The sequence below is a fragment of the Bidens hawaiensis genome, unplaced genomic scaffold, assembly GCF_021521415.1.
Source record: "Bidens hawaiensis isolate Kalapana, Puna unplaced genomic scaffold, B.hawaiensis_p1.1 tig00028866_1, whole genome shotgun sequence".
Lineage (NCBI taxonomy): Eukaryota > Viridiplantae > Streptophyta > Magnoliopsida > Asterales > Asteraceae > Bidens > Bidens hawaiensis.
The window spans coordinates 124,512-183,489 of record NW_027494747.1 but is presented as its reverse complement, the minus strand read 5'-3'; the positions used below and the strand labels follow the sequence as shown (position 1 = coordinate 183,489).

Genomic DNA, 58,978 nt, shown 5'->3' with positions numbered 1-58,978 from the left:
GTTTGCAATTATTACATGACATTAAAATACATTGAACTTTTAAGACACCAAAAATAATATTATATAGTTCGCAATTATCGCATGACATCGATTGCATATTAAACTATTTCAAGTTTAACCCGTTTAGTTAAATAGGTTGATACGTTAGACAAAATTCTGGTTGAACTTGGTACCAATTAAATGTTAATTGTTTCATATGGAGATTAATACTTGATAGTTTATCTACAAAAAGGCATTATTAATTAGAGGTATCAACGTGGGAGATGACCTTTTTCTTTGTGGGTTATTCTCCGAATCATCGTAACATTTAATGTTACGTTGTCGTGTGGCCAAACGAATATGGTCAATTATCCATAGCTGGGTTAAGTTATCCGGCTTGCCTGACTTTGATTCGGTAAAGGAGCTACAATATTACCCGATGAAACTCAAATGGAAAAAAAGGATGAATGCATGTTAATACAAGCTGTCAATATGGTGACGTGTTAGTTGATTTGGAGAACGAGGAATGACAAAACATTCAAAAATATACCAATATTAGTGGACAAGTTGGCGACGGATATCAAAGCAACCTCTTTCTTATGGGTCGTGAATCGGAGTCGAAGATCAAGTGTCAATTGAGAAGACTGGTGCATGTTCAATTTTGTTAACTTTTCTTTGTAATTGTTGGTTGTTTTTCTCGTTTCTTCTTATTCTTGTTGTCTCTTTGTTTGTATTGGCTCTTGTAACTTACAAGTCGCCCTTTTTCGATTTTTATTATATTGGCCTTTAAAAAAAAGTTAAACATGATCCATTAACTTGTTTATGACTCGTTTAACCCATTTTTTTAACAACCAACTAATCAGTTCTAAGTAACATGTTTACAACTTAATAATCACTCTCAGTCCGTTTAACACGTTTTAATAAACATGTTATGTTCGGATTAAACAGCTCAACCACACACAATTATCACCTGTAAGATATAGATGCAAAGCTCATTTAGAAATTTAAAAAAAAAGGTCCAATCAAAATCGTGTTGCTTGTATAGCCAGGTCCCAAGGGGATTTTAGTTTTTTACCTTTTAGCTTACAATACTATCTATAATATATATAAACGAAAAACATAAAAATCATACGTGTCGCGATGTGTTCGCTCCCCTTTTTTTTAGAGTCATCAGATTTGCTTAATTTTTAAATGGAGACTTCTCATGCATTTAACCCGAATTCACGGGTATGGGTCTTATCAAATCCAGATATTTCTTAAACGGGTTATAACATCTCATTAAATTAAAAACTAATTTATCAAATATTTGATATAAAAATCCTATAAAGTAGGAATATACTATAAATTAATATATGATTTGTTTAAAAAATGATATATATAATTTATAATTAAAAAACCGATTTTATAGTAAAAAAAAAACGGGTCTTCGGTCTCATCAAACTCATATAGCTTTTAAACCGGGTTATAACATCTCATTTATTTATGAAACAATTTATTATCAAACCATAAGTATATTATTAACTTTCATACAATAAAAAGATAAAATTTTAAAAATTAAATAAATATTAAAAACAAATAAAAAACTAGTTTTTCTCATAAAGGTGGATAGGGTCAAAACACTATAATATATAAATTTAAATAATATTATACATATCATTAGGATATGATACTTTTAACGTGGCATTGACACACTTTCTTGTAGGCTATATTTTAACTTTGTACTGTTTTGACTAACTTATATTTTATCTTTTGTATGCATAAATTTATTTTTAAGTATTCTGTTAGTATATATTAACTTATATACACCCATCTATAAAATCAGTTAATTATTGTAATTCATTATTTTCTTTCAGTTATCTTGATGAACTATTTGGTGTTAATATACTTTTTTTGTATCGTATACTCAGTTCTTCTGATTAAATGACATCACACAACCAAATTACGCTAGGGATGAGCTTTGGTACCGGATACGGGTACTAACACCCGTGGCGTGCCGATAAATTTGGTACAATATTCAGTACCTACATTTTAGAAATTTGGTATTCTTACTTTTGATATCAGAACCAGTATGATACCAATAACCAATGTCATATAAAGATGAAAGTTATGTAAGGAATACCAGTACTATACTGAATTAGTATCGTACATATTCAATACCCACCTTTTCATTATTTCGAGACCGGACACATCATTATACACCTAGTTGCTTTAATTAATGGATACAAAATTTATAGTTTTTTCCACTTATAATATTATTGAGTTAATTAAATGAATAGTTACTCCAATAAGGCTATGCGTAGCGGAGGGGCTATAAATTGGGGCGTTTTGTGCCGTGTGACGCCCAGTCAGCAAAGGTGAGAATTTATTTTTATGATATAATGATGTAGGGGCTACAAATAGTAATATAATACACACACATATATATATATATTTATCACACACACATGTATATAATAATAATAATATACACACAAATCACACGGACATGCTGGGCGACAATAAGCCTCCCCCCCTCCCGCACCTTTTCTCCCACATATCGCCCAGGGGTGGTGTGCTCCCCCTTTGTCGCCCCATTCTCGCCTCTGTTGTTGATTTGCTCCGAACTTTTGAATTAACCTTCCACTTTTAAGTTTTCAGTATTTTTCACTAGGTCATAGGACTTTTGGTTCTCTTTATACCAATATTAAATGTTCTATTAACTTTTCATAAAACTATCATCTACCCTTTTCCTCCAAAAGAATAAGATCATATGTCCAAGCAACACAAAATTATGTCCCTGTGTAAGAGAACCTCTTATAATTGTTTAATGGAGAAAGCCTTAATGAGAAAAGCCTAGTAGAGAACATAAAAAACCTTTTAAAAGTTTAATAGTCCTGTCAAATTACTTTACCTCTAACAAACAACTTTATTATTGTTTGCCGTCGTCTTCTTCAAACTATTTACATAATGTAAATAAGTAAAAAATAAATGAAAATATTTAACATTTTATTAAACTTACTACTCCCTCCGTCCCTTTGAAAGTGTCTACATTTCCATTTTAGTTTGTCCAAATTTATTAACTAATTTCCAAGTTTACCCTTACACAAATACAATCATTGAAACCTTTCAAATTTTGTCTTTTTATATATGTAAGGGGCATTATAGTCATTTATTAAGCAAAAAGTGCAATAATTCAAAGTTTCTTAAAATTTGTGTTTTTCAAACCATGACACTTGTTATGAGACAGAGGGAGTAACTTATTATCATTTTTTTACAGAAAATTTATTTCCATCTAAAATCCTCATAACCTTACACTTATAAAGATTTGAACACCCTACCATCATTTTAGAAAAATGGACACTATTTTGAAAGACGTTTGGAATACATGGCGTCCACATTTTGTTTGGTGCCTCAAATTCATGGGTAACTTACATAATATGAAACCTAAAGTTATCTTTTAACTACAACAAGTGATGATAAATATATAATTTATGTTATCAATTTGATTAGAATAGTTGAGTTTTTTAAATTTTTTTCATACAAGGGTATTCTTTTTCCCCACTATTTACAATTCTTATTCTCTAAAGGAGAAACCCCGGTGAGAAAAGCCTAGTATAGAACATAAAAAAAACATTTTAAAAGTTTAGTAGTCCATTCAAATCACTTTAACAAACGACTTAATATTGTTTGCCGTCTTCTTCTTCAAGCTATATGTGACCACGCGTATTGGCTCATCGTGAAGTCCAAAACAAGCTTCAAAACGCGATGAACACCGTCTTTTTTTCCCTGGCTCATTGTACACGCAACAGTGGTGAGAGGAATGGTTGACCACTCAAATTTTTTGATTTTCAATTTATATATTTTTCTATATTATATAACTAGTTTTAAAGCCCGTGTAACACACATGATAATCTAAATAACTAAGTTACAATAAAGAAATACATAATGTATATAAAAAATGTATTACATATAATCATATATGCATAAATTGTTTTTATTCATATCACAAAATAATTTTTTCAAAAAATATAAATGAACTTAGTAAAAAATAACATGCATGCAAAAACATACTCAAGATTACTCAATCAATTGAAAACTTATTATCAGTATCAAATATGTATAACTAGCTTTTATCCCCCGTATTACGAGGGTGATTTACATTATTTGTATATAATATTTATATATTTATTGAATTTTAATTTTATTTATTATACAGAAGTTAATAATATACTTAGTATTTGATGATGAAAGAGTTTTACAAATAAATGAGATGTGATAACCCGATTTAAAAGCTATTTGGGTTTGATGAGAACCATGATCCGTTTTTTTAATATATCCCTATTTTAAGGATTTTCATATCAAATATTTGATGAGATTATTTTTAAATTTAATGATATGTTATAACTCGTTTAAGAAATGTATGGGTTTGGTGAGACCCGTACTTGTGAATTATGGTCAAAATCATGAAAAACCTCTATTTACACATAATGCAATTTGATGGCTTACGGGGGTTGTTTTACATTATTTGTTTATAATATTTATATATATTTTGGATTTTAATTTTATTTATTGTACAAAAATTAATAATATACTTAGTATTTGATAATAAAGGGTTTCATAAATAAATAAGATGTTATAACCCGGTTTAAAAGCTATTTGGGTTTGATGAGACCCATGACCCGCTTTTTTTTTTACTATAAAATTGTATTTTAATTATAAATAATATATATAATTTTTTAAGGAAATTAGATATTAATTTTGAGTATATCCCTATTTTATAGGATTTTCATATCAAATATTTGGTGAGATTAATTATTAATTTACTGAGATGTTATAACTCGTTTAAGAAATATATGGGTTTGGTGAGACCCATACCCGTGAATTCGGGTCAAATGCATGAGAAGCCTTCATTTACAAATAATGCAATCTTGTGGCTTGAGAGAATTTTGGGAGCTTTTGTTTATATATATTTATGTAACATCGTGAAAATTTTGAGTTCAAAAAGTAAACTTTTCAAAGTATAGGGACTAAATTTGCCAAGTTCCAAAGTTAAGGGTTTAAAATAAAAATTCTGGTTTATTGTCCCATCGCGCTACGCGACGGGCAAAAGACAAGCTCATCGCGTACCGCGATGGGATTTGGTCAAAGCTTCTAGATGAAGTCAACAGCGATACACGATCGCTGTTGAGCCTACGTCATCGCGTACCGCGATGATGTGGCCTGACATGTCTGACACCTTTTCACCACGTGTCCACACGTGGCACACCGGTCGCCACGTGTCCTGACACGTGGCAACACGTGGCACATCGTCCGCCACGTGTCAACATGTGGCACACCGTCTGCCACGTGGCGACACGTGGCAGACCTACTGTGTGATTAACCTGGGCAACCTCGCGGTACGCGACGGGTACCCAGGAGGCGGTCGCGTACCGCGATGGGACCCAAGATTTTGCCTATAAATAGCAGCCTCGGATCTTCATATTTTCACACACAAATTCAGTCTCTCTTTCTCTATCTAACATCTCTCTACACCTCGATATTCGTACCATCTATCCACCTTGATAAACGTGCCCCGATTTCCTCGTTTTGTGTACCGACGTTTCCTCGAAGTGCGTGCCACCCTCCACCCACATACCAAGAATGGTGTTTGTTCTCGAAGTATGTGCCAACGTGTGTTGAAGTTTGGCGTTCATCGATTTGCGTGTCGAGAAAAGAGTTGATCAAGAAGTAAAGCGGCGTCGGAGTGCTGCTCGATTTCATAGGGTTTCCAATACGCCAATAAGGTTAGGCGTAATGTCAATTGAATATAATATAATATTATATTAAATGCTTAAGCCTTAAGTCGATGTTATACTCGATACCTAGATAAAAGAGAAATAAACATAACAAAGAAATGAATGAAAGATAAGATATTGGATATGATTACGTATATATGTGTGTAAGTATATATGTATTCTCTTTGTTATGAAAATATTATTTAATGAATAATGAGTATTCTTAAATAATAAAAGAAAAAGAATATGTTTCTTGGAGAAGAAGAAACGTCGGGTTTTTAATATAAACTAAAGGTTTATAATTTACTTTTAAACTAAAGGTTTTCAAGTAAAAGAAAATGAACTAAAGGTTCATCGAGGTTGAGATATAAAATAAGACTAAAGGTCTTAAGCCGGATCGTGTATCCGACTAACAAATATTTATACTCGTACTATAGGGCGAGATAAAGAAGGGAAAGACCCTTGGACGGTGAGTGAAGCCGATCCTAAAGAGAAAAGATGAATACGCCCCCAAACTTTTATAAACTTGTTTCCAAATAAGTCAAACGTGTTATATGAAATTGTTTACAAGGAACTATGTGTTCCTAAAACCGTTATAAATAAGGGTATAAACCTAGCCCTCAGGCTGTGGTATACGTATGTATGGATCCTTACATAGGTGGTACTACGCGATGAATGGGCACATCGCACCACCCTTGGTCGTAGGACGCTCTCCTGCAGGGAGTACGACCGTTGTGTATATTTACGGGTACTTAACTAAGTCGAACGCTGCGGTGTTTGCTGAGGTGACCTAGAGTAGAGGCTCGAGTTTATAATGTGTTATTTGACTTAGTTATTCCTAAGCCACGTTGGGTCGAGGCAGGCGTAGTCTCGAGGGGTAACAAAGTAAAAGAAAAATATTTTTGCGTCAGCGTGTTCACCAGCATTCGTTGCTGACATATTTTCTTACATTTTGCAGGTGAACAAAAGTAGCGCTTGGAAGCATCGAAGTGCTATGTTTAAATCCGATGGCTCGGATCTTTTGTTCAAACTTTAATATATAATGATGGTGGTTTTGTAATGTAAAAACAAGTAATCTTTGTACTTAAGTTTGGGAACCTTTTAAAAATCCCAACTTTTGTCTATATAAATATTTACAACTTAAATCCACAAGTTTTCTAAGACTTCCGCTAAATTAACGTAACTCTGATTTATTTACACTTGTGGTATCAACTATTGGGTCGCACTCCTAGGCCTAAGATGGGGGTGTGACAGGTTGGTATCAGAGCCATCGATCTTAGCGAATTGTGTATCATAAAACAATACCCAAGCTTCGATCCAAGTATAGGAAATAATTGATTATTTGTTTTAGGGATAAGATAGGTTGGTAACCTTTTCTTTCCCTCCACATTCTAAACCACTCATAATGTAGATGTCATTCAAAAATTGGATGGAAAACTATGTACGTAAAGCCAAGGAAGCAGGAATCGCTGAACCCTACCCCGTATTTTGACCAAGATGTGGAACACGATTTGACCAAACCTGTGTACTACCTCGGAAGTAGACACTACCCAATAGACTTTCCCGATAGTCCACCAAGAAACGAACCACCATGACACTCAAGCTATCACCCACCAACCATACCGATGTATCAACCCTCTGAAATACCGACGTATCATCACTCGGTGATTCCCACTTATCAACCATCACAAGAGCCGCAGCACTACCCCACTGGATATTTCCCAAATGCACACTCATCCTATGCCTTCCTTTCAAACCGACCCATAAAGGAAGAACCACGAACCCCATCCTCCGACTGGATACAGTGCCACTCTGACCCACGGAGATGGCTTACTGGAAGCTCTACCATGAATGAAGTTAACTTGCAACCCAACAATGACGAAGGGCCGTCCCGCAAGCCTAAAATGAGGGTAATGATTCCCTACGAAAGTTTTGTCACACCCTCAAAATCCACTAACGGAGTTTTACCGTCAGAGGGTGTGAACTAACAGGATCGGAATCATTAGTTATAATCAAACCATAAAAACATTAAGTGAAAATAAGTGCGGAAGCGTAAAAACATACACCAAGTGTTGCGCCACACAGGACGACTTAAAAACCCACGTAGTAACAGTTTAAAACAAGTTTGCATAATCAATAGTGTTCAAAACAATGCATGCTCCTATACCGCGCGCCAGCCTCGGCTACCTGAGAATAACATACTAAAAGGGTCAACACGAGGTTGGTGAGTTCACAAGTTTATGTAAAATAAAGCGTTTAGCGTTTTGCGTTTAGCGTTTTGCGTTTACCAGATAGTATTAAATCAATTATATATCGATAGGTAGCTAGCCTATACAACAAGTATTACTAAGTGTTCGACACCGAAGCTGACTGTTTATCATGTGCCTTGCCACCAGGTCTATCCCGACCATGGTAATGTGTTAGCCAAAATTACACCCACTCGACCTCCAGTCGAGCTTAGCGTTGGGTGGGGTTTGTCAAACCCAGTAGTACTACTCAACAGTGACTCGCTATTTTCCAATACTAAACTGTTCGATGTGTAGGACTTCAATTGTTTCGTTTGCCACTTAGCCTTTACAAGTGATATATAATCTACTAACAAAATCTAAAAGCGTTTTCGGAGTATGTTATCTCCCCCAAGTGAAAAGCGTTTAAAGAGTTTAAAAGGGGAAAGTGAAACTCACTGTTTGCGAAGAATTCCCAAAAACAAGTCACCCAAGTGATGCGCGTCGCAGAAAACTCTCACTAGCGTTCTATAACAACAAGGAGATTTTCTAAGAGTCGGAACTATTATCGAGTCTCTAGACTCGGCACATAATACCTATGCACAAAATACGTTTCGTGTTTCGTTTGCGACTCGTGTGTGACTTAACAAGCACATTTGTGATACGTTACGTGTGTGAACAACTATTTACGTGTCAAGTGTTAATGGTGTACACATTTAGCAAATATTCCCCGCAAGGGCAATTTGGGTCAAAACATAACAATTATCTAGTAACAGCACGTTTCTTGAAAATATTATTTAATGAATAATGAGTATTCTTAAATAATAAAAGAAAAAGAATATGTTTCTTGGAGAAGAAGAAACGTCGGGTTTTTAATATAAACTAAAGGTTTATAATTTACTTTTAAACTAAAGGTTTTCAAGTAAAAGAAAATGAACTAAAGGTTCATCGAGGTTGAGATATAAAATAAGACTAAAGGTCTTAAGCCGGATCGTGTATCCGACTAACAAATATTTATACTCGTACTATAGGGCGAGATAAAGAAGGGAAAGACCCTTGGACGGTGAGTGAAGCCGATCCTAAAGAGAAAAGATGAATACGCCCCCAAACTTTTATAAACTTGTTTCCAAATAAGTCAAACGTGTTATATGAAATTGTTTACAAGGAACTATGTGTTCCTAAAACCGTTATAAATAAGGGTATAAACCTAGCCCTCAGGCTGTGGTATACGTATGTATGGATCCTTACATAGGTGGTACTACGCGATGAATGGGCACATCGCACCACCCTTGGTCGTAGGACGCTCTCCTGCAGGGAGTACGACCGTTGTGTATATTTACGGGTACTTAACTAAGTCGAACGCTGCGGTGTTTGCTGAGGTGACCTAGAGTAGAGGCTCGAGTTTATAATGTGTTATTTGACTTAGTTATTCCTAAGCCACGTTGGGCCGAGGCAGGCGTAGTCTCGAGGGGTAATAAAGTAAAAGAAAATATTTTTGCGTCAGCGTGTTCACCAGCATTCGTTGCTGACGTATTTTCTTACATTTTGTAGGTGAACAAGAGTAGCGCTTGGAAGCATCGAAGTGCTATGTTTAAATCTGATGGCTCGGATCTTTTGTTCAAACTTTAATATATAATGATGGTGGTTTTGTAATGTAAAAACAAGTAATCTTTGTACTTAAGTTTGGGAACCTTTTAAAAATCCCAACTTTTGTCTATGTAAATATTTACAACTTAAATCCACAAGTTTTCTAAGACTTCCGCTAAATTAACGTAAATCTGATTTATTTACACTTGTGGTACCAACTATTGGGTCGCACTCCTAGGCCTAAGATGAGGGTGTGACAAATTAAGATAAGATTGAAAGAAATTTGGTTTTAAACCAATTTCGGAGAATACTTCTCATATAATAATAATTTTGAGCTACACCATGAAAAAGATTTTGAAAAGTTTGAGGAGATTCCCCACTTTGCCAATTGACAAAATGATAAGTTAACCAGTTCAATTTTGTAAATGTTTTGCTTCACTTGAGCATAATTTTGTACGACGTGTTTCACGTACAACATTCTGATCACTTTTCAAGGAAATAAGTCAATGTTGACACAAATGTTTCTAATTTGATTAAAGTTTGAAGCATTAACAAGCTTGGAGGTGGCATGTCAGAAGTGTTTGTCATTTCTTCTTAAAGTTTAATAGTCATGGGAAAAGTACTTAATATGCAAATCCTGAATCATTTGACTATTTCCAAAAATGTCATTAAAAATAAATTTGAAACATCAATCATATTTAAAATTCTAACTTTAATTTATGTCAAAAGTTTGAACCCATAACAAGTTTGACGAAAAATCTATTTTTATTCTCAAATTTTAAAAATATTCAAATTACCCATTTTTACCAGTAACAAATTTGAGCCAAATATCAAACGATTTATTTACCAACTATTAACCCGTAACAATCAGATATAAGTTCCACAAAAACTCGAAGCAATCCTTAATAAAAAAAACCCAAAGGGATCCCTATTTGAAAGTGATTGGTATATACCATTCTTATAATTTAACACCTGTATTTATAAATGTAACATCCTAAAATTTTAATGATGAATAAAGGAAGTTATGTTTAGTGATTTCGCGTAATTGATTAATGTCGGGGAAGGAGCGGGTCTTGGACTTGGATTAATTGAGATGGGTTAAATGAGAATGGGATTTCAGGGATATAAATACCCCCAAAATCCCAAAATATCTTCATTTTCCCCCACTCTCCTAAACACACACATACACACACACCAAGCACACCCAAAACCGCCACCGGCCGGGCCGAGAAAGAAGGAAGGATCGAGCGAGGTCCGGGTAAGAGAGAAAGATTAGTGGTGATACCAAGATAAACGAGATCCAAACAAGCTCAAAAGGTATGATTCTTGATCTTGGAAGTTTAAAGATCCGAGCTTTTAGTGTATAAACGACCGAAAATGGTCGGGAAGTGTAGTGGGTGGTATTGAACCTTAACAAGGGTGTTAAAATCGCCCGAAATGTTGATCAGAAACCGAAACAGCGGACATCTGGGCAACTTCGCCTTCATCTGGGCAACTTCGCCTTCAAGCGATGAACTTCGCCTGCAAGCTAAGTTCGCCTGATGAACTTCGCCTGCAAGCTAAGTTCGCCTGATGACAAGTTCGCCTGAGGTTTAAGTTCGCCTGATGATAAGTTCGCCTGAGGTTTAACTTCGCCTAAAGCTAAGTTCGCCTGAGGTTTAACTTCGCCTAAAGCTAAGTTCGCCTGAGGTTTAACTTCGCCTAAAGCCAAGTTCGCCTGAGGTTTAACTTCGCCTAAAGCCAAGTTCGCCTGAGGTTTAACTTCGCCTAAAGCCAAGTTCGTTTAGAAAATAAATTTAAAATCTAATGAAAAATGTGTTAAGACAGTTAATGGAAATAAAATTTTTCCAAGCTGACCTGGCAGCTCGACCCCAGCCAGGGGCTCTGCCCCTTGGACCCTGCTAGGGGCTGCCGCCCCTAGACCCCGCTGCCAGGGGCGCTGCCCCCGGACCCCCGTTCGTTGTGGGTAGTAATTAAGACTAGAAAGATGTTATAAGTAGTGATAGTTAAATTGATATGTATACTTGTTATACAGTCAGCCGTGCACAACTGAAGAAAGGGATTACGATCAACGGAGAACGTAACCGTGTTCAGGTGAGTTTCTAGCCCCATTTATGTGTTATGTTTTCGGGGCTGTGTGCATACTCAACATGTTTGTTAATACACTTATCCTAAGAGATAAGTGTATGCCTTATGTGGATAATGTGAAATGTATGAATGATTGCTTGATGGTACGTGAACGATCTTCGGATATTGCACGTACTGTCAGGTTGTAACGCTATGTATAAGTTAAGTATGTTATGTATGTTTATGTGTATGAACATGATAGAGATAATAGAAGAAGGAAATGATAATGTATGGTTGTATGGTTACGAAAAGGGTACCGAGCCCTAATAATACTCGAGGTATGATGTATGGTTGTATGGTAACGAAGAGGGAATCGAACCCTACTAATATTCGAGAACTAGGGAACCGAACCCTACTAATATTCGAGGAAGAAGGGTACCGAGCCCTAATAATACTTGAGGAAAGAGGGTACCGAGCCCTAATAATACTCGAGGAAAGAGGGTACCGAGCCCTAATAATACTCGAGGAAAGAGGGTACCGAGCCCTAATAATACTCGAGGAATGTAGGGCGTAATGCTCTTTATAACATAAGATATGAAAGTAAGTTAATACAAAAGAAAGTAAGAAAGTATGAAAGTAAGAAAGTATGAATGTAAGAAAGTATGAAAGTATGAAAGTATGAATGAAAGAATATAATGTTATGTGAATGGTATGATTATGTGATTATCTAGAACTCACTCAGCGTAGCTGACTTTTAATATGCACGCAGGTGAGTAAGATGAGGCAGCTCGCTTGAGGAGACACATGGCACTGAACAAGAATCTGGCATCTGAAGACCTATGATGTGTTAATTTTAATGCTTTAATGTGAAAGACAATAAATGTTTTGAGACAAGTTATGAATTATGTAAAGTTTTATGAAAGTTTTATATTCCGCGTAAATGTTTTAATTAACTCTGATATTTAGAACTGTGTTTATGAGTAAATCCAACACGAAAGTAGGGTTACCGGTAACGGGGCCTTACAAGTTGGTATCAGAGCAAAGTTCGAGAGATTTAAGCATCCTACATGCTTAGACTCGAACAGAGTATGGGATATAAGTAAGAAATGAAAGAAGATGCCAGTCCAAGAATGCCATGTGTCGCTCAAGCAAGATTAGTGAAGGTAAATTGTATGATTAAATGATATATGTTAATGAGAAAGAAAATATATGTGAACAAAAGGGATAGGAATAATTGATTGTTGATTTGACTAATTGCTTAAGTAGAACCAGCACAAATAGACGCATAAAGGGAAGTGTATAGGACACGGAAAGCAATGTGATCAGCTAGTCACAGCTGGCCACTGTTATTACCTGTTAGCCTTGCTATCCTTGTACTAAATAGTTCCTTGAATGATGATGTTTGTGTTTTCCCTTTTAGAATACGATGGCTGGAGTCGGAGACATTGTTGGAGCTGGAGGTCGCACTGGACGACGCGGCAGGCCTCGTCGTGTCCAGCAACATTCGGTTGAGACCGCTTCCAACACCGAAGTTGAAGGAAGCGCAGCTGAAGGAGACCAGAACAACAACGAAGAAGTTCAACTTAGCCCCGCAGTTCAAGCAGCCATCGTTCAGGCTGTAGTTGCTGCTGTGAAGAACCTGAATCCCGAAGGATCTGCTGGAAGCCGTGAGCGAACTGCTGAAGGGGCGGGTGGTGATGGTAGAAAGAATGGGGAAGGTGAAAGAGAGGCCTCGAGTGGGGATAGGTCTGTGAAAGATGATGATAGGAAGAGGGGCCGAGGCGGTTGCAACTATAAGTCCTTCAAAGGTTGTGACCCGCCAAAGCTGACCGGGTTGGGAGACGCAATCGCTACTCTCCAATGGATAACCGCTATGGACAAGGTTATCCGCATTAGCGAATGCCGTCCCGACCAAGCTGTGGGTTATGCTCCTCAGTCATTTGTAGATGAGGCTATGTATTGGTGGGAGAGTGTGGAGCAGAGGAAGACCCGTGAAGAGATCAAAGAAATGAAGTGGGACGACCTGAAGGAGTTAGTAATGAAGAAGTTTTGTGCTGACGCCGAGGTTGAAAGGGCGGAGATGAAGTTCCTAAATTTGAGAGCTGGGACAATGACGCATCGTGAGTACACCACCGAGTTCAATCGAATGTCTAGGTTGGTGCCCGATATGATCAACACTGAGGCTAAAAGGATCAAGTGTTATGTGAGGGGATTACCACAGAGAGTTTGCATGTTAGTCAGAACAAGTAAACCTACTACCTTCGATTCTGCTGTCGAACTCGCAGAAATGGTCAACGCAGACTTGGTTGCGGATGATGTGGTGGTGGGAGATGAGAAGAAAGAGAGGAAAGGGGTCGCTCCTGCTAAACGACCCGGTACCCAGATGTGGAACCCTAAGAGCAAGCAGCCGAGAGTTTGGGAGAACAGGTCGTGCAAGACTTGTGGCAAGGCGCACAGTGGTGAGTGTAGGTGGGGAAGGGGTTCGGATACATGTCATAAGTGTGGAAAGATACATGCCGGAGAATGTAAATTTGGGTCGAATGTTTGCTACAAGTGTGGGAAGGCAGGTCATTATGCTCATGAGTGCAGTTCTAAGCCTGCATGCTACAAGTGTGGTAAGACGGGTCATTTTGCTAGGGAGTGTACCGAGAGTGAAGCTGGAGGTAGTAGAAGGAAGGATGCCGATCAAGCTAGGCCAAGAACTAGAGCCTACATGTTGACCCAAGAACAAGCCAAGCAGATTCCGGATGTTGTCACAGGTACGTTTCTAGTGAACGGTGTTTCCGCTTCTGTATTATTTGATTCGGGCGCAAACAAAAGTTTCGTAGCCACACCATTTAGTAAACTAGCTAAAATGAAATGTTGCCGAGTGTCTGAGACCCTTATAGTAGAAACCGCTAGTGACACTTCGGTTAAAATAATGAAAATGGTTAAGGACTGTAGGATAGAATTGGAGGGACATGAGTTCCCTGTTACCTTGTACGTTATGACCTTGGGAGGGTTCGATGTGGTTTTGGGTATGGATTGGTTGTCTGAGTTTGAGGCTCAGATAGTATGTAAGAGTAGGATTATAAGGTTAAAGTCATTGGATGGTAGCGCGGTAACGGTCTATGGTGATAAGGAAAGTTCTGGGCTTAATGTAATTTCGATGATGAAAGCCGAGGGTTTGCTAAGGCGAGGGTGTTGTGCCTACCTGGCGTACGTTGTCAACGCTACGGCCGAGACGAAAGAAATGAAAGATGTTCCTATTGTGCGTGGTTCTCGACTAACCAATCCATACCTACCACAATGTCAAAACTTCCCAAGTCTATTGGCAACAAGTTAATATTGAACCCGTGACCTCCCATGACTATTACACATTGTTCAGTTCTTTCGTTCGCGCATAACTGCCTACCATTGGCTAGTTCTATAGTATAAGGTGTGTCTAGCCTACTGGTTGCTAGGCCTAGGGAGTCTTTAAACTCGGCGGATATAAAACTTAGGTCAGCGCCAGTATCAAATAAGACAGATGCAAAATGGCCGTTAAGCAAAAACGTACCGGTTACCACATTCGGCTCTTCTTTAGCTTCGCCTGCGCCGATCACAAAAGCTCTCCCGCGAGCTTGGTTTCCCTTTTGCGGGCAATCCCGACTGAAATGCCCTGGCTTCCCGCATGCGTAGCAGTTGTCGCTCGCTCCAGCTTCTCTGATACGGCAATTCATCGCCTTGTGCCCTGGTCTGCCACATTTGGCGCATTCGATTCTTGCGCATTCACCCTCGTGGTGATACTTGCATTTGCTGCACCATGGGCGAGGCCCGCTGTATCCTTTCCTTGATGGCTCCGCGGCTTGGATCGCGTAAACCCTTGCGCTCTCCTGCTTCTTGAACGGTGGCTGCTTGGAGTCGGACCCTCGGTGGTGAGAGTTCCATTTCCTCTTGGAGTCAGAGGTTCGCTGCTCGTTTCCGCGCGTAGTCAACATACCCGCACGGACCGTATCCCTTGTAAGGGTGATGGCCCGCGCTACCGCCTCATCAAAGGTTGGAGGCGCTGCGGCGTTGAGCGGAACCCTAACAACAGGAGGTAACCCAAAGATATACCTCTCGATCTTCTTTTCCTCCGTGTTTGCCATGTCTGGCACCAATTGGCAAAGCTCGTTGAACCGGTTGTTGTAGGCGTCGATATCCGTTCCTACCATGGTGTGGTTCCAGAATTCCTGTTGCAGACTCTGAATTTCTGCGCGAGAGCAGAACTTTCTTATCAACATTTCCTTCAGCTCCTCCCAGGTCTTGTGAAGAGCAACTTCTCGCCCCAAAGTCTTCACTTGAAGCTTCCACCAAGACGAAGCTGCTTCTTGGAACATGCAGGTCGCGTAAAGGACCTTCTGGTTCTCACTACATCCGCTAATGGAGAGAACTGTCTCCATCTTGTCAATCCAGTTGTAGAGCCCAATGGCTCCTTCGGTACCCTTGAATGGCCAAGGCCTACAGGCCATAAATGTCTTATAGGAGCACCCTTTGTCCAAGGCTCCTGATTCGGGTTCTGGGGTCTCGTTCTGACGAACCTGACTAGATTCGGCCTTGCTGGCCTCATGTGTTGCGATCGCTTGCGCGATTATTTCCGCGAGTTCCTCAGGTGTCATGGTAATTCCCTTGGCTCTAGTTGGAGGCATTCTCGCTTTAAAAGAGTGAAAATATATTAAACTTAGCGCATGTACTCTGAGCACATAATGTTCTTATCTTTACTCACTAGACACTGTGTGACCCGTGTTCCTAAGTGTGTGTATAGTTTCTTTTGAAAATATTTTATTTGAAAAATACTTCATGCGATTCCCCAACGGTTATAGTCTAGGTTAAAACTTCTTTTCCTAGTTCGCTATAACCAGTGCTCTGATACCAATCTGTCACACCCGGCCCTGAACGGCGGAAACAGCCGGGCGCGCGCGAGTGGGGATTGATACTTAAGCACGGGCCATTGCAAACATTCAAAGTAAGATTTTCATTGCGCGTGAAATGTTTAATACAAATACATTACATTGTTTAAAAATTACATAAAAACATCCAAGTATAAAAATTGTTGAAGATTTCCACGCCATATCCCCTTGCGCGGCGGGAACAACCACGCGCATCGAAGGGATAGAACTAAAATCTTCCAAAAAGCTAGTTTTAGATGTTCAGCGTGAGGTGCTCTAAGTGTGACTCCATGCGCTACCTAGTTATCTCCTGAAAGACACGTAAAACATTTGAATCAGTATAAACTGAGTGAGTTCACAAGTTTTAGTAACTTGATAAATCGTATCGCGTCATAGTCTTGGCGAAAATCATATTGAAACACATTTCTGATTTCATGTCTAAACATATGCTTGATAAACCGTATGAAAACATAGATCTGACAACATATTACTGATAGAACCGTTCCGCGGGTTACGCGCGAACGTTTCTGGAAAACGTACTCGTCCATGCAAAGTGGCGCTGCTACTACGAGCTAAAATAATGTAATACCGTCCCGCAGGTTGCGCGTGGACATTTCTGAAAAACCGTGCTCGTCTATGCAAAGAGGCGTTGCCCCTACGAGCTAATCAATAATACCGTCCCGCGGGTTACGCGCGGACGTTGTGCCGGAAAACAAGGCGCTCGTCCATGCAAAGAGGTGCGACCCCTACGAGCGGGCTCAAACCCATAGTACTGCCCCATGACCATACTAGGCACTCGTCCATGCAAAGAGGTGCGACCCCTACAAGTGGGTGGATCAAACCAGCAGTCCCTACCCTTCGAGTTCCAATGGTAAAGTGATCACTTACTCGAATTCTGGCGCACATACATCGTAAACCATAGATAACCGTTTGCATTGCTCATCATGGAACATAATTTAAACACAATCGTTTGCATAACTTGTAAGTATACCATGATAAATCGTAATTTAAGTACGTGTCCCTCGCCCCGAAAACAGTTTAAAAACAGTGAAAACAGTGAAAATAGGGGCTGTGAGACTCACCTGTGGTTCTTGTTAAGGGATTAATCGAGATTCGGGTTTTCTTGGTGTTGGCCTCGGAATTGAAGGTCGAGTAACAGGATCAGAAATGAAAACAACGGATGCTTGGGAGATGATTAGTGCAAGTTTGCAGTTCTTAAGAGAGTAGTTTGAAGTGTGTTTTGGGTGATAATTTAGGTTACATATTTATAGGCAAACTCAAGGGAACACAATCCCTTGCTTTAGGGGATTGTAATCTTTTCATATCTAGGTGTAATGATGATAAAGTATGGAAATTATTATTATTTATTTAAAAGTGGAGGAGTGGATAAAAGATTTTGATTTGATTTGGACAGGACATGCAGGTCTGTGGTTGGTGGGAGTAGGGTGGCTGACAGTTAACTTTTCATGTTACAGTATGCTTTTTCAGGTGCTTTTGTCAGTGTACAGTTAAAAAGTAGAAATCTCTGAAACACGCAACTGTTTCCTTTTTGGGCTGGAATAATCCCCTCATATCTGGAGATTAGGCTAAGTGTTCTGCGCGTATAACTTTGTGCGCATAGCTTTCTGCGTGAAGGACATTTCTTTGCTGCGGGTAGGTACGTAACCTTCTCGCAGTCAGGGACATTGAGTTTCATTTGTAGATTCTCCAGGTGGCCTTGGTATTTCAACATAGTGATCAGTTATGTTGAAGTCAATTCCATCTTGGAGCTTCAGACAAACTAACTCTCAATGTTCCCGCCATGCGGGGAGGTTAGTTCCCCTTCCGCACGCGCATAAACGATTTGGGATGCACCCGCCTTAGCATCATGCGGGACGGGCAACCCATTAGACAACATAAAGTTAAGTTACATGAAAACATAAAGTCCAAAACATTCGCGCATGGCGCATATAACATATGCCCACGCTGGTTCTTACATCGCGCGCTCGCGCAGGGCGCACATAACGTGCCCGCGCTGACTCTAACATAGCGCGCTCGCGCAGGGCGCACATAACAAATGCACGCGCTGATTCTAATATGGCGCGCTCGCGCAGGGCGCATATAACATAATTACCTATTAATTAGGTTGATTACTTGGTTTAAGGGATTGGGAATTTACCGGGTGTCACATTCTCCCCCTGTTAAGAGAATTTCGTCCCGAAATTTAGGAGACGTTGCTGGCAGAAGCCATGCTCTGAAAGAGGTGTGGGTATTTCTGGCGCATTTGATCTTCTCTTTCCCAAGTGAATTCAGGCCCACGCCTTGAGTTCCATTGAACCTTTACTAACTTGATTCTGCTTCTGCGTAACTTTTGTTCTTTCCAATCGGTTACTGCTATAGGTTCTTCTACGAAATGCAGTTGTTTGTCGATGTGAATCTCTTCCAACGGTAAAATCAACGTTTCGTCAGATAAACACTTTTTGAGGTTGGACACATGAAACGTATCATGAACTCCACTGAGTTCGGCGGGTAAACGGAGTTTATAAGCAACCGGACCGATCCTTTCCAGGATCTCAAATGGTCCAATATAGCGCGGATTCAACTTTCCTCGCTTGCCGAAACGGGGGACTCCTTTCCATGGAGAGACTTTCAAAAGTACTCTATCCCCTACTTGAAACTCCAACGGTTTCCTTCGCACATCTGCGTAGCTCTTCTGTCTGTCGCGCGCTGTCTTAAGGCGATCCTGTATCTGAAAAATCTTGTCTGTTGTTTCTTGGATCAATTCTGGACCAGTCATTTGTTTGTCACCCACTTCAGCCCAGCACAGTGGGGATCTACACTTGCGCCCATACAAAGCTTCAAACGGCGCAGCCTTGATGCTTGTGTGATAACTGTTGTTGTAAGAAAATTCAACCAATGGGAGATGAGTATCCCAGCTACCACCGAAATCGATTGCGCACGCGCGCAGCATATCTTCCAATGTCTGGATTGTTCGCTCGCTTTGCCCATCCGTTTGGGGATGGTAAGCCGTACTCATGTCAAGACGAGTACCTAAAGCCCCTTGTAACGATCTCCAAAACCTTGATGTGAACCGACTATCTCTATCAGAAATGATGGACACTGGGACTCCATGTTTTGAAACTACTTCTCGAATATACAATCGGGCTAACTTTTCCATCTTATCGGTTTCCTTGATCGGCAGGAAGTGCGCTGACTTAGTTAGCCGATCTACAATAACCCAGATTGTGTCGTAACCCCCAGGTGTCCTCGGCAGTTTGGTAATGAAGTCCATAGAGATTTGTTCCCACTTCCACATGGGAATTTCTGGCTGTTGAAGCAACCCTGACGGCTTCTGGTATTCAGCCTTCACCTTCGAACACGTCAGGCACTTACTGACATACGTCGCGACGGCGCCCTTCAGATTGGGCCACCAATACAGCGCTTTAACATCTTGGTACATCTTGTCTGCGCCAGGATGTACGGAATACCTCGTCTTGTGTGCTTCGTTTAATACTTGCTCGCGCAATCCTCCCTTGAGAGGGACCCATATGCGGTTAGCGAAATATAGATTGCCGTTCTCTTTAAGTTCCAAATTCTTAATCATACCCCCAAGGGATTCGTTTTTAACAAACTCTGGTTTCAAGGCTTCTTGCTGAGCGTCTCGGATGCGGGTAGAGAGATCTGCGCGAATGGTCAACCTTAGAGCTTTGACTCGTAGCGTTTTTATTCGCTCCTTCCTACTTAGCGCGTCTGCTACCACATTCGCCTTTCCAGGGTGGTACTTTATTTCACAATCATAATCATTCAACAACTCCACCCATCTTCGTTGCCTCATGTTTAAATCCTTTTGATCAAATATATGTTGAAGGCTCTTGCGATCCGTAAAGATTATACACTTTGTACCATAGAGGTAATGGCGCCAAATCTTTAGCGCGAAGACAACCGCTCCAAGTTCCAGATCATGCGTTGTGTAGTTCTTTTCGTTGGTCTTGAGTTGGCGCGAGGCATACGCTATTACTTTGTCTCGCTGCATAAGGACACATCCGAGTCCCTGATGTGAAGCGTCGCAGTAAACGACGATGTCATCCGTCCCCTCGGGCAGAGACAAAATTGGCGCACTACATAACTTCTGTTTCAACGTTTGAAAAGCTGCTTCCTGATTTTCGCCCCAAACAAACTTCTTGTCTTTCTGAGTTAGCGCGGTCAGAGGTAGAGCTATCTTGGAGAAGTTCTCAATGAAGCGTCGATAGTAGCCAGCTAGTCCTAGGAATTGCCTCACCTCAGTTGGGGTTTTTGGCGCTTCCCAGTTTTCGATGGCCTTGACTTTGGAAGGATCAACGTGTATTCCTTTCTCGTTTACAACGTGACCGAGAAAGTGAACTTCTCTAAGCCAAAACTCACACTTGGAAAACTTCGCATACAACTTTTCTTTCCTCAACAATTCCAAAATCGATCTCAGGTGTTGCTCATGCTCGGCCTTGGTCCGAGAGTAAATCAGAATATCATCTATAAACACAATCACAAACTTGTCCAAGTATGGTTTGCACACGCGGTTCATCAGATCCATGAATACAGCCGGCGCATTAGTTAGCCCGAAAGGCATCACTAAGAACTCATAATGGCCGTATCTATTTCGGAAGGCTGTTTTCGGCACATCTTCCTCATGGACCCTAAGTTGGTGGTATCCTGACCGTAGATCTATCTTCGAATAATAACTGGATCCCTGTAACTGGTCAAATAAGTCGTCAATCCTCGGTAAGGGGTACCGATTCTTGACTGTCAGCTTATTCAGCTCCCTGTAGTCAATACACATTCTGAACGAACCATCCTTCTTCTTAACAAACAGTACCGGAGCTCCCCAAGGTGAAAAGCTTGGGCGTATGAAACCCTTATCCAATAGTTCCTGTAACTGATTGGATAGCTCTTGCATCTCAGATGGAGCTAGTCGATAAGGCGCTCGAGCTACTGGCGCAGCTCCTGGGACTAAATCAATACGAAACTCGACTTGTCGCGGCTGTAGTGCATGCTCTTAAGATATGGAGGCATTATCTGTACGGTACTAAGTGTACTATCTATACCGATCATAAGAGTTTAAAGTACTTCTTCGAACAGAAAGAACTGAACATGAGGCAGAGAAGATGGTTAGAATTGATAAAGGATTACGACTGTGAGATTAGGTATTAAAGCTAACGTGGTCGCTGATGCGTTAAATCGTAAGAATGAGGAAGTCCTTGCAACAGTGAAGTCATATAAGTTGATCATGAACTCAAGTCTTTTTGAAGAAATCATCAAAGTGCAGTCAGAAGTGTTAGTAGACGAAGGGTTAGTAAAGAAAGAAAGGATTTATGGCCAGCAAGATGAGTTGATGGAAAACACTCATGGAGTTAAAACTAGATTTGACCGTATGTGGATTCCACGCCATGGTGATCTTAGAAGTCGAATCTTAGATGAAGCTCATAAGTCAAGGTACTCAATCCATCCTGGAGCTACAAAGATGTACCAAGACTTGAAAAGAGATTACTGGTGGCCAGGAATGAAGAATGATGTAGTGGATTATGTTAGTAAGTGCTTAACTTGCTTACAAGTCAAGGCCGAGCACCAAAAGCCTTATGGGAAGATGCAACCGCTAGAGATACCTGAGTGGAAATGGGAACACATCACCATGGATTTCATAACTAAGCTACCTCGTACAGCTAAGCAACATGATACCATCTGGGTGATTGTGGACCGTTTGACCAAGAGTGCTCACTTTCTGCCCATACGAGAGGCCATCTCGTCAGAAATGTTAGCAAGCTTGTTCATCAAGGAAGTTGTAACCAAGCATGGAGTACCGTTATCGATCATGTCCAATAGAGATACACAGTTTACTTCGAGGTTCTGGAAGAAATTCCATGAAGCTATGGGGACGAGGTTGAACATCGGTACGGCGTATCATCCTCATACTGATGGACAGTCCGAAAGGACGATCCAAACCCTTGAGGATATGCTACGTGCTTGTGTTTTAGATTTTGGTGGAAGTTGGGATGATCATCTGCATCTGGCAGAGTTCTCCTATAACAACAGTTACCATTCAAGTATTGGTATGCCACCGTTTGAGATGCTTTACGGTAGACGATGTAGAACCCCGGTGTGTTGGGGCGAGATTGGTCAGAAAGAAATGGGAAGCCTAGAAGTAGTTCAAGAAACGTCTTCAAAGCTCGATCAGATCAAAGCAAGATTGAAAGCCGCGCAAGACAGACAAAAGTCTTATGCAGATAAGCGGCGACGACCAATTGAGTTTAACGTGGGTGACTATGTGATGCTCAAGGTCTCGCCTTGGAAAGGAATTATCCGTTTTAGGAAAAGAGGAAAGTTGAGTCCGAGGTACATTGGACCGTTCAAGATTGTAGGTCGTGTGGGTGAAGTAGCTTATAAACTGGATTTACCCGATGAGTTAGAAGGAATTCATTCAACCTTCCATGTTTCTCATCTGAGGAAGTGTCTAGCTGATGACACGTCTCACGTGCCATTAATGGACATTGAGGTTGATGAACAATTGAACTACATCGAGCAACCGATAGAGATCGTTGATCGCAAGGAGAAGCAGCTTCGTCACAAGATTATACCTTTGGTAAAAGTAATATGGAAACACCGCAAGGGATCAGATGCTACTTGGGAAGCCGAGGATGAGATGCGCAAGTTTTACCCTAGTTTGTTTATGTAATAGTTAGGTTTCGGGGACGAAACCTCTTTAAGGGGGGAAGACTTGTAACATCCTAAAATTTTAATGATGAATAAAGGAAGTTATGTTTAGTGATTTCGCGTAATTGATTAATGTCGGGGAAGGAGCGGGTCTTGGACTTGGATTAATTGAGATGGGTTAAATGAGAATGGGATTTCAGGGATATAAATACCCCCAAAATCCCAAAATATCTTCATTTTCCCCCACTCTCCTAAACACACACATACACACACACCAAGCACACCCAAAACCGCCGCCGGCCGGGCCGAGAAAGAAGGAAGGATCGAGCGAGGTCCGGGTAAGAGAGAAAGATTAGTGGTGATACCAAGATAAACGAGATCCAAACAAGCTCAAAAGGTATGATTCTTGATCTTGGAAGTTTAAAGATCCGAGCTTTTAGTGTATAAACGACCGAAAATGGTCGGGAAGTGTAGTGGGTGGTATTGAACCTTAACAAGGGTGTTAAAATCGCCCGAAATGTTGATCAGAAACCGAAACAGCGGACATCTGGGCAACTTCGCCTTCATCTGGGCAACTTCGCCTTCAAGCGATGAACTTCGCCTGCAAGCTAAGTTCGCCTGATGAACTTCGCCTGCAAGCTAAGTTCGCCTGATGACAAGTTCGCCTGAGGTTTAAGTTCGCCTGATGATAAGTTCGCCTGAGGTTTAACTTCGCCTAAAGCTAAGTTCGCCTGAGGTTTAACTTCGCCTAAAGCTAAGTTCGCCTGAGGTTTAACTTCGCCTAAAGCCAAGTTCGCCTGAGGTTTAACTTCGCCTAAAGCCAAGTTCGCCTGAGGTTTAACTTCGCCTAAAGCCAAGTTCGTTTAGAAAATAAATTTAAAATCTAATGAAAAATGTGTTAAGACAGTTAATGGAAATAAAATTTTTCCAAGCTGACCTGGCAGCTCGACCCCAGCCAGGGGCTCTGCCCCTTGGACCCTGCTAGGGGCTGCCGCCCCTAGACCCCGCTGCCAGGGGCGCTGCCCCCGGACCCCCGTTCGTTGTGGGTAGTAATTAAGACTAGAAAGATGTTATAAGTAGTGATAGTTAAATTGATATGTATACTTGTTATACAGTCAGCCGTGCACAACTGAAGAAAGGGATTACGATCAACGGAGAACGTAACCGTGTTCAGGTGAGTTTCTAGCCCCATTTATGTGTTATGTTTTCGGGGCTGTGTGCATACTCAACATGTTTGTTAATACACTTATCCTAAGAGATAAGTGTATGCCTTATGTGGATAATGTGAAATGTATGAATGATTGCTTGATGGTACGTGAACGATCTTCGGATATTGCACGTACTGTCAGGTTGTAACGCTATGTATAAGGTAAGTATGTTATGTATGTTTATGTGTATGAACATGATAGAGATAATAGAAGAAGGAAATGATAATGTATGGTTGTATGGTTACGAAAAGGGTACCGAGCCCTAATAATACTCGAGGTATGATGTATGGTTGTATGGTAACGAAGAGGGAATCGAACCCTACTAATATTCGAGAACTAGGGAACCGAACCCTACTAATATTCGAGGAAGAAGGGTACCGAGCCCTAATAATACTCGAGGAAAGAGGGTACCGAGCCCTAATAATACTCGAGGAATGTAGGGCGTAATGCTCTTTATAACATAAGATATGAAAGTAAGTTAATACAAAAGAAAGTAAGAAAGTATGAAAGTAAGAAAGTATGAATGTAAGAAAGTATGAAAGTATGAAAGTATAAAAGTATGAATGAAAGAATATAATGTTATGTGAATGGTATGATTATGTGATTATCTAGAACTCACTCAGCGTAGCTGACTTTTAGTACGCACGCAGGTGAGTAGGATGAGGCAGCTCGCTTGAGGAGACACATGGCACTGAACAAGAATCTGGCATCTGAAGACCTATGATGTGTTAATTTTAATGCTTTAATGTGAAAGACAATAAATGTTTTGTGACAAGTTACGAATTATGTAAAGTTTTATGAAAGTTTTATATTCCGCGTAAATGTTTTAATTAACTCTGATATTTAGAACTGTGTTTATGAGTAAATCCAACACGAAAGTAGGGTTACCGGTAACGGGGCCTTACAATAAATTTATATGACAATGTATACAAAAAACCAATAGATAAATGGATTATTTTAAAAAAATGAATCTACTTTAAACATATATTTATAATATAATGATTAAAAAAATTACTGCGTAAACTGAAAACATATTAGAGTTTTTTTTTGTTTTTTTATTTGCAATCTTCAACAATATACATAATATAATATGTTAATATTATATTTTTTTTTCAATATATAACAAACACGTTTTGTTGTTGAGTTTTGGATTTCACCAAGTAAGTTGTAAAATATATTCTAACAATATATAATAGTATAATATGTAAATATTTATTTTTATAAAAGTGTGTAGATATTATATAAATATAATTTAAAGAAAAATGAATAATTTAATCATATTATAAATATAATATAAATGGAGTGTAAAAGGAAAGTGAATAATTATTGATCTATGACATGTATTGGTATATATTAGTTTTGGAGGGAAAAAATTTATGAGAATTAACCACAAACCGATACGTGACTACAATTATTTTACTTAAAATAAATAAATTTAAAAATTAATAATTGTGTAATGACTGAAAGAAGATTACGTGACATTTTACCACCACATTAGGTTTTGCAAAAATAGCTACAACTGACTGGAATACCACATCTTAAAAAACATCCCTATATGCTTAGTTACCACTACATGAATAGGTAACAAGTGAAAGATAAATGACAACATTTATAACATTTTATTAAACTTATTAATTATTAATTTATTATCTTAACATAACATTATACGGTTTATACCATAAACACGTTTATCTAAAGTTTAGCGGATGCCACGTTGGCATTAGCCACATCCTCAACAGTCTCATCAAAGTCCAACGCCGGCAACAACTCACCATACAGCACCTTCCTATTACACCCGTACACGTGTCCATCCCACTTCCTCTTAACCAACGCCTCCGCCAGCTTCACCGCCGCCGTAACCGTCTCCTCAGCGCTATCATGCGCCGAGTATATTATCCCCTTCGCCACCGCCACCGCCGCCGTAACCTTCTCAGCTCTCATCACCACATCACGCAACACCGCTGGAGATCCAATCTTACACTTCAAAAGCTTCACGAACCAGTTAGGCACCACGAGGTTAATATCCATCTCACTCATGTACAAAAAACCTCTATCGTTACGCATCATGACGTAATCGTGAGCCTGCGCGAGGATAAATCCACCAGCGGAGGCGTGGCCGGTGACCGCAGCGATTGTAGGCATCGGGAGGGAGATTAGGTCGCGGATGAGTGAGCGGAGTTTGGAGGACATGAGGATGCTGCGATGTGGATCGGATTTGGACCACGCGAGGTCGTAGCCGTTGGAGAAGAATTTGCCGTGTGCGGTGGTAATGAGCGCCGAGGCGGATTTGGAGTTGGATTCGCATTCGGATCGGATGCGGTGGAGGGCGGACGAGAGGGAGTCCAGGAGAGTGGGGTTTAGCCGGTGCTCGTCGTTACCGGTTAAGGTAAGTATGTAAATGTTACCGCGTTTTTCTAATGTGCACATTTTTTTTTACTGATGGGTTGTTTGAGAGTGGAAGTGTGAGAGTGCAACGGTTTAAATACAAAAATAAATAGGAATAAAAGAAAATAAAAAGAAAGGGAAAAAATATTGCATCGACAACTCGACAAGTCAATGGTTATTGGCTCATAATTTAATAACCTATCATGGGGTGTATTGACTATAAAGGAAATTTAGTTAGTTATGATAAAAAACCTTTAGTAATGTATTGAGTTTTTATCAAAGCGATAAGTTGAGTGTTTAAAGAAGAGTTTGCAAGTTAGTTAAAAGTGTTAGTGTCGTTGTTATGTAAACAATGGGGTTTTTTTTAACAAAATTGTTAATTCTAATGGCGGCCCAACCCTTTTGTGGGCCTAAAGCAATAAAAAAGTTTAAGGCCCTTAATGTGAGTCAAAGAAATGAAATCATAGAGCTTACAATTTTTATTTTTAATATTGTACAACAGTTGTCTTGTTTCATATATATATATGAAAATATAATATTTCTAATTTTGTTTTTTAATAAGAGAGTTTGATTTATGTATCTACTACAAATCAAATGAATATATATACACTTCATTTTATTTTAAATTTACCAAATTATAAAAGTTAGAACTTTTGTTCCAAAAAAATGCATTTTGATTTATACATAACACAAATTCAAGCTATACAGAAGAATTAGAAATAAAATTAATTTAAAAACGACTATGAAACAACAAAAACTGAAAAGAAAAAAAAAACCTTGCTGAGAATCGATCTTGCGTGGAATAAAAATCCATATGCATGGACATAAACCACTACGCCGGCATCCCTTTTTTCTTTATCAGTATATATTTAGTATCGAATTCTGTAAGTATATAAATACCTAAAATTATGAAATAGAGGCCTTATTTTTTGGCGGGCCTCAAGCCCTAGCTTAACCCAATACAACTGTTGGGCCGGCCCTGGTTAATTCGTGCGTCGCGGTTTAATTAGAAATTAAATAAAAGAAAAACAAAGACAAAAAATGTGATTGGTGTTTGGGGGTGGATACACCATTTCCTTGTTAAGAGACTCGTTACTATGTTAATCTAGCCTCCACAATGCCCTTGCCTTCACAAGTTGACGCAGTGTAACCGGTGTGATTTTGTAGAGAAGAGTCGTTAGTGATACATTGAATAAAGTAGTATACTTTCTCAATTTTCCCAATGTGTAGCCAAATGATTCAACTATTTTTTTTAGAAATACCATAACTTATTGTTGACTTTATTAGTGAATAAATAATATATTTATTCTATTTGTTTCTAGGTGGTTATAACGCGTCCGTACAAACTATTATTGAAAGTCAAAATGATAATGTACCAAACACATCATGCAGGTAAAAAATCAAAAGTAATAACTTGCGGAAAGAATATCTTCTGTGAGACGCCACATGCTATCACGGAAGACACATAATGTGCTTGAAATAGTCAAATAATTATTAACTAAAAATAAGCTAATCTAGACACTAAGTAATAATTCTAGACTCTTAAACTTAACTTAAACTACTAACCGGCAAGTGTACCAGTCGACTTAGTACAGCTAAGTAAGTCCGGATATCGAACCCAAGAGACTCTATAAATTACGTATACTAGCTAATTAGACTCAACTACAAGACGTGACTATTTAATAATAATGTTTGAAGGGGGGTTTTAAACTAATTATTAATTAACTAAACCTAACCCTAATTAAATAAAATATAATAAACTATTAAAACACCTAGATTAACTCAGATGATGAAAATAACTACTTAGGCCGGAATCCCCAAAGTTACGGTTATTAATTTAAATGGAAAAACGCAAGTTATGGAACCGGGATCATAAAATAGACCCTTGACAGAAAACCCGAACAGGACCCTTGAACTTCAAGAAGACGCCTATGGATTTCTAACAAGTTTTAAGACTCGCCAGTTTTATATTAAACTTCCTTACGGTTATTTAATCGCTTTTGTCTAAGTACCTTTATTAAGAAAACCTACCTTATAGCGTGGAATTCAAAAGATAGCAAAACAAACTCAATTAATTTAATAGACTAAGCTGACAATCAAACCTAGATGGACTCCTTACGAAGAACTAAATCTAGCAATTCCGACAAGCAAAGATCTATCAATAGCTTATCACTTTACAGCTTTTTAGACTAGCAGCTCACTTTTATTTGTTTAATTGATTTTATTGTTTCTATAATTTTAATCGATATTAATCACAAACTAGTCAAGAACACAAATTAAATGACCTAACAAAACCCTATCCTATGAAACAATCAACAAGGGCAATGTGAAACAATAAATTCAAGTAAACAAAACCAAACAATCATACGCATCAACTAAATCAAACTCAACCGTTTACTTAGAACATAATATCCATAACGAAACGAAAATCCAAACAAATATCAAACCGAACAATGATTCATCACGACCTAGGCAGTCTATGGAATTTAGCCTAGCATATTAAAATCTAAATCAAACAAAACAAATAATAACGAAAACATGGTGAGAATATAAGAAACGGGGAATCGAAGATGATAAAACCCGTAAACTCGAACGTGAACGTGTATCTCTTCACCGGATGTTCTCTCGCCTTCAACATCACCAACAAACGCGAAAGATGGCTCCAAAATCTCTCCAAAATCGGCCAAGGGTTTCAGGTTATGTTAGGTTTAAGTTAAAGGTGTTTAAATAGCGAAAACAAGGCCCGACATTAAGCGAAAACGAAATTAATTAAGCCCAGTATTGCCTAGGCGCCGCGCTAAGGGCATTTGGCCTTCCCCCTTCGCGCGGCGCGGCGTGCTTCTCCATGGGGGCCGGTCAGATCGGCCCGGTCTGACCGGTTCTCTGTTCTGGTCCTTCCTGACGCGTTCCGGATCTCCGTTTTGGCTCGTTTTAACTCGTTTTTCGCCCTTTTTAATCACGATCAAATCCCGGAACCTACGAAACATAGAAATGTTAGTAGTATACAAATCTCGACTAAAAACGAACAAAAACTATTAAAATATTAATTATAAATGAACAAGGGAAACATATATTAAAAGTGTTTAAATAGCGAAAACAAGGCCCGTCATTAAGCGAAAACGAAATTAATTAAGCCCAGTATTGCCTAGGCGCCGCGCTAAGGGAATTTGGCCTTCCCCCTTCGCGCAGCGCGGCGTGCTTCTCCATGGGACCGGCCCGGTCTGACCGGTTCTCTGTTCTAGTTCTTCCTGACGCGTTCCGGATCTCCGTTTTGGCTCGTTTTTCGCCATTTTTAATCACGATCAAATCCCGGAACCTACGAAACATAGAAATGTTAGTAGTATACAAATCTCGACTAAAAACGAACAAAAACTATTAAAATATTAATTAAAAATGAACAAGGGAAACATATATATTTAGCATTATATCAACACACTCATAACTATGTGAAATAACAAAGCACAGCGGAAGTACCACCATAGGTAGGACACGTGGTGAGGTACCACCGCGCAGTAACCTGACAATTATATGGATGCACGATAGACCAACAGGAATGGGCCAACGCAGTACTTGCCCAACCCTTCTCCCCTCTTCGGCTATAAATACAAGATGGACCAACATTGTCCAACCAATCAGGAAAGATCATCATGCTTAACCATGAGAATAGAAGCTTCCATTGAGTAGGATAGTTGGCCCAACTCTTCTCCCCTCTTCTGCTATAAATACAAGATGAGGTCTAACGGTAAAAGGATCTGATTCTATAATCTCTAACTCTCTAAATATATTCGGATCACTTACCATACTGGTTCTTACGCTGGATGGTGGTTACGAGAAGACCCCCATATTCCCCTTGTCGTAACGAGCTCACGGTGTTTGGTTTGCAGCTGCATGGTCTGCCTTATCCACAATCATACAATCGGTAAAGTAGTGAGTTGAACTCATAAGTTCGGTCTTATCAATAAATCTACCCCTGTGTGAGATATTATTTTTAACCATATCAGGTTAGACTTAGTGTTTCTTTATTGTTGTCATCTGTATCGGCTAGAGCTAGAAAATCAAAATCAAATGTTATGACTTATGAGTTCCCGCGGACCTCCACCGTTGACACCTCAGTCGTCCAACCGCACAGGACCCAACTTAGATGGGCCCTGGAAGGAAGTTTGAGACAGAGAAGATATATCGAAGTAGAACACCCTCAGCAAGACGCATCGTTCCATTTCGCGGAAGCACGCAACGAAGGTCAGAAAAACCCATTCGCAACAGATAGGAAGAAGACCCGGTGATGTAGCAAAAGAGGGAACAAGAAAGAGTTAGTAGAGAATACGAAAGGAAGGTGGAACAACATGCGAGAAAATTGGCAAAGGGAATAACCCCGCGAGCCATTGTCTTATCGAGAAATGACGCGGAATCATCTGATGACGAGAGACATGCTCGCCGCCGTGAACGCGAAAGACTTGAAAGCCACAAAGACCAACAGAAGAAATAAGGCAGGAGCCAAGAAAGGTCTTCTAACTTAAGTCGAGTGGCTAAGTCAAGAAACACACGCGGGAAAATCCTGGAACAAAGAAGTGGAAGCGATGGGGAAAGCCCTAGACCGAGAGACCATACGCGAGGGAAAAAACATCTAAACTATTATCCCGACGTGGTTGTGGATTTCTCAAAACCGTATAGGCCAAAAGCTTTTGCAAGAAAATCAAAGTTCGTATAAAAGATAACAGAGGCTCCGCTGCCTTCTAACTCAAAACTACCTTCTGCGGTAAGAAAGTATGATGGAATGACCGACCCAAGTGATCAACTGCAAAGTTTCATATCAACTGGAGGGGTGGCCGAATAGACATTGCCCGTATGGTGTCATATGTTCGTCCTCATCCTCCATGGCGCGACCAGGGAATGGTTTGAAAGACTCCAAGAAGGCCAAATCATGAGCTTCGAGGATCTAGTAGCTAAATTCTCCTTACATTTCAGTCAACAGAGAAGGCACACCCGCGATCCCGCCAACATACTGACCGTGTTCCGCTAAGATAATGAATTCATCGAGGATTTTATTACGTGTTTCAACACGGAATGCCTCAAAATAAGAGGGGTGGGCGAGGACATGATGAGAGCTGGTTTCCGCCAAGAAGTATGGAGTCAAAATTATTACAAAGAGAAACGACACCAGTTCTTTTAGAATAAATTATTGTAAGAAGAGCGTTTCTCAAAGGCTATATGTCTTTAGTCATTTTGAAAACATTAGCTGACTTGCATCGGAAGATGGCGTTTTTTCTTTTCTTTCAAATATACCAACATGTCGTGAGAATTACATCATAAAGCATCTTGTTTTTCTTATGTCTAAATTGCATATTTTGTGAAGATTAAGAAGGTCCTGGGCCACGAAGGCAAATATGGGAGGAAGAATGCGACACCTATTGCTAACAACTAACTGAGGCAAAGTAGTAAGTGGTGGAAAGGTGATTGCTAGTCTCTTCATATTCTCCCCAAGACAACAAATCGGTGAACCTATGTCCACATTTCTTTTAGTAATCCTAACCCGTGTCGGGAGTCTATCCACAAAGACACATATAACTAAATTATTTAAAAACACTAATTACATATTTAAAAAATAAAAGAAGAGTGACGTTCATTCATTATTTAGCATATATATAACATTCCTCAAGCTCATAACATCCTTATTATTGTATTTATAATGATTACTTTTGATCTCTCTATTTGAGTAATTGACATCAAATCTCCCTAGCTTGTATCTTATTTAACACGAAATAATAATCAAGTTTATTATGCAAAGGGTTAGGATGTAATCAAGCGTAATTGGTTTTCTTCTAATCGACGTATCGATTGGAGGCACCGGTTCAGTTTGTATGAGTCGGGATGATATCAAACAGATTGGCGTGATCGGTAATTGTAATAAAAAGTTCAGTTTGCGTAATTGATCTTCTAGTTCTTTTCACATTTAATCAGTTCTGACTCTGATTACCAACAATTTCTAATGATATGGAAGTTTGATTCTGCATTTTTCGGTTGCAAAGTGTAATACTAGATATGGCTTTAAATAGCCGATAAGCACAAAAGAAAGAAAATCATACGTAAGCGAAATGACAAACTCTTAAAGACTCTGGCTCCATCATCAAACTTCAAAGCTGATCCATATTCATTATAAATAAACAAACAGCTACTTATTAGAACCCAAGACTGGATTGTAAACTTGGTGCAATACCAACTTGAAGGACCCAAATGGTTAATGCGAAAAGTACAAGGGTGGTACGGAAGATCTCAAGGGGCGGTTTGGTAGAGATCCAAAGTTCATGGACCAGGTTGAATACCTTGATGTCATAGTTATATTTTATTTATTATTAAATAAATTAGAAGTGTAGTCTAATTATGTTTCCTAGTTTGAGTAGGATTAGAATTGTAGGTGTTATATAAACCCATCATAAGTTTCTTTTGTTTAGACTAGAAAGAGTAGAAAGAGAGAAATTATTTTGTTCTTGTTTCTTATTAATGAAAAGAGTCGCATAAACGTTTTATGCAAAATCGTGTTTGGTGTTCGTGATTCACTTGTCTAAGGTTTAACAAGTGGTATCAAAGCCTAACGATCCAGACTTGTGTTTCGATCGGCGGCAAGTCTTGATTGTGGTAGAAGTTTTAATCAAAGACATAAGAGGCCAAGAAACCGATTGAGGTTAAGATACGGTTCAAGATCCGTAGGTCGTATCCTAAAGCGAGTAAAGCTCCGTAACCTTGGTTTGTTTGATAGTTGGTGAGAAGTAATATTGCGGCCATCCATTGGAATATATATTTTTATAGTTGTCTTTTGTTGTGAGTTTGGGAATTCTATTAGTTGGTGCGTCACCAATAAAGAGGCAAGAGGTTTTATTATTTTGGTTCCTTTTGTCGTCTTGTGAGATAATAATTGCTGCCACCATTATTTCCTAAACAAATTCGTGTGTAATTTTGAGGGATTCAAAGTGCGGTTAGCAATTGCAAGACAGACGTAAGAAAGTAAAATTTCAGGTGTATCTGATCGTAGTGAGTTTCTAATCGCAAGAAGAAGAAAAAAATACGATCGCAATATAAAATTTGTCCAGGATTTCGTAACCAAAACAATCTTGTCATGGCAGAGTTACAAGTTGTAGGAGGAATCAAGAAGTTGAACCAGAGTAACTATAAACAATGGTCGACATGCATCAAGTCGTATCTTCAGGGTCAAGATCTTTGGCAGGTAACGAACGGTACCGAGACGAGACAACCTGCAAACGATATTAATGGTAGTATCGGGAAGTGGCAGGTGAAAGCGGGTCGGGCGATGTTTATCATCAAGACAACGGTAGATGATGATATTCTTGATCACATTCAAGATCTCGAATACCCAAAGCAAGCGTGGGACACGCTTGAGACCTTATTCACGAAAAAGAACGATGCTCGATTGCAACTAGTCGAAGGTGAGTTGACAATTTCTCAAGGAGATCTTCCAATTTCTCAATATTTTCGTATAGTTAAGAATCTGTGTCGCGAGATTGGAGAACTCGATCCACAATCTCGGGTTAGCGATGCTCGTATGAAGCGGATACTCATTCATGGTTTAAGGCCAGAGTATCGTAGCTTCGTTACCGCTATTCAAGGGTGGGCGACCCAACCGAGTATAACCGAATTCGAGAATATTCTTGCTGGACAAGAAGCCTTGGCAAAACAGTTAGCATGTGTGTCAATTAAAACCGAGAGCGAAGCCTTGTATGTCGGAAGGAAGGAGAAGCACCAATTCAACAAAAATAAGAAGCGTTATGGCGAAAAAGAAAAGAGTAAATATCGGGAGAACAAGAAACGTGACCAACCCAAGAAGAGAGAATGGAACCGAAAGGGTCGAGATGACAACTCTGAAGAAGATTCATCGGACGAAGAGAACCGAGACAAGGAATCAAGGTATCAACCAAAACAGTTTCCTTTTAGGTGTCATAAATGTGGACAAAAAGGGCATATGGCAAAATACTGTCGAGAGCCTAAGGAGGAAGGTAATGCAGCTTTTGTTCGAGAAGAAGAACCGTGGGACGTGGAGGCTAATATGGCCGAGGTTCAAGGAAAATACACAGTTGATACCGAATTCAAACCGAATCTGGTAGATGAATGGTTTGAAGAAGACTCTTGTTGATGGACAAGTCAGGAAGTAGTGCCATAGTCGAATCCGTTAAAGGTAACCATGGAATCATCTATTGTTATTTTGAATCTAAATGATGAGGAAGTCGTGGTTGAAGAAGAAAATACGGTTGATCAAGACGTAACCGTGACGATAACCGAACAAGACGAGAGAGAAACCGTGTTGAATGAAGTGCACGAGGAGGTAGTTCTGTCTCATGTTATGGGTTGTCATGGTGGAATAGAAAACATTAAAAATCAACAAACCAACAAAGTTGACGTTGGAGTTTGCATGAGCTTCATGCAAAGTTCGGGTGATCCGAATGAACACTCGAATAAACAGGTGAATGAAGAAGTTGAGTTAGAGAGGGAGCACGCATCAAGTGAAGATGCAAGAATTGCTTTAAGTACCATGATGGTTGGTTATGGAGTTGAGAAAGCAAAAGTTGGTTCCTATCTGAAAACGGGTGATGCAGTTCTAAATAATGGTAATCTCGAAACTAGCTCAATTGATAAGAGGAAAAAGAAACCTGAATGTAGGGTTATGAATTCGAATCCAAGAATCAAGCTCAAAGAGGTGAGAGCGTTACAAGGTATAAAGGATTTTGGAGGAACAATGGAAGTTGGCATTGAGAGGGAGTGTAAAACTTGGTGCAATACCAACTTGAAGGACCCAAATGGTTAATGCGAAAAGTACAAGGGTGATACGGAAGATCTCAAGGGGCGGTTTGGTGGAGATCCAAAGTTCAGGGACCAGGTTGAATAACTTGATGTCATAGTTATATTTTATTTATTATTAAATAAATTAGAAGTGTAGTCTAATTATGTTTCCTAGTTTGAGTAGGATTAGAATTGTGGGTGTTATATAAACCCTTCATAAGTTTCTTTTGTTTAGACTAGAAAGAGTAGAAAGAGAGAGTATTTTGTTCTTGTTTCTTATTAATGAAAAGAGTCGCATAAACGTTTTATGCAAAATCATGTTTGGTGTTCTTGATTCACTTGTCTAAGGTTTAACATGAATGTCCTCAAACAGGATGTATAATGGAGCATTTGGCATCTGGTGAGTTCCGCAGAAAGTAAGCTTTCACATCTGGAACAAGCTTCATGGATTCACTCCACGTCTTAATTGTGCAGCCTTCAAACGAGTTTCCAGCATAAAACAAACTAAAATCCAGCTTCAAACACTTCAAATCCTGGAAAGGCGAACGTCGCCACATCAAAGAAACCGGAAACAATGAGAGTAGATTAACAATAGACCAGAAAACCGTAAGCGATTTCACATTAGAAAAGGCATTAAACATATCCACCACATTATTGAATAATATCCTCTCTTAACCCTGGCGGCAATGACCATTGTAATCAAGAACTGCGGTTTTAAGAATAGGAAGACCGCCCTGAGGTGTCATTAGCAATGGAAAGTGAGCCCCTCGGTATTCAAAATATTGAAGTTTTGGAGTGGTGAGTTCATAGCGGTTGATGTGACTGTTGTTAGAGATGGTTAACTCTGAAAGTCGCAGAGCGTGTATATCCAAAACAATGCCATTTGTTTTAAGAGGACAATTGACCATAGTTAACTTGTCTAGTGCCAGAAACCGTGAGAATAACTCACGAACCGTAATAATCACCCTTTCGAGGTCTAAATTAGTGACATTCTTGAATAAACCCGTTCTTCGTTCCAAAAACAAGCAGCCCATATCGCTTTTACTACTTGCTAATTTCAAATTTGTTACTGAATCCGACGATGCATGCAACCAAAACGGCCAATTACCGCAGCATTTTCCATCCTGTGTGATGTCCATCTCCAGTTCTTTGACGCCATGCAAAAGCGCTTAATCAAGAACTTTTGTTAAAATCTTGGATTTGCATGTTCCACCGCGTTTGAAAGACAACTTGTCCAACTTCATCGGCTCACGAAGAGATAAAACATTATAGACGAACCTATCGAAAGCATAGAGTTGATGAAAACCAATATAGGAATTGAACCTGAGCACTGGAATACTTGTCCATGAACAACCACCCCGTGATTTTGATAGCATCAATGTTTGAATGGCATATTTGGTTTCAACAGAAGAAAGAATTCTTAGCTGTAGGGATTCTAGCTAATCTGTAAACCTTGTTTCGTTTTCTTCTTCTTCTTCAAGTAACCTATTCATGGCAAAGAAAATGGCGTTTTTTTTTCTAGGGTTAAGAAACGAGGAGCTTAGTAGGGTTTTCAAATGATGCATATTAGGGCAGTCAAATAATTTTGAAAACATTTTGGGCTGAAGGCGAAAAATTTGGGCTTTGAATTAGTTAGTAATTGAGTTTAAACATTAAAAATATATGATTTTTTTTTCAAAAATATACCTATAATTTAATAAAAAAAGTAAAAAAGTCAAGCCTATAGGGATGTCGGGTCGGGGTCGGTCTTGATGCAGATTAGTGGTGGTAGTTTTTAATGGATGATGGTGGGCTTTAGAAAATCCATGTGCTAGACTAGCTAATTATACATTTTTTAACGGCCCGGGTAATTATACTAGATTAGGATTCTAGGATTAGGCTGTGGCGGACTCAAGAGTTTTCTTTTTAAAGGGAGGACGACCAGGGTGTTTATTTAAATTTTTTATGGGGTGAAATGGATTTTCGCCACTAAGATTGATTTTTTTCTCTTTTTAACGGGTATAGTTTCCCCTCATATCATCCATGTGGGTACGCTACCGAGTGAAAGAGTGATGGGACGCCAAGAGGTGACCACATCAGCTGGTCACCTAGATTGGCTAACTAGGGGGGCACTAGATGTAACACCCCGACCAAAGACGGAACATGCCGGTGCGTAACGTATTGATTGGACAGTAGCTCAAAAGACACTTATTAACAGCTATATCTAATGTCAAAACTGAAATATTGCTAAAAGCAATATTCTAACGATTTTGAAAAGGATTTTGATGAAATAAAATTATGGACTTTTTTGGATACGATTATATAACATTTATTAGCATATATCATCAAAAATCCTTGGGTCCTTTGAACAAAAAAATAATGATTCAAAACAGAAAAATAAATATGTAAGAACGTTTCAAGTGTGACCTTCGTGTAATCGATCATCTCCTTGTGTTCCTTGTCTCATCCACCCTACACACCATGGTGTATGGATTATGTGGATTCCTAGACATGATTGCGTTATGGTAATATGACCATATTTTTAACTAGTATGAACAAGAATTTAAAATAAATAAAAATAAGATGAAGAAGACTTGAATAATTAAAACCCTGTCTTTGAAATGGAAAAAAAAAATAATCTCTTGAACTTGTCAAAAAGTGGTGCAAGAATGAAAGGGGTGGGAGTGAGTTCTTATTTATACTAAAATAATGAGGTTATTCTTTAAAATGTTTTAATGATAAAATTAATTAGGAGAGTGATTTGGGGGAGGAGGTTGGACCAAAATTTGAATAGTGTATGAATATATTTTTCATCTTTTAAAAATAAATTTGATAAAAATAAATGTAACCTAACTAGATTAAAATAATTTACTTTGGTTATGCATCAATAATGTTATTTATTTAATACTTGAATAGAGAGAAAAAATCATGAGTGTTATAATTTTTATTTATATACATATTAGTAATGATTAATATTGTTAAATAACTTTAGGAAAGAAAACTATTATGTATGAAATATGTAACATATGGTTATATGTATAATTAACTGAATCACATTGAAAATTTTAAATGAGTCGGGTTTTCGGGTCCGAAAATTGACGAATGTTACACAAGAGGCTATCACATGGTCAATTAACGCCCTCAATGCCACACCGCTTCAAATTAAGGGGGTGCCAAAGGGGCTTTTTTTCTCCTTCGTTAGCGTGTGTCAGGGTCCAAGAGTGCTATAAATCAGGCGGGGTCCACCTCTAATGCATCAATCAAACTTTTTTTCTTTTTTTTTTCGCCTTTTATTTTCTAGTTACTCAACAACACAGTTAAATGGCTTCATACCTATGTGGTGTTGACGTGACATTTTAAGTAGAGATTTCTAGTTAGCCTAATGGATCAATCAACCAATTTGTTATTAGCTTATTATTGTTTACAAATTACAGTGATAAAATTTGATTTTGCTTTTTGAGTAATTGACATAAAATCTACCTAGGATCTTATTTAACTTGTAATTAAAATAACATGATTTCTTTGGGTCTCACTGGCCTGGCAAACAAACGACTATGTATAATCGAGTCACTCAAAATTTACATTTCGGTTTATAATCCTTATGTAGTTACTAATAACGGGTTCATATTTTTCTCAACTTACCCTTTGAGATTGCAGAATAATAACACGTTAGTGTCTAGATCCAATGATCCATCTTTTGTGAAACTTGTGTAAAGTTTGAAGTTTTGATATCATCAATAGCTTGTTCAGAGTGGTTGATAAGTATGTTTAGTTTGTAGTCTTAATGTGTCAAGTGAGTTGATGTTTCATTGAAGCATAATATATAATGAGCAGTTTATTCCCAAATAGATATTGAATAGAAACTCAAAACATCAATGATCAAACTGCAAAATGAAACTGTCCAGAGCTCTTATTTGGCAATTCCAAGCCTTTGTCGGAAGTCATTTTCCATAAACGGAAGGCCATCACGCAACTTGACTTTCGGTTCCCAGCCTAGCAGCTCGTTTGCCTTAGTGATCACTGGTTTTCTCTGGTGTGGATCATCAGGCGTGTTATCTACATGTCGGATTTCCACTTTGGGGTTAATTAACTGCATACATAAATAAACCAACCCATATCAGTTAATTACATCTATAATGTTGTAACTTTTACCGGATATATTTGGAAAAGAAAAATGTGCAGTAAACTAACTTCTTTCACAGTCTCAGCAAGTTCAATCATGGTGAATTCACCTATAAGCATAAAAAGGGTCATTAATATGATAGAAATAAAATATGAATACATATTATTATATAAAGCTAATGTTCCGAACCTGGATTTCCAATGTTGACTGGCCCTGTATTGCTTCCTTCCATAAGTCGAATAAGACCGTCAACCTGGTAAATAAGAACAGAAGTTAAAACACAGAATCCGTTTACATACAAACGCGTCAAATGATCATACTTACCATGTCAGAGACATAACAGAAGCTCCTGGTCCGAGTTCCAGGCGATTGAATAGTTAACGGCTCATTTCTGCATTTAAGTATGATACACAATTAGTGACACAGTAATTTGTAAGAAAATTGTTATAGTGTGTGACACGTTATGACGTTACCGGATTGCTTGAGCTATGAAATTGCTGACAACGCGACCATCATCGATGTTCATTCTGGGACCATATGTATTGAATATCCTAGCAATCCTTATTTCTGTTACAACAAATATATCAATGTATGATATTTGTTACATATATAACACAAGGATGAGCAAATGTTAACCTATTCCATGTTGCCTATGATAATCAAACATTAAAGTCTCGGCTACTCGTTTTCCCTCATCATAACAACTCCTAACTCCTGCAATACAACAACAAATCATTACACATTAGCCATTCAGTAAGAATACATTTCATCGTATTGTTGCAAATATATTTATTTACCAATGGGGTTAACATTTCCCCAATAGCTCTCATCTTGAGGATGCACAAGAGGATCTCCATAAACCTCTGAAGTTGATGTCAACAATATCCTGTAAACCTAGCAATAATAATTAAATCTCGGTCCGGAATATGAAAAGATCATAAAAATATATTTATATATGAAGAAAGTTCCGGACCTAGCTCCGACTCGCTTAGCAAGTCCCAACATGTTCAAGGTTCCAATCACATTGGTCTTGATTGTCTATTGAAATTTGTACACACCCATAAATCAGAATCAATACATAAGTAATTAAGCATAAATAATTTTAGTCATTAAGGGATACCTTTACAGCATTGTATTTGTAAAATATTGGGGAAGCTGGACATGCTAGATGGTATATTTGATCAACTTCAACCAACAATGGTTGTGTGACATCTATAGTATAAAAGATAATATGGCTTAATAGTTATAATACAGTTAATTTGAGCAAACTAATCTTGCATGACTATAACACATACCATGGCGAATAAGCTCAAATCTTGGGTGACTGGACCATTGTCTAAGGTTATCCTTTGAACCGGTAAAGTAATTATCCACAACGATCACCTGAATCGAATCTGTTAGTACGAAAAACGACTATATAGAAAAATGTGTTTGAAGAAATAGGTACCTCATTTTTTTCACTTTGCATCAATCTATCCACTAGATGAGAGCCAATGAAACCAGCTCCTCCAGTCACTAATATTCTCATATTAGCCTGAAAATGTTAGCATATAAAATTGTTCATAATTTCCATTTTCATTGAATAATCAAAAATATCATCCCCAAGTTGATAGTAAAAGAACAAAAGTTTGGCAAACTTTTCGGCCGGAAGCTCATTTATGTTTGTCCGTTTGATAAATGAATGGGCATGAACAATGAATTTCGTTCGATTAACTAAATGATCAACGAACATGTTTATTTGTTTTCATTAATGTTCGTTAGTTTATGTTTGTTGATTAAAGATGTTTAGTAATTTTAAAAGATTTTTCAAATCTTAAAATTATAATTATAAATTAGCAAAAATATACATGAGTATTATGCGATTAACTTGTATCTAAAATTAAGAGATGAATATGAAGGTCAAAAAAACACTAACACAAACTTGGTAGCCAGACCAAACCGTTCACAATGACCATATATTCTCGGTTAGTAAAATCAAATAAAACATGCTTGTGTTGATATTCGTTCTTTCATTTGTGTTCGTGAACCGTTCACGACCATGTTCATTTTGCTTAATCAACGAAAATGAGCAAGAAATTTCATTCAGTTAATTGTCATTGAACCATACATTTGTCCGATAAAAACTTAACAAATGAAAATGAACAAGGTATTGTCAGGTTCGTTTACACCCCTACTGCAAGCAAGATTATACCTGGAAAAACTTGGCATTGCGTAACGGAGATGGATTTGGTGGTGGTTTCGTGGTAGTATAGCAATTTTGATTTGAAGCCATAATATATAGCCGATCAGATTGACATTGAATATAACAAATGCATCACATTAAGCTTCGGTACCAACAGGAAAGAATGAATCTTCAAAATCTTGGAAAGTAGAAGACAATCATGTAACCAAATTAGTTGCACTGATGTTTTTCAGATCTGAATATGATGAATCATTACTAAAAGAAAAATATGTAATTATAAAATGAGTATAAATTTGAATTGAAGGGGAAAAAAATGAAATTGTACCTACGTGCATGCATTTGTAGACAGATCTAGTGACGAGGAAAGTGGGCCCATTGTAGTAAATGTAAAAGCAAACGTTGGTTTAACAAGAAACTGGGCGAATTGAAAGGAAGCAAGAGTAGTACTTTAGATGTTCTATCTTTTGCCACTTTTGAAAATTTTCTTATATTATTTTCTAAAATTGATTTATTCGAATAGATCAAATTCGGGATTTTACAAACTTAAATTACTCGAAATCTAATCAAATTTGAATTCAGTGGATTTGTCCTCGTCGGGAATGAGCTACTTCAACTAAAGAAATTTTTTTAGTAGCGAGAACCTTTCCTGCTCGAAAATAAGGTCAGGATGCGACGCCTTTTATTTTTTTAATAGTTTAAAATTTTCAAATTCAAAATCTGATTCAAAAAATCTGAAATGTTACTCGATACGCATCAGATTAACAGTTTAAAGTTAAATTTGGTTATGCAACATCTTAACGCTAGAGGCCTATGGTTAGCATTTCTCTTTTATTGTGTTTTAGTCTACAGAAAGTTTTTTATATTAATATAAAAATAATACTTGTCCCGGAATAAAGCTATACGATGGGAATTACATAAGTTTATTACTCGTAATCTAGAGTAGGTCGCTCGAAATAGATACTACATAAACTTGTTTCTTTTGAAAGACACGAATTTACCGCTACGACTCTTCAAAATTACCGAATATTCACCCTTAATGCAAAACTTACTTTTAAGAATGATATTGTCATCTCTAAACCCTACTGGCTATCTTCATTAATTTTTCTCATCCCAATACTACAACTCCTTAGCCCACCTTTCCTATTGCGTCGACGTATATAGATCTAAAGAGGGTTCCTTCTCGTGGCTGGTCATTATCGGGTAGTCTAGCTGTAGTCCAAAGAGGACTATTGTATGCATTAGAGAAGTTGGTGACACCTATCCATGGCTTTGGATACAGCTCTTATGGGTGCTTTGATGATCCTTACCATGTTTACTCGCTTTTTGCAAATTGATGAATTAGGTTCCTCATGGAACTGTTAATTCTGTGGTGGTAGAAGGGTTTAGTCTTGCATAATAAGGATGTCCCATGTAAATATATAAGGATGTTGTCCATTAGCTAATTAAAAACTAACAACTTATTATAGGCCATATGTAAGGGTGGAGGGGTGCAACCCGAAGAAATTCAAATTACCCTAACCCCGACAATACAATACTGTATTGTCACATCAGTTTTACTATGAACTATTCTGGACTATTCCATGGGGTGACGCCCCATTCAGTAACATAAAAAATTTATTAAATTGGATATGATGAAAATTAATATGAAACTGATGGTTGATATGAGCGGGTAGTAAAACTCAGAAATAGTACCTAGAATTGAATGAAAGAGGGTGGTGGCGGTTCCCCGCTCAACCCAAGGAACCCAAAGGTACTATATATACGGATATAACCGCCCACCCTAAGGCTGAAGGTAGTGGGGGGAGGAGGGGGAGGTGCGGTCCATGTGGCAGCCTAGGTGGCTCGCGTACATCACTACACCACCCAAGTGAACAGGGGCGCGGACGGCCCCATGGTCCGGACCACGGGGCTTGGTCAAACAATTGGGGGTGGGTAATCAAGCCTCACTACACCCTATGGGGCTTGGTTGAGAGGTTTTATCCAGTGCTATGTCATCGCCTACGTGTCGGGTTTTGATTGAATAACTTGGGGCTCAACCAAACCCCATTACCCTTAGCCTAATAAATATTACACCCAAAGGTACTATATATACTATGGGTGGCAAACCCAACCCAAATGGATTGTTTTGGGTCAAGATGGATAAACTTTAAAAGTAAAATGGGTTAGGATGGATCATAAAAATTCTTCAAGTGGGTCAGGATGGGTTGGAAATATACGAGTGAGTTTCATTTATAGGTTAAAATGAGTCAAAACAAAATATCCAACTTATCCAAAATTTATCTATTTCAAAATACCCAAACTATCATGTGCGAAACAAAACTCTTCCGAAACCAAAAAAACGATTAAAACGAAACAAAAACCCCGAACTGACTAAAACGAAACAAAAACGAAAATGAACCGAAATAGAAAAACGACCAAAACGAAACAAAAAAAAAACGAAATGAAACCAAAAAACTGACCAAATCAAAACAAAAAAAGCGAAATGCAACCGAAAAGTTAACCAAAACTAAACAAAAACACCGAATCGACCAAACCGAAACAAAATTGAATCGAAATAGAAAAACGACCAAAACGAAACAAAAAAACTGATATGAAACCGAAAAGTTAATCAAAACAAAATGCAACTGAAAAGCGGATCAAAACAAAACAAAAACACCGAACCGACCAAAACGAAACAAAAACACCCAATCAACCGAAACAAAACAAAACAAAAACAAAACGAAACTGAACCGAAATAGATAACGACCAAAATGAAAAAAAAAGTGAAATGCAACTGAAACCTGACAAAAAAAAAACAAAAACACTGAACCGACCAAAGCGAAACAAAAAAACCGAAACGAAACTGAAGCGAAATAAAAAAACGACCGAAACGAAACAAAAAAAACCGAATTGAAACTGAAAAACTGACCAAAAGGAAACATAAAAAAACTAAACGAAATTTAAAAACCGGACCAAAACGAATCAAAAACACCGAACCGACCAAACGAAACAAAAAAACTGAAACGATACTAAACCGAAATAGAAAAACGACCAAAACGATACAAAAAAACCGATATGAAACCGAAAAACTGACCAAAACGAAACAAAAAAAAAAGCGAAATGCAATCAAAAAGCTTACCAAAACGAAACAAAAAAACTGAAACGAAGCCGACCAAAATAAAACAAATGAATTGAAACGAAACAAAAAAAAAAACGAAATGAAACCGAAAAAACTGACTAAAACAAAACAACACTGAAACCGAAAAAACTGAGAAATCGAAACCGAAATAATTGAAACCGAGCAGATACCATACCGAAACCGACCGAAATGAAAAAAACAAAACCAATCGAAAAAACCCTGCAAAAAACTCGAACCTGAATAGGTATTTTATGAACGAGGATGATGGGAGAAACATTTTAGTTATTTTACATTTTATGTTTTTTATTTATATTTTGAGTTATTATTTTTTTAATAATTTTTTTGAATATTTTTTTGAGGGGTTTTTAAAACCCTTTGTATGTCAACCTTCACTTGTGTCAAGATGAGTTAGTTTTACCCATCTTGACCCATATTCATCCTAACCCTCTATTTTAAAAATACATCCTGACCCCGTATCCATCCTGATCCATACTCATCTTGACTCATCACTCAAATCCAACCCAATCCACTCCCATTGCCACCTCTAATATATACGGATATACCCGCCCACCCTAATAAATATTACACACTTTTTTTGACTTTTTCATGCCATTAAGAATTTTAGATATTTAAGTTGGATTTTGTTACGCTTTTTGCATTAATGCATTGTGTTAGTGGGTACGATGTGAAAGAGGCAAGTTGCTTTTCTTAACGGCTGCACGACATATATATAATATATAACAAATAACAATAAAAACGTCAAAGGAAAGTTGGACCACAACAAAATATGACATATCACCATAACAAAAAAGTCTAACCTACACTGGTACAAGTGTACAATCGATTGAAATGGTAAGCGACACCACGTAGAACAATTGAATGATTGATTGAACTATATGTACTTTGATCTTAGCTTTATCCAAATAAACCATTGCGATTTGATATCGTGACCACCTTTTTGAACACTGGTTGCGATCACTCGTGTAGATCGTTGTGTCTAGGTTGATATGAGTGTGTCATGTCTGACACAAACGTGTCAGACTAGTACCTTTTCAGATTTTCGGATTTTTAAAGTTATAAACGTGTATTTTGAGAAATTAATATATTAACTCTGCTTGGTTTAGGATTTGCACATCATTGATCAAGAGTTGTTTCTGTTTAAGACGTCATTTACACACTTTTGCTTTGAGGCAAGTCTTGTTATTACTTAATTCCTTGTTCTATACATTTTTGGGGTGATTAGACATTCTAAGCGGTTGATCTTAATGACTTGTACGTTAAAACAATTTAAATAATTCGGTAAGTTTGAGCATATTTATGTGTTTTAAATTGATAGACAACTAATCGTTAAGCTCTAAGCAAAGTACTTGGAACATTAAGTCGTTACCATAATGTATGATTGCACGTCGTCGAGACCACTCGGGGGGTATACTCATAACAGATCGATGGCCGCTTTAGGGAGATACATGCATACACAAACACTATATATTATAATTTATAATAAGTATGAGAATAATGAAAAGGACGTAATTATTTATATAAGAGTTTAAATAATCATAAATTTTATTTGAGTATAATATTACTATAGTCTTTTTAATAAAAAAAATAACATGTTACATGATTATCAATGTTTATTTTCTCAATCGCATCGCGTGTGCACTTCTCTAGAGCTAACATTAGGTGGCATAAGTTTCGGCTCGAACTTCATGTTTTAGTTCTCGCGTATTAATCTTGTAGTGGTCCAGTTTCACATTTTTATTCTTATAAAACAACTCTCTTTTTCACATTACAATATCCATTACAATAATGAGTTCACACACAAAGCGTGACAAAAAGTTCAATGAAAATATCAAAAAGTTTTGAATAATACAAACGGTCCTACAAGCTGCCGGTCTTTAATTAGCTAACTGACAACACGCTTAGATAATTTCATGTAACACCTTATGTATATAAGTGACATAACGTTTCTTTAATATTCATAACTAACTCTTCTTCAACCACAAAAACAGACCCATGAGGAACCAAGCATCGGGTCATAAAAAGCGAGTAAACATGGTTAGGATCGTCAAAGCACCGATAAGAGCTATATCCAAAGTCTTAGATCTATACGTTAAAGGTGTCACTAACTTCTCTAATGCATACAATAGGCCTTTTAGGACCATGGTGGATGCCACTCCTAATTCTCAACCGCTTCCTAGGTGCTTCACCACAAGTAGACTCTCTGATAGTGACCAGTCGCCAGAAGGAGCCCTCGCTAGATCTATATCCGCTGGTGCAATAGACGGACGAGCTACTAAAGCTTCGCCTAGGAGTTGTAGTATCGGGATGAGAAAAATTGATGAAGATAGGGTTTCTTCTTTTAGAGATGACAATATCATTCTTAAAAGCAAGTTTTGCATCAAGGATGAATATTTGGTAATTTCCAAGAGTCGTAATGGTGAACTCGTGTCGCTTACACGAAACAAGTATACGTAGTATCTATTTCGAGTGTCTTTATATAAAATAGAAAAGTATATTAATTCAGTGTTACGAATAGTAAACTTACGGTTGTAATTCCTGTTATATAGTGATTGAAGATGTAGGTCCCAGCAGAGCCCAGTTGGACCCGCAAGACTCACCTCAAAGAGGGAAGCCTGCGTAGTTGAACCCGCAAGACTCACCTTCAACAGGGACGTCTGCGCAAAGGCGAAACTCGCAGAACTCACCTTGAAGAGGGACGTCTGCGCAGAAACCAACTGGATCCGCAGGACCCACCATGCTCAGAGACGTGACGTCCTTACGCGCAGTACGCAAGCTGTTTCCGCAGGAAAAGCCTCCCAATGGTGAAGTACCCCGCCTGTTCCCGCAGCTGCGGATACAAGCCATCAGGGAAGGCTACCCGCGCAGCAAGGCTACACGCACAAGGCACTTAACTCTTAAATAATTCAGCAATGTCACCTGAAGAAGGAGTGAGCAAGCCGGGAACACTCCCGCACAAAGCCGGGAAAACTCCCGCCCAAATGAGCCAGTCCGTACGATACTGGAGGATCTTTTGTACTGTACCTGACGAGGTATGGACAAAAGATCTGACCAAGGATACGACAGCTCAGTGACAACAGTATGACGAGCAGCACGCTCTTGTACTGTATGTCACTATTAGCCGCTGCCTACTCACCAACCTGTCGGAGGACGTGCATAGCCTGCAGTTGGTGGAACAGGAATAGTACACAGCCGGCCTGGTCACTATCAGCCGCTGCCTACCCACCAACCACCAGCATGGCATGTGCGTAGCCCACAGTTGGCAGAACAGGAACACTATTCAGCCGGCTGTACCTGCTTGGAAACCTACCTTCGGCTATAAATACTCCAACACCTTGGAATGGTATCATCTTATCTCATATCTCATATCTTGATATATTACCTGATATCTGCTCTAGTCATTCTCTTAATATACACTTATATTCAAGAGCAATCTAGTCTGATTCTCACGCCGGAGGGTGGTCACAAGGAGGTACCCCCCCCCCCTTCTCAGTGACGAGCTCACGGTGTCTGTTTTGCAGGTTATCAGAAGAACCATCTTCGCCGGATCTAACCCCTCGTGGGAAACATCTATTTAACCACCAGATTATCCGTAATCTACCCGGGGTCGATTAGTGTTTCTTCATTGGCGCCATCCGTTCATAAAAGCTAGAACTAATTTATTCAGTTTTTTCAAACTTCTGGAAAGATGGTTAAGGTTACTCCGTTGCCAAAGCCAGCAAATAACCAAGAAACACCGGTAACCACAACCCCAGCTACAGGGGGGAACACCGGTGAATACACACATTTTACGAACACTACCCCGGTTACCCGAGCCAGGGCAAGTGCAGTAAACAATCCTCCCCTGGGATTCATTGATACCCAGGTGGAAAGACAACAGACGAGGCCCCCCCGCCAAACACTTGAACAAGTTAAAGCGTGGGCGGAAAAACGTCAAAGGGAATTCCAAGCTGAGTTGAATGAACGCTTGCGTTCACTCCAACAGGCTGACGAATTCGGAAGCACTCAACAGCTCAACATGAGCAATGAGTGCGAGTACTGGGACGATGATTCGGAGGAATCCAACACCGACGCAAACCCTCGCCATAGGGCGAAAGGGAAGCGTAAGGAAACGGACTTCCAACCGAGAAGGAATTTTGGAGAAACATTCAAACCAAAAAACGCGGGTGGAAACCCACGTGACTTCTCTAAAACCTTCAGACCAACCGCTGCAAATGCGGGAACCTCCAAGTTTGCAAGGGACATTGCGGAAGCAATCGCCCCAAGAAGTGCCAAACAGATGTCAAACATCGGCACCTATGATGGTATATCTGACCTAGACGATCATTTGAACAGATTCATAGCGGGGGCAACCGTCAGCAACTGGACGGAACCCACGTGGTGTTATATGTTCCAGATGACGCTGGTTGGAGTAGCCAGAGCGTGGTTCGACCGTCTACCGGTCCACCACATCTACGATTGGGCAGACTTCCAACAGAAGTTTAGCCAACACTTCAGCCAACAAAGAAAGTATACCGAAGAGCAATGGACAATCCTCAATTGCATTCGAGAGGAAGATGAATCTTTGCTAGACTTCATCACTCGCTTCAACTCAAAGAAGCTAAGTCTGGGTAATATTAGCGAAGATCTTGTTCGCGCTGCTTTCATCCAGGGCACAAAAGACCCAGAGCTCATCCGCACCTTAACGGGTAAAGATGGCATGCCATCCACATGGGATGCCATCATGACAGCAGCTAAACGCTTCGCGGAAACGGAAAAGCAACTGGGTAGAGATCTTCCCCAAAGCACAAACCTCTACACCCAGAAAACAAGAGAAAACAATGTCCTTACCGCCCGACTAAACAAAAGAGGAAGCTAGGCATTTGGCAGTCAAGGGTAAACTTTGACACCTCATCCGGCTCGCACCCTCGGTTAGGCGGAAAGGATAACATGTCGTCGTCAAACCGGAACTCCAGATGGACGCCACTCACCAAAAGCGTCACCGAGATATTCGACACCGAGAGACTCCCATGGCCAAAGGCTCCAATAATCCGAGAGCGTCACAACGCTGATCAGAGCAAATTCGGTGACTTCCACAGGACAAGAGGCCACAACACTGAGGAATGCGTAGACTTGAAGGACATCATCGAAGCATTTGTCAGAGATGGGACGCTCACGCACCTCGTGGCGTAATGAACGCTGAGCAGGCTAATGCGTGTAGAACCCCAGTTGGGGAAAACACGAATAAAACTGCAGCTTCAATGTCGGAGACTACATACTGCGTAAACAACGAGATTCCGAACCAAGTGCATATCGGCTCGAAAGGCTCGATGACACTCCCAAGAACATGGAAGGGAGCTCAACTACACAGTCTGCATGTAGATCAATTCCAAACTTGTAAAAGAAAAGGCCCAGAGCCACTTCTAATGGAAATGATTCTCCTTATCACATTGACGCTGATGGTCTTACATTTATACTTAATGAACTTTCCACACTGATATGCCGGTCTTCACCGCATACATAAGTGGGGAAGTAAGTCGTCGCTTGTGGAAGGCGGCAAAACCCGCATAAACACAAAAAACGGCCAACCTTCACGCAGGTCAGTTATAGGTAAAGTTGGGTCATCCCACTAAATGAAAGTGCCGGTCCTACCCGCACAAATCATGATAGAGGAAACCGAACTAACCTATTGACAACCGCGCGTCGAACGGTTAATTTATTCAAAACACTAATATGCCCCCACCGCATAAATAAGTGTGAAAAGAAGTCGTTGCATGTGGAAGGCAGCAAAACCCGCATAAACACAAAAAAAAACGGCAAGAATTTCTAAGGAAAAGATAAGGAAAACCTTCACGCAGGTCAGCCATAGGTAAAGTTTGGTCATCCTACTAAATGCAAGTGACGGTTTTACCCGCACAATCATGATAGAAGAAACTGAACTTTAACCTATCGACAACCGCGCGTCGAACGGTTAACTTATTCAGAACACGTAGAAAATATCTTCAAGGAAAAAATGAGGAAAACCTCCACGCAGGTCAGATATAGGTAAAGTTTAGCCATCCTACTAAGTGCAAGTGACGGTCTTACCCGCACAATCACGAAAGAGGAAGCAAAACTTTAACCTATTATCTGCCACGTTGATAGGTTAACTTATTCAAAGTACTTAAGAAATTGCTAAGTTAAACTACAGTATGCACAAGCGAATTATACATTGTTTATGAGGCAAAACAAGTGCCAAATTAAACTATAATATGCATGAGCAAGTCGTACAACGTTTATAAAGCAAGTGACGGTCCTACCCGCACAAAAGATTTACATTCCATATAAATTCAAGTATTACAAGAATGGCCGGGTATCTACCCGCCTACAAGAGTGTAAATCTATACAAAAAACTATCCTAACAGTGGGAAGGGATCTAAAGGTTCAAGCTTCAGGACCCCTCCCTCCAAACCCACTTGTACCCGCACCATCAGTTGGCTGTGGCGGTTCAAGGAAGGTCTTGAGAATGGTTAACCCATCATCAGCAGCAGCAACTTCGTTCACCTTCTCCACCACTGGATGCGGGAAGGCAGCATACTGGTTCACTGCTTGGTCATAAGCAGCTTCAGTATCTACATCATATAAAGGGAAGTTGGAAGGCGGGATGCCCTTCTCAACGAACCCTAGACCAAGCAGGAAGCCAGCATTTTCCCCATCCTCATGAGAAGCGTTGAGGGCTGCGCTCATGGCATCGTCATATGATGTGTCCGTGAAGACCCGATGCACAACCTACAAAACAAAAATACAAGTATCAAAACCTTTTTTAAGTATAAAGAAAAGCGTGAAGACATTATGAAGCTAAGCTTACCTGCGACAACGCTTCTCGTAGAAGCCATTCCTTGGTAACCAGAGCCTCCTGGAGGGCAGCTTGAGCTTGGTTACGGGCGCGTTCGGCTTCACTTTTGTTAAGGTTGGCAAGCAACACTTCTTTAGCCGCAGTCTGTTCGACGCCCTTTAGCTTACGCTCAGTATGGTCAAGCACGCCCCTCTGGTCCAAGATCTCTTGGAGCTTCTTGGCGTCTTCCATGGCCTAGGCATCATGAGCCTGCTGGAGCCTCTCTAATTTGGCTTTAAGCTCCTCATTCTCGGTGCGTAGAGGCTCAGCAACAGCTTCAGCCCTGGTGGCCCTCTCAGTTGCGTTCCGAGCGGTTTCCTTAGCTAACCGAAGCTGTTCGTTAACAGCTTGGGCAGCCTTTGAACAGGCCTCGAGACGGGCCTGAACTTCAACTTCAAGGGCCTTGAAGGCCTTCTCCTTCTCCGCAGCAACGGCGGAGAGCCTACTGTTCTACTCCCGGACGGCCCGCGCTTGAGCTACTTCTTGGATACGAGCTGCTTTTAACTTGTCGTTTTCACGACAAAGCAGCTCGACGCGCGGCTGCATCCGGGCTAGGAGAATCCGGAGCTCATATGTCAACCTACCCTCCTGGTAGCTTGACATTGCTTCCCCCAGCGCCCCCCTTGGGGCGGCGTGGCGCGCCCATTCGACGAATTCTACAGGCGTCCGAAGGGTTGTTCCTCGGCGGATGTTCCATCGTGGAACATACACTTCATTGGAATCCGACACTGCAAAAGCAAAAAGCAGTTAGGAAAAGATGATAAAAAAAAACATATATAAAATAAAATAATAAAAAGGCCAAAATAACCCTACGCACCTGTAGGGTCGACGACAGGCCTGTAGCCGCCAAACCCATCACCCGAACCTAACAGATATCCATCCAAGAGGTCAGGCAGATGGGAAGGAGGCAGAGATTGGCTTGACGCCCCAACACCGGACATACCTGAAGGACCGGCCGTAGTCGCCGGCGCCGGAGGAGGCATAGCGGAGGCCGCTGCGGTGGAAACCAACGGAGGTGAACTCACCAGAGGTGAACTCACAACCGTGGCCGCGGCTGCGGAAGAATCCACAGAAACACTCACCGCCGGCTCAGTGAAGGAATCAGTGAATATGGCACTGACAGCCGGCGGAGATGTCACAGTTGGAACAGTTGGCTCAACTGGGTGAGCAACTGAACCAACTGAATCAGGCGCAGTCGCCTGGGTCATCGCCTCAGGTAGGTTGACCAAGCCTACCGTCATGGGTCCGGAGGTGCTCCTCCCCGCTCCACCCTGGAATGCGGTAGCATCCACGCCTGCACAAAGAAGATATATAAGTATAATGGCGGAAAGATATGAAGTTAAAAGTAAAGGAAGTTTGTACTTACGGGTCCTTTTGAGCTTGAAGGTGCGAACGGGCGGGGACGAACCCGATGGAGCCGGCCTCTTCATACCGGTCACCGTCGTCGTCCTGGGCTGCTCGGAGGTGACAGTCGTCTCAGCCTCCGGAGCAGTGGTCTCAACACCACCTGGGTTCCCCGCCGCCTCCTCGCTCTCGGTCTCCGAGTTTGACCGGTTCCCCTGATCGGCGGTGGAGGCAACCTTCGCCTTGCCCTTTCCGCCAGCAGCCTTCTTCTTCCGCGTGAAGAAAGGACCGTCTGCGGATTCCTCATCAGAAGATGACAGAATTAGAGGAATTCCAGCAGAGGTTTCAGCATTGAGAGGTCGAGGGTTAAATAACTCTTTACCTGGCCGCGTGGCGCTCAGAATCCGGTGGCCTGGCGGGTAGACCTCCACAAACCGATCCCTCGTTTGCTCCAGGATGAGCAACTCGTTCTCATCAAGAGCACGGGTACCCATCCGAGCGGGACCATCAGCTTCCCGCGGGTACAGAAGCGATTGCAAATCGTTTCCCTCTGAAAACAAAAGAAAAAACAGTTTAGCGGAAAAACCCTAAATCAGCAAAAAGATGTGAAGCATACCATAAGGGATAGAGTTCAAACCGTATTCAAGGACGATGGGAATCTGCGGCGCCTCCGCCCCAGCATTCTTCCACACCCGGCTCATCCCGAGCATTACCATCCCGGACTCCGCAAAGCGGTAAACCGGAGACTGGATCCGGAAAATCTTGGCGAACCATTCCGCCTCCTCATAGTTGGCGGCGTGAAGGTTCGGGAGAGCTCTCCCGTTCTTAAACGTCATCGCTATTGGGACGACGCGAGCGGAGATATAGAAGAACTCCCGCTTCCAAGACCGAAGACTGCGCTCGGTTGCGCAGATCTTCAGACCCTTGATCCGATTGACCAAGGTATACCACCCCTGGATGCACCTCCAAGAATAGAAGGTCATCAGGCGGTCAACATGGGGCTCCACGCCCAGAATGAGGCACACCCACTCAAAGTGGCGGATCTTGGCGATCGCCATCGGGTGTACCTCCGTCAGATGCACACCGTGCCTCTCCAAGACACGGTATACAAACTTCGTCAATGGGAACCTGAGATTCCCATAAACGAAGAATGCAGCATACACCCCTATTTTGCCCTTGAGGGCATCGTACACCGTCTGGTGTGGCTCCGGAAACTCAGGCTCGAACGGCTCGAGCATGAACTTCCGGACGATGTACTGATAAAGCTCGGTGGGAAGAGCACACTGGCATTCGCCAGCAGTGCTCTTATCGTCTTTATCAGACGTAGACGTCGGGATCTCGACGTACACGTCAGGTTCCTCGGCGGCAGCCTCAAAATCGTGAGTAGAAGACATGGTTTGGAGGTAAAGGAAAACGATTTCAGGAGAATGCTTGGCAGAAAGTTAAGAGTATTTGCCGGAAATCGTTTAGAAGAAGAAGAGAAGTGAAAGTGTGGATTAAGATGCACCCTCTCCCCCTTTATATACTCATCGCAATAAATGCGATGAATTTAATGCGGAAGAGAGAGAAATCGCAGGTGCAATGAAACTATGACACGTGGCAAAGACCAAGCTGGCAACAGCTGTTGAAAGGACGCACGCCATAAATTTCGCGGCCACGCGCCCTAAAACTCGCGCCCACGCGCCTGAAAAAGCGTCTGGAATGACCATATACTGTCACGTCGCCATAACTTCATGCACGTCCTAAAACTGTCAGAAGAAACCGTCCGACTACTCAACCGTCCTTTCAACAGTTGGGACTGTTTTTATCCTTTCACCAACTCTTCGAATTTCAAAAGATTCAAAAAGATTCAAAAGTAAGCGGGAATATACCCCTTACCTTGGCAACCAAGTAACTATAAGACAGGTGCGAGTACAGTGTTAAGGCAAAACCCTTCACATACTTAGCACATGCAGGGAATTGAAGCCAAGAATACCTCGGCAACCAAGTAACCATAAGACGGGTGCGAGTACAGTGTCAAGGCAAAACCCTTCACATACTTAGCACCCGCATGGAATTGAAGCCAGGAATACCTTGGAAGTAAAGTAACTATAAGACGAGTGCGGGTACAGTGTCAAGGCGAAACCCTTCACATACCTAGCACTCCGCAGGGAATTGAAACCAAGAAGGATCTTCAGGGCTATGCTTGAGGAAACGGGAATAACATCCCCGCATAGCGGGAACGTCGAGAACTAGATTGTTTAAAGCTCCAAGATGGAATTGGTTGTTTAAACATAATTGATCACTATGTTCGAAACTACCAAAACCTCATGGAGAATCTACACAAGTGGAACTCAACGCTCCTGACTTGCGAGGAGGTTACAGACCTACCCGCATCACACCCAAAGATCAAGCAGAAAAGTCGGGAATTTCTGCACGTGACATTAGGACTTCCGCGGGAAGAATCCCCATGGAAAACCTTAAAACTAAACCATTTTCAAAACCCTTTGCTTAAGTCCAAAAGTTCACCTCACTTATTAACAATTCATGAGAAGAACATTGGACTGGGGGGACTTGAAGAGGTAGGTCCCAGCAGAGCCCAGTTGGACCCGCAAGACTCACCTCAAAGAGGGAAGCTTGCGTAGTTGAACCCGCAAGACTCACCTTCAACAGGGACGTCTGCGCAAAGGCTAAACTCGCAGAACTCACCTTGAAGAGGGACGTCTGCGCAGAAACCAACTGGATCCGCAGGACCCACCATGCTCAGAGACGTGACGTCCTTACGCGCAGTACGCAAGCTGTTCCCGCAGGAAAAGCCTCCCAATGGTGAAGTACCCCGCCTGTTCCCGCAGCTGCGGATACAAGCCATTAGGGAAGGCTACCCGCGCAGCAAGGCTACACGCACAAGGCACTTAACTCTTAAATAATTCAGCAATGTCACCTGAAGAAGGAGTGAGCAAGCCGGGAACACTCCCGAACAAAGCCGGGAAAACTCCCGCCCAAATGAGCCAGTCCGTACGATACTGGAGGATCTTTTGTACTGTACCTGACGAGGTATGGACAAAAGATCTGACCAAGGATACGACAGCTCACTGACAACAGTATGACGAGCAGCACGCTCTTGTACTGTATGTCACTATTAGCCGCTGCCTACTCACCAACCTGTCGGAGGACGTGCATAGCCTGCATTTGGTGGAACAGGAATAGTACACAGCCGGCCTGGTCACTATCAGCCGCTGCCTACCCACCAACCACCAGCATGGCATGTGCGTAGCCCACAGTTGGCAGAACAGGAACACTATTCAGCCGGCTGTACCTGCTTGGAAACCTACCTTCGGCTATAAATACTCCAACACCTTGGAATTGTATCATCTTATCTCATATCTCATATCTTGATATATTACCTGATATCTGCTCTAGTCATTCTCTTAATATACACTTATATTCAAGAGCAATCTAGTCTGATTCTCACGCCGGAGGGTGGTCACAAGGAGGTACCCCCCCCCCCCCAATTCTCAGTGACGAGCTCACGGTGTCTGTTTTGCAGGTTATCAGAAGAACCATCTTCGCCGGATCTAACCCCTCGTGGGAAACATCTATTTAACCCCCAGATTATCCGTAATCTACCCGGGGTCGATTAGTGTTTCTTCAGTGATATAGCATTATTCGTGTAAGTTCATATTTCGTTCGCAGTTGTTATATGCCTTTGCATTTTAATTGATTAGTAGATGCATGTATCGGGATATATTTGTACATGTTTGGATGACCCAAAAGGTATGTATTAATTTTTCAGTCTAGCTAGCCGTCTAGTTGCTACAGGGAATTATATCAATTCATGTAAATTTAATTGTGTTCCCCGAACTTGAAAGGGTTCCGCATTGGTTCGTTTCTTGATAGGACTGGTAAAGTTCAAGTACGGTACCGTCACTCGCTGTAAGAACCAAAAGAAAATCTCAACAAATAAAAGTCGTAATATATGCTCAAAAGTATCTCAATACGTATTTGGTCTGGTGATTTTTTTTATCATTTAGCTATTACTAAAATTCTGTTATTATTCAAGTTTGAACAATGCAGTTGGTTGCCTATTAACAAAGACAAAACTTTTAAAACACCAAAGATTGAGAATTCTTTGATTCATATCCCACAAATAACATAAATATTCATCTGCCCAGTAAAATATAATATGGTAACTATTTTTATTATTATTAGATTACAATTTGTTTTTAACTAATGGGAAGCAAATGGAAGCCGGCCAAGTTCCCAACGGCCAGCGCGCCCTAAACTTATTGATGATCATACTTGAGCAGATGTTTGGTTTACCTCTTCTGTTACAAATACCTGCAGATGTGGTTCGAAGACTGCATACATTTTACATATGAAAAAACAAACAACACGTAAGTAATTTTGAAATATACATTAGTATTGTAGTTGGTTAGCAGCAAAACAAAGAATCCGTTGCCGAAGCCAATTAACAAGTGTCTTTTTGTCATCGTTTACACTTAAAATTAGTTTATTTGGAAAACAAGAAACACAATTATATATCCTCGCTCCGTCTAAACATTAACGAAAAAAGTGATTAAAAATATCTATTAGAAGATTATATGGAGAAAATATCTATTAGAAGATATATGGATAAATTAAGCTATGATGGAAATACAATTCAATTAATTGATCTATGTGGTGTAGCTTACCATTCAATGTTTTAAGAGCTCAAACTAGGCTAGAGTTTTCGTTTTGGTTTTGTAACGTTTTTGCAGTGGTCTAGCTTCTTGTTGTGTGTTGAGATTTTTATTCTTAAATGATATATTCAGTCGTTAAAAGAAAATAAAAGGAATGAAAACGAGAACACTTCCATCAAGTCTAATAACTAGAATCGATAACAATTTTGAATTGGACAACTCTAAAAAATATTTTTCTTAACCAATAAAAATGGACGAAAAAAAACTTAACTATAAAAATAAAGCATGCATCGGTTAATATAAACTAACCTACCATTAGACACGAATATTAGTTAGATTCAACTTCAACTTGATCTTAATCTAAAACCATGAAGATAATCATTAGAACTCAGTTTCAAATTCAACTTGATCTAAATCTAAAACCATTAAGATAAACATTAGAGTCCTAATCATAAATTATATATCCTCGCTCCGCCTGAACACTATCGGAAAAGTGATCAAAAATATCTATTAGAAGATTATATGGACAAATTAAGCTATGATGAAAGTACATTTCAATTAATTGATCTATGTGGTGTAGCCTACCATTCAATGTTTTAAGAGCTAAAACTAGGCTAGAGTTTTGGTTTTGAAACTGTCAAGTTTTACAGTGGTTCAACTTTCTGTAGCGTGTTGAGATTTTCATTCTTAAGTGATATATTCAGTCGTTAAAAGAAAAGAAAAAGAGAAAATTTCCATCAAGTCTAATCACTAGAATCAATAACAATTTTGAATTGGATAACTCCGCAAAACACTTTTCTTAACCAATAAAAATGGACGTAAAAAAAACTTAATTATAAAAATAAAGTATGCATCGGTTTATATAAACTAACCTATCATTAGACACAAATATTAGTTAGATTCAATTTCAACTTAATCTTAATCTTAAACCATTAAGATAAACAGTAAACGTTAGCTAGGACTTAGTTAGATTCAAATTCAACTTGATCTAAATCTAAAACCATTAAGTTAAGCATTAGAGTCCTAATTGCAAATTATATATCCTCGCTCTGTCTAAACACTATCGAAAAAGTGATCGAAAATATCTATTAGAAGATTATATGAATAAATTAGGCTATGATAGAAGTACAATTCAATTAATTGATCTATGTGGTGTAGCTTAC

The 58,978-nt window shown here is 39.8% G+C and overlaps 1 protein-coding gene and 1 pseudogene across 1 annotated transcript; both read right to left on the bottom strand.

The window, feature by feature from the left end:
- Positions 1-26,009: 26,009 nt before the first annotated feature.
- On the bottom strand, positions 26,010-26,809 carry LOC143577889 (enoyl-CoA delta isomerase 1, peroxisomal pseudogene; annotated as a pseudogene).
- A 12,382-nt stretch (positions 26,810-39,191) lies between these two features.
- Positions 39,192-41,914, bottom strand: LOC143577883 (UDP-glucuronic acid decarboxylase 6-like). The gene is made up of 12 exons (XM_077061609.1): positions 41,834-41,914; positions 41,104-41,176; positions 40,938-41,036; positions 40,763-40,854; positions 40,616-40,680; positions 40,440-40,528; positions 40,279-40,356; positions 40,116-40,209; positions 39,967-40,033; positions 39,832-39,895; positions 39,711-39,751; positions 39,192-39,609 (listed from the first exon to the last, which is right to left on the bottom strand). The coding sequence occupies exons 1-12, from the start codon at positions 41,912-41,914 to the stop codon at positions 39,430-39,432; spliced, it is 1,023 nt and encodes a 340-aa protein (XP_076917724.1). The 3' UTR covers positions 39,192-39,429.
- Positions 41,915-58,978: the final 17,064 nt, after the last annotated feature.

Bases quoted from the DNA above. Each gene is read 5' to 3' on its own strand.
- LOC143577883 (XM_077061609.1), bottom strand. From the start codon at position 41,914: ATGGCTTCAAATCAAAATTGCTATACTACCACGAAACCACCACCAAAT. The intron at 40,357-40,439 runs GTAAATAAATAT...GTTGTATTGCAG, and splicing joins GGGAAATGTTAACCCCATTG to GAGTTAGGAGTTGTTATGAT. The intron at 39,610-39,710 runs GTTAGTTTACTG...TTATGTATGCAG, and splicing joins TTGCTGAGACTGTGAAAGAA to TTAATTAACCCCAAAGTGGA.